The sequence below is a fragment of the Rhagoletis pomonella genome, unplaced genomic scaffold, assembly GCF_013731165.1.
Source record: "Rhagoletis pomonella isolate Grant_MI unplaced genomic scaffold, Rhpom_1.0 Rhpom_scaffold_00628, whole genome shotgun sequence".
Taxonomy (NCBI): domain Eukaryota; kingdom Metazoa; phylum Arthropoda; class Insecta; order Diptera; family Tephritidae; genus Rhagoletis; species Rhagoletis pomonella.
The window spans coordinates 1-71035 of record NW_023459182.1 but is presented as its reverse complement, the minus strand read 5'-3'; the positions used below and the strand labels follow the sequence as shown (position 1 = coordinate 71035).

General features: G+C 37.8%; 4 protein-coding genes and 1 long non-coding RNA gene across 6 annotated transcripts; 3 read left to right on the top strand and 2 right to left on the bottom strand.

The window, feature by feature from the left end:
- Window positions 1–3662: 3662 nt before the first annotated feature.
- LOC118751287 lies at window positions 3663–8876 on the top strand. The gene is made up of 3 exons (XR_004994507.1): window positions 3663–3986; window positions 8570–8717; window positions 8789–8876. It is a non-coding gene; the product is annotated as an uncharacterized LOC118751287 (long non-coding RNA).
- On the bottom strand, window positions 6124–8869 carry LOC118751285 (transcription factor Adf-1-like). Its single transcript, XM_036486067.1, has 4 exons — window positions 8764–8869; window positions 8558–8702; window positions 6750–6867; window positions 6124–6687 (listed from the first exon to the last, which is right to left on the bottom strand). Exons 2-4 carry the CDS (start codon window positions 8691–8693, stop codon window positions 6168–6170), a joined length of 774 nt encoding a protein of 257 aa, XP_036341960.1. The 5' UTR covers window positions 8694–8702; window positions 8764–8869; the 3' UTR covers window positions 6124–6167.
- A 5483-nt stretch (window positions 8877–14359) lies between the features above and the next one.
- LOC118751284 lies at window positions 14360–19713 on the top strand. 2 transcript variants are annotated; one of them, XM_036486066.1, is made up of 9 exons: window positions 14360–14383; window positions 14444–15537; window positions 15611–17168; window positions 17389–17942; window positions 18008–18343; window positions 18406–18543; window positions 18779–19204; window positions 19276–19482; window positions 19550–19713. In XM_036486066.1, exons 1-8 carry the CDS (start codon window positions 14368–14370, stop codon window positions 19435–19437), a joined length of 4284 nt encoding a protein of 1427 aa, XP_036341959.1. In that variant the 5' UTR covers window positions 14360–14367; the 3' UTR covers window positions 19438–19482; window positions 19550–19713. The 2 variants fall into 2 exon arrangements, with proteins under 2 accessions (XP_036341959.1, XP_036341958.1); XM_036486065.1 differs by having other exon boundaries at window positions 19276–19713.
- Window positions 19714–28801: 9088 nt separating this feature from the next.
- On the bottom strand, window positions 28802–48241 carry LOC118751286. The gene is made up of 4 exons (XM_036486069.1): window positions 48201–48241; window positions 47779–48109; window positions 29615–29930; window positions 28802–29556 (listed from the first exon to the last, which is right to left on the bottom strand). Exons 2-4 carry the CDS (start codon window positions 47891–47893, stop codon window positions 29496–29498), a joined length of 492 nt encoding a protein of 163 aa, XP_036341962.1. The 5' UTR covers window positions 47894–48109; window positions 48201–48241; the 3' UTR covers window positions 28802–29495.
- A 2899-nt stretch (window positions 48242–51140) lies between these two features.
- LOC118751282 (probable G-protein coupled receptor Mth-like 1) lies at window positions 51141–53461 on the top strand. Its single transcript, XM_036486064.1, has one exon. The coding sequence runs from the start codon at window positions 51326–51328 to the stop codon at window positions 53354–53356; it is 2031 nt and encodes a 676-aa protein (XP_036341957.1). The 5' UTR covers window positions 51141–51325; the 3' UTR covers window positions 53357–53461.
- The last annotated feature ends 17574 nt before the right edge of the window (window positions 53462–71035 follow it).

Sequence of the window (71035 nt, the reverse complement as noted above, 5' to 3'; positions counted from 1 at the left end):
TACAAATTTTCATTAAATATCGAAGTATCCATTTTTATTAAAAAAAAGCGCCGCAGGCGAAAATGTGTAATAAAAAATACTTCGATATATAATAAAAATTTGTAATAAATAATCGCGCGATTTTTTACTACAAATTTGCGCCTGCGGCGCTTTTTTTAAACAAAAATCGATACTTCGATATATAATGAAAATTTGTAATAAAAAATCGCGCGATATCCTTTCGATACTTCGATATATAATGAGAATTTTCAGCTGTTTAGTTATTTCCACAATTAATTATCCCACATAACAGTCTGTACTCCGTGTAAACATATTCAATATTTATTCCATTCAGATTGAGTGGCAATACCGCACATTAGCAGGTGAATTTTGCGTTGAGCACACCCATGAACCAATTAGAACAGATCTGACCGGTTGAGAAGCAGCCATTTGTAATAGCAATTGAGAAAAAAAGTGTGTGACGTTCGTAATTTTAAAGTTTGCTATTTCTGTTTTGCTTGTTTCTTTATGTGTATTTTGTCGGTGGTTTATTTCAGTGATTTTTAAGCGATTTTCAAAAAAATGTGTTGTCCAATTGTAATTAAAATGAAGTGCGCGGTGATTGGATGCAAAAACACGTACAAAAATAATAAATTGTATAGTAGCTTCTCCAGTAAAACATTGCAGCGAGAGCGTAAAAGCAAAATAGAGCGTAAAATTGAGAAGAGAAAACTAGCAGAAAAAGTTATTGAACGCAAAACAAGTCAAAACCTGCAAGTGAATAGTTGTTGCACCCTTTTGATATTCTGCTGTAAACATTTTACTATTTATAAATCAGTTTTAAACTCTTTGCTTTACACCAGAGATCGAAAATAACCGTCACCAAGTGTCCCGTATGGTGTTTACCACTGACACAAACACTCGTCTCTCAAGCAAAGAGTGTTTCCCACCGTGGCAAATCACTCTGTGCGATCTTTTTGTGTTTTCCGTTGTGGGTTATTTATCAACAGCTAAAATTTCCCTTGGGCAAAAACACTTTGGCAGGGACTTTTATTTTTAAGTGTCTTAATTTGTGGGTTATTGTAGGACTGAAAAATATAAGTGGGCGTAATAAGTGGAAGCAAAGCGCTAGGCATTTCTTTACACGACATATACGTACACATACATGTGCGAACATTTATGACAAAGAAGAGAGCGTGCACATTCTTAATATGATACACCGAAAATAAGCTATTTTATTTTATTGATAAAGAAAAGGATAAAGGCAAAGGCAAAAATAAAAACAAAAACAAAGATGCGTAAAGATAAATGCAAAAATCAAGACCAAAGTAAATTTAAAATTTTTACTAATATAAGGGCAAAGGTGAAGGGGAATATGTAATGTAGAAATTGATAAACATAAAGATGATAAAGATAAATATGAAGAAAAGATGAGGGCGAGTAAAGATGAAAATAAAGGAGGAAAGATTAAAATAAAGGTAATTATAAAGAAAATGATATAGTCACAGAGACTCAACTTGGGAACTATTTCGGGATTTTCAGTACTCTCGGGACTACTACTTGTCCCAAAAATCCCGAATTAGTCCCGAAGATTCCGAAATCCTGAAGAAGTCTCGAAAATTCCGAATTAGTGCCGCTGATCCCGAAAATCTCAAAGTAGTCACGAAAATCCCGAATTAGTCCCGAGAATCATAGTTCCGAAGATTCCGAAAATCCTGAAGAAGTCCGAAAATTCCGAATTAGCGCCGCGGATCCCGAAAATCTCAAAGTAGTCCCGAAAATCCCGAATTAGGTCCAAGAATCCCGAAATAGCCCAAGAATCTCGAAGAAGTCCCGAAGATTCCGAAAATCATGAGAAGTCTCGAAAATTTCGAATTAGTGCCGCGGATCCCGAAAATCTCAAAGTAGTCTCGAAAATCCCGAATTAGTCCCGAGATTCCCGAAATAGCCCAAAAATCCCGAAGTAGTCCCGAAGATTCCGAAAATCCTGAAGAAGTCTCGAAAATCCCAAAATAGCCCAAAAATCCCGAAATAGTCTCGAAAATCTCGAATTAGTCCCAAGGATCCCGAAGATTTTCGTGGAACTGGAAGTTGGAAGATACTTAAATATCTTATTTGCGTCGCATAACAAAAGTATGTATTATTTAAATGAAAAATTACAAATCAAATTGATTTGCTCTACAAATCAAATCAAAAATTTGTATTTCTTATTTGGTTGAAAAAACAAATCAAAAATAAATTTTATTTTTTATTTGGTCAACAAACTAAATCATAAAAATTTCTTAATTGATAGCGGATTTTAAATCAATAACATCACCGTGACGTTGACGTTGCTTATATCTCTCTATCAACAGCAAATTTGATATGTTTCTACGCACTTCTAACACTTATTTTTCTTCTTCCAGCGATAAGTGTCCGTGTCCAACAGCAACGGAAATTATATGCAAAATAACCCTTTCCCACTGAGAGGAGCGCACATCTACAAAAAATAAACCACCTGTTCTGTTTTGGGACACTTTCAAAGTGTTGACGGTTATTTTCGACCTCTGCTTTACACACAAGCACTTACACAGTCTAGTACATCATTAATATTTTAATTTCCACTCATTTTACTTTTGTTTGTGCTAAAACAATTCAACAAATGGCGGCTTTTGACATTTATTCTTCTTCTTCTTCTGCTAGCTAATTTCTGCTAGTAAAAATTTCACTAGCAAGAATTTGCAGCTCTCCCTTCAGTGCTCTCTTGCAAATTTTTTGGGTTATACACTTTTCCAGTAAAAATTTGCAGGTTCCAGTACAAATTAGTACTGACTATTGGTTACTATACAAACCTATTGCTTGCATTTTTTTCTTTATGCTTCCTCTTCATATTCTTTGTTTACTTTTCACAGAAAATAACATGGCGCCGAAATTACAAACGTCAGCCAGAAAATTACTTTTTTCTTTTGCTTCATCATGTCAGATCTTGTGTAGTTGGATCATGGAGCACACCCATTATTTAATAATACAAGGTTAGATAATTATTGACAGCCGCGGTTTGACACTCCCTTACAAAAGGTTGCATTTATGAAGGACAGAGAAAGGGGAAGAATGCAATCCCTTGTTGCGAAAATGGTAGTAGAAAAGTACTCAAAGTAGGCAATTAGTAGTGAAATTCATTTTGCAAATTCTAATGTATTTGCAGGAAATCTGGCAGTTTACACGAAATATTGAACGAAATATTAATACATCCACGTGAATTACGTAGTTTATGTGCTATTTAGCTGTATAAAAAATGCAAAAGGACTCAAAATTAAAATAAAACTACTATGAGATTTATGTAAACATCCAATTTAAAAACAATTTGGGGTTTCATCAGTTAAATGTGCTTCATATGCATATACAAATAAACATATTGCACAAAAGCTTATACTTCTATTTCACAGCAAAGCTACACTTTTTCCAAGTAAATTTGCAAAGAAGCAACACTCTGCCACTGCTAAGGGAACGGTGCGAGAGAGACAACTGTTAGTTTATCGAACCTTAGTTATACATGTTTTAGAGGATACCTTCCTTAACATCCTGACCAAGTTTCAAATGTTAATTCCACCTGGTTTTCTTAAAACACAAGGTGCGGCTGACTACTAAAGTCCACCCAAAAGCGGTCCACGGACACTGCCTTGAGGCACCCCAGAAGTAGCAACAAACGGAGCAGACCTGCAGTTTTCAATTTCAACATGAACATGAAATATGGAACACATATGTATATACATAACTAACCAATTTAAGAAAACTGAATGAGTACCAAAGTTTCTTATTTTATGAAACAAAATTGAATATGATACCTTATCCAACGCGTCGGAAAAATCTGCATAGATGCAATCAACTTTTGAATATTTGTCTGCACAAAATAAACACAATTGGGCGATGGTAATAAATGGCAAGAAAATATGGCGTATTGACATGCCATTGAGAATAGATGACATTAATTCGATAATTTCGATAACTACGATATGCTAAATTATTGGGTGTGTATAATAACAAATAGTCAGTAATAGTTTGGACTGCAACCTGCAAAGTTTTCCACGACAGCTGGGTCTACGTAATAGGAAAGACCCAGATTTATATCTGGCCAAGGACCGTCACTCCAGCAACACTCCCCAAAAGACTCTTGTAGAATTTGTATACTGTTACAACAACAATGCCTATCGACGCCGCCCGCTTTCCTGGCCTCAGGCTTGTAGAGTCTGAGGACGAATACGGCCCATGACAACAACAACAACCCATTTTTGCAACAGACACATATGCCCGTTCCATTATTTCGTGATGATTCGAACGTAGCTCGAACGGAAATTTCATTTTGAGATCGCGGCATTCGATAGTGCATGTGATCATTTAAATTGTATTGTAGAGAAAACAGTCGCCATTTTGTTTGATCGATTCGAAACGAGTAATCACTCGATCACGATTGCTGCGATTTGGGCCCAGATTTTGAAATCATCGTACAGTTCCATAAGTAAAAGCACTATCAGATGTTTGCCAAAAAATGCCTCCAGCTGGGATCACCTGTTTTTGGCATTTGCTATTTTCGGAACAAGTAAAGAATACCCGTTTCGCTAGAAAAAAAAAAAAACTAAAAATAGGGGCCGATAGAGCTTTTTGTGCTGATTATAACGATACTTAAATTTACTTGCGGAAATTAAACCTAACCGCGATACCGAAGGTCAGAGATCAAAATTTGCTTTTTGAAAAACCGAAATATTTCAAAAACGAGTGAAGCGTTTGTAAAAGTTAATTTGCAGTTTCAAGGAAAATTAATACACCTTTCTTTTGGTGTTGACGCCTTGAACCTTACGTTTCAAATTTCTGATAAAAATTGGCTTTTATAAAAAATATATGAAAAAATTCCCTTCAAAATGCTTTTTCTACAAAAGTAGCCTTATGAGGGCACTGTTATAGTACTTTTGGTGTAAAGAAAATTTATATTTATAACCCTCACTAAGCAGAATTCTCCTTTCTGTGTTGCCGAAGAATAAGGGCTGAAAACCATTTTGCGAAGGCGGCCGAGCTTAGGAATTATACCCCTCACTAAGTAGAATTCTCTTTTCTGTATTGCCGAAGAAGAGGGTCTCAACGCCTTTTGCAGAGAACAAATTTTTGCGTAGGCGGCCTTCGGCCGCGCTTAGGGATTATAACCCTCACTTAGTAGAATTTTTCTTTCCCTGTTGCCGAAGAAGAAGGGCTGAACATCTTTTGTAGGGAACACCTCTCTGCGTAGGCGGCCTACGGCCGAGTTTAGGGATTATAACCCTCACTAAGTAGAATTCTCCTTTCTGTGTTGCCGAAGAAGAAGGGCTGAACACCTTTTGTAGGGGACACCTTTCCACACAAATGACCGCAAATTTGTTAAAATAAATTATAAAGTAATGATGTAACAAAATCGCCGGAATTGGTCAGTCGAGGTAACGTAAAAGCAAAATATATAGTAAAATGCAAAGATAAAGTAGTCATATGATACATCACACAAAAGAAAAATCAAATAAATTTTTTTGGGAAAAAATCCATAAACACAAATTTGTTTGCGTATATTTTTATTGTCTCTTTTTTCCACAAATATCATACACAAATTCACAAAATATGTATACCAAACGAAATATGTTTAAAATACCTATCGAACGCGGTGCTTAATTTTTCAAACAGTTAATTGGATTCGAAGATATTAACAGTTTTCGAAATCCAAAATTTCATCTTTTACCCTAAATATCTTCCACAACTTTTATTCCCGCAATATAAAATTGGTATATGTGTGCTCAGCATTTAAAACTATTAGACCCCATTCCTCGTTTTTCTCTATCGAAACGGTGGGTATTCGTTACTTATGCCCTATTTTCTTTTACAATTTCTTCCATTTCTATTACAATTTATTCTGAATGCACCAATACGCTTACCGAATTTCAGTGGGTTGGCACAGCTCTGATGCTAAAAAAAAAAATAAATAAAAAACTCTACGTATTTGCTTACATTTATTAGCGGCTAATGTAACTATTTACCAATGCGCATATAATACAGTAGGTATTATTACATGTTTTTAAATTTAATAGAAAATTGCACATATTTAAATCCTATGAGTTAGAATTATTTCCAATATAATGTAAATGAATTCCATGAATTTCATCAGTAGATTTATTTGTCTGAGAAGAAAATAACATTTAACACTCTTTTGTTTTATTTAGAACCATAATTAAAATATCAGCTTTTAGTTTATCTTGTTCCGCTCCTGGCAATTTAGCAAGATATGTATCCAGTAACCCGAAGAAATCACTGTTGTTGGTTTTCTCCCTTTCCTTTATACGCCCTTTAATGTATTCATTTAAAGTTCCAACCAAAGAATCGAATTTCGCCTGTGCGTTCGGGGCATGAGCACTTGGTTTTGAACGTTCTGCTCTTCGATATGACTGACTAATTAGTGGCTCATTTATTGGCGGTTCTATCAAAGCTTCAACTAAAAATGTTTTCGCTGCGGTTGGACTCTCAGTTACATCTTGTTCTTCAAACATATAATCTATGTCATCATCGCAAGGTCTCTTTAGTGATGAATTACATGGTTCTTCCTCGGATGCAAAACTGTCGTTATTATAAAAGTTTTCATCCTGTGACTCTTCTTTTAGAGTTCTCGTTGTGTCACGAGATTTTGCTGAAGAGTTAGATGAATAATTTTTCCTGATTGTTCTATTGAAATGAAATTAACTTAAAATATATATAAAACTACAATACATTCAATAAAAACATACATGCAATCCTGTAAAAAGTTCAAATCTTCCATATGCCTCCAATCACTGCTAGCATCGGTTTTAATTTCTCTAACATATCGGTCCCGCAGAGATTTCCACCGGTTTTGGCATCTTTCGACTAAACGGCAGGAAAATATATATTTTTACTGAAATTGCTGGGAAATCATCGGATATTTGTAGAATGCTTTTGTAGGTGGGAGCGGAGGGGGAGGTGGTGTGGCACAGTCCAAACTCTAAGTAGTCATCCTTCCTGCTGTTGTAGTAGCGGCTACCAAACCCCGCTCGAGTCGGCTCATCCGTCAACGTTGTGTTGTTGTTGTAGCGGATACAACAACCCCGCCCAGATCGGTTAATATCTCAGTCGTTGTCGTCAAGTTCCACTAACGGCAGCCCTAAAAAGCGTGCAGCCTGGATAGGGTCGGTCCACATGGGGACTAAGGCGTTAGGGTTGTCGGGTTTTCCGGGAATACGAAGAGATGTTTCGAGTCATAGGGTGTATCTCCGCATGCCCGACACTCATTTGGTACATCTGCGTTTAGTCTTCTCAGGTATGAGTTTAACCTTCTGCAGTAGACAGAGCGAAGTTTGGCTATTGTAGTTCTAGTCTTCCGAGGTAGATGAAGCTACGTCTCGTCAATGTCCGGTGGTTGTGCGCCTAGAATGGCATTCGCAGGTCTGGAGTCTACATAACTCGAGACTGACACCCTGTGAATGCCGTTCAGGGACTGCCGATAAGCTGACGGGTCCAGAGGTTGGTTAATGAACCTCTGGACTTCGTCCGTCAGTTCGTAGAGATGCCTCCTGACGTACCTGGGCGAGGGCTCTTCTGTAAGCAGCTGCCCATTTGGGTGACCACGTCTATGGCTCCCAACAAGGAACTGCTTGCAGAGCATTTTATTGTGCTAATTGATCGGGAGCAATTTCACCTCGTCGTGTAGGTGGTGTTCAGGCGACATCAGAAGGCATCCAGTCGCTATCCGGAGTGCGGTATTTTGCGTAGTCTACAGCTTCATCCCCTGCGTCCTACTAGTCCCCGGCGACCACACTGGTGCTGCGTAATTTAAAACCGGCCGGCATATTGCCTTGTATGTTGCCAGCAACGTTTCTTAGTCTTTGCCCCAAGCACTGCCGGCTGGCGACTTGAGGACCTTGTTGCGGCTCCACACTTTGTTGACAATAGCGGTTGCGTGCACAGAGGAGACCAGACTGTCGAAGCTTACTCCGATTATTTTGGGGTTATTCACCGCCGGAATTGGTGTATCATCGACGTGAATTCCCAGTGGTAGCCTGACCTCCTTCGTCCAGGTGGTGAACAAGGTCGCAGAGGATTTCGTAGGGGAGAGGGTTAGGCTCCTTGCAGTGAAGAAGCGAGAAAGCTCGGAGAGATACCCGTTTACTTTCGAACACAAGTCATCAATTCCATTCCCAGTCGCCATGATCGAGCAATCGTCGGAGTAAGAGACAATCGAGACTCCCTCTGATGGTTGAGGGAGCTTTGAAATATAAAAGTTAAACAGTAGCGGGGAAAGGACACATATTACCGACGAGTGTCGACCAAATCGCGGAGGTAACCGTTTACTTTCGAGATCAAGTCATCAATTCCATTCCCATACGCCTTATGGAGAAGTCCTAAAGGGGGCAAGGGGAGTGCATATTTCCAACAGAATTTATTAATAAATTAGTGGTCGGAAATTTAAAGTTTAATCCTCTGGCTACACGCGTATAAGATTTTCGGAATCGTGTCGCACATTTGACAACAACCCAAAATCACTGTGTACAATTAACCGAACCGTGCCCAAATTACTTACTTGTTTCTCCAGTTTCCATAGCTACACTTCGCCAACATCTTTTAGTGATTTCCGGAGACTTTTCTGATTGCCTGCTGCTTCTATCATATAAGCAAGGATATTGCCGAACCGCCTTAATCAAATCATCTTCAAACATGTTAGCTAGCTGCAAATGTCGAGTGTGTGTATATTCGTAAACAAATTTAAAATTATCCAAATAAGTTTACCACAAAAATTTATGTTCTCTTTTAGCATAAACAAAACTTTTTAGCTTCTGATGCCTATATCGGAAAAAGTCGATGCATCGAACATATCGATGTTTTGCTTGAAAGCTTCGAAAATTTTACACTCGATTATGTGTCATTGTGCATATTTAACTGGCCTTCTTCACGTGCTGGAAAATCTCCAAGGCGAATTTATACAAGGTGGTGTTGGCAGAACAAAAACAAACCTTACAATCGTGCTGTTCAGGATCATGATTCAATAATAAATTTAAAGGTTAGATGGGTACTCTTTATGAATTTGTACAAAGATTTTGGGTTGCTGTGCCCAAACGCGTGAATCGAATCAAAAACCTTTTACACATTTGTAGACAACAGTTCACGCTTTATTACAAAAATAAAATTTACTATAACTGTGCACTAATTTATTAATAATATCTGCGTTCGATAACAAAAATAGCCAACACCAGCCAACAATCAAAATCAAGAGAGTAAGCGAAAATTCTCTCCCAAAGAGATGAAAAAGCAAAAAAGTTAACGAACAGGAAATTAGCCATTACTTGCAAAAACCGGAAGAAGAAGACACACCAGCTGACTTTGTTTATGTTTTATTTGTAAACAAACTGAAATTCATGTTGCCTCCATAGAGAAAAAGGTTCGCCCGGAACATTTCTAGAAGTAAAAACTAGTTGGCGCTATCATAAAGTCACATAGCAGGCAGCTAAAAAGCATATAAATACCAAAACTCGGAAAATGCAATTTTGTTTGTTTACAGAAATTGCAACCATATGTTTTGTGATCATATGTTTTCGTGTTGGATAATTTTTGCTGACTAAAATTTTGCCAGTACAAAATGAACGCTTCTCTTGCAACAAAATGAACGCTTGCTCTCTCAATTTCTGTGTGTTAGATAATTTTTTGTCGTTATCGAACGCCATCCAGTAAAAATTTGGAAAAACTATTACAAATTTTTGACTTGTCGAACGCACCTTATGTCGGTTGGAAATATGGTATTTTTTGTAAGTTTCCGAGCTGAGCTGTCACCACGTAATATCTCTGCAAAAGTAGTTCAGCCCCTCTTCTTTAGCAAAACAGAAAGAAGAATTCTACTTAGTGAGGGTTATAATCCCTAAGCGCGGCCGAAGGCCGCCTACGCAGAAGTGTTCTCTGCAAAAGGTGTTCAGCCCCTTTTCTTCGGCAAAACAGAAAGGAGAATTCTACTTAGTGAGGGTTATAATCCCTAAAGGCTCTGTTATGCATACTTGGCAGTGCATGCACTGCTATACCATTTTTACGTGGAAATCAAAAACCAACAGACTTCTACGTATGTAATGCTGTGCGTTGGGTAACAGCTTACACGCGAAGCTCATTTAACGGATTCCTTATGTGACAACTCTCAAGCAATGCCAAGTATGCATAACAGAGCCTTAAGCGCGGCCGAAGGCCGACTACGCAGAAAGGTGCTCTCTGCAAAAGGTGTTCAGCCCCTCTTCTCGGGCAACAGAGAAAGGAGTAGTGAGGGTTATAATCGTTTTGGAAAAAATCCAAATTTCCGCTGCTTTCAATCAGCTCCCTATGGGTCTTCAGGCGAGGGAGGGGGGTGAGGGGTGACTTTTCATAAAGCGGCGTCCATCCTCTTTCGTTTAGGAGGGTTTGGGGAGCCACGCCTCCTCCCCCTCCGCCCCCAACCCTAAATCGTTGTACAAATAGCTAAAGATTTCCCGGTTAGATAATTATTGACAGCCGCGGTTTGACACTCCTTTACAAAAGGTTGCGTTTACGAAGGACGGAGAAAGTGGAGGAATTAAATCGCTTGATGCGAAAATGGTAGCAGAAAAGTTTGCAAAGTAGGCGTTACTTTTTATCGAAAAAAATTTCACCTTCTTATCTATATGGCAACATTAACAGAGTGCAACATTTTAGGGCAAGAGTACGCCATATGCCCTGCGCAGGGCTGAATAAATGCAACATTATTTCGAGAAAAGGAAACGATATTAGTAGTCAAATTCTTATGTATTTGCAGGAAATTTTGGCATTTTAAACGAAATATGGAACGAAATATTAAGGCTTAAAATTAAAATAAAACTATTATGATTTCTATGATAACATCGAATTTAAAAAGCAATTTATGTTTTCATCAATTAAGTGTGCTTTATACGCATCTACAAATAAACATATGGTACAAAAACCTACCCTTCTATTTCAAATGTAGGGCCCTATTATCGTTCGCGAGTCGAATTAAAAATTAGTCGAATAGCCCGATTTCATATTATTGTTCGCAGTTTGCCTGCTGCTCGCCCGTGACATTCGCGTCTTAGGTCGAATATTCAAATTTTGAAATTACGAAATACCATTCGACTAGACAACGTTCGCCTTAGCTTTCAAAAACTGGCGAAGGAAATTTGTGCGTGATAATAAATAAAATAAAATCTAAAAATATAAAAAATATGTTGCAAATTGAAAATAAAAGGTACATACATGCATATATTAATAAAAAAGGGTAATTTGTGCAAATATATATGTAAATAATTTTGACAATATTTAAGCAGCATGAAGAAAACGAATACGCGGCAATTTGAAAAAATGGTGCAAATGATGCGGGAGCATCCAAATGTAGCTCGAGGACTTGGTGCTTTCGGGTCCAATAAAAAGGATACAGTCAACAGAAGGTTGACTCTCTTCTAGGCTTAGAAAGAGCAGCGAATTCTGAAGGCGTAAGTCATGGTGCCAGCAACAGTACCAGTGCACTTGTTTCAGAAAATTGTACTGAAGAGGAAAATCTTCAAAGCGAGGTTGAAACTACCCCTCGCAGGAGAGTGCGTTCGTCCATAGTAAATGCGGATGTAAGGGAAAACGATCTAATTGAGATGCTGAAGCAGCAGACGCTTAATCAGGAGGAGTTACTAAAAGTGGTAAGAGGCCTGGATGAAAAAATGCACGACATTGGAAGATATGCGCGGAAAACTTTTGAAATTTTGAAACAAAAAGAAGCTCGTGAGGGGAGGGAACACTACGAACGGATCCAGCTGCAAAAGCTAAAACTCGATATAAAGCTCCGGGAGCTTGAGTTGAAAGAACTAAAGTATAAAAAGCATTTATAAAAAAATTGTACTGTTCAAGCAAGGTTTTAAAAGAAAGTTTAGATTCTTGATTACAAGTGAGATAAAAATTTTTTTGAGCAGGTCACCCATTCGGACACAAAAGTCCGAAATAATTGGGCAAATAACCAAACCGTTTATTACATTCTAACAACACTCATATATTTGTAAATATGAACGATAAAATAAAAGACTGCCAGATGTTCCTTCCGAAGCAAAATAATCACTTGGTTTTATTTGTGCACTATTTATATAAGTGAAATATAATTTTCTTTTCACGCATTCACTCAATGTAAAAAAAACATCAAATTTTTATCTCCAATTATTCTCTACTTCATCTCCACTATTCATGGCTAACGTGACGTCATCACCCGAAGGGATGCGCAATCTGTATTCTATTTCGAAAACAACCAGTGTAAAGCATCATAAAACTTAGAGAAAGAAAAATTTCAATAAAGATCGAAATTGTCCAGATGTAATGCAGTCTAAATTACAAATGTACTTATCTTCACCTCTAATACTGACTAAAAGTGATACCATTGAAATATGGCAAGAGTTGAAACAATTCTTTAAAAAAGAAAAGTTTAAATAACAACCGAACTTGTCCAGATATGATGCAGTCTGAATTACAAATGCACTTATCTTCAAGTAATAAATAGGAGTGGGTTAGTGAAAAACTGTCAGTGTATTGAAAATAGCCCCGTGACTTTTTCATATTAATGGAAATTTCGTCGTTGATGTCATCTGCATGACTAAGTGATCAATAATGACATTCAAGCGGCAGTATCTTGCAATGGACTTTTTATAAGTGACCGCTGCAAGACATTGTCTGTTATAAGTCTTTGATAGGAGTATACCTGTATGACATTTTCACCAGTGTCATTGTCAGCTATATGTCGTTTAGGATTCACAGCAGGTGCGACGATGTCACTAAATCCTCATTAATCCTGATACGCAGTTCAATGCGATGGTGATCGTGAGCTTTTTTATTTTAACCAATATCTTCGTTATTACTCAAATTTTCCTATAGTTGAGACATGAAAAGATAGAGAATTAAAATATTTTTCAGAATTATAGAATAAAACCTAATTTAAAATGCGTAATATGCCTTTTAGACGGCAAGTTTTGATAGCTGTGTGTAAGCGTCCATAAAAATACAAATGGAATTCTTTGCCTTTGCGAATGTTCACGCTCCCGCTCTCATTCAACTGTATATCAAGCTGTAGTGACGATGTCACCGGTGACCATTTTCGCTACTGCGAGAAAGGGCAAAATTGAATGTGTAACGTCCTGGTTACACAGTTCAAACATAGAATTCAAATCCATGAACCAATTAGAACAGATCTGACCGCTTGAGAAGCAGCCATTTGTAATAGCAATTGAGAAAAATGTGTGTGACGTTCGTAATTTTAAAGTTTGCTATTTCTGTTTTGCTTCTTTATTTATGTGTATTTTGTCGGTAGTTTATTTCAGTGAGTTTTAAGTGATTTTTTGTGTAAAAGTAATTGAAATAAAGTGCGGGGTGATTGGATGCAAAAACACGTACAAAAATAATAAATTGGTAAGCACAAACATGTGAACAACATTGCTTGCATTTTTTCTTTATGCTTCGTCTTCATATTCTTTGTTTACTTTTCACAGAAAATAACATGGCGCCGAAATTACAAACGTCAGCCAGAAAATTACTTTTTTCTTTGCTTCATCTTGTAAGATCTTGTGTAGTTAGATCATGATTCAAATCTGCTCGCATTTGGAAGAGAGGGTGTAATAACCGGCCGTCTTCACATGCTTGAAAATCTCGCTTGCGTTCTGCTTTTTTCTCTCGCAAGCGAGATAGTTTTGTTGACTGGCCATTTGACAGCATACTTTTTCATTTGTAAAATGTCGTTAACCAAGAAGGTTCAAGCTTTGCAGGCTCTTAAAAGTTTAAGAAAATTAGAAAATCTGCATAAAGAGATGTATACTATTTTCAAATGAAAAATGGCTGCCTATAAATTTGTATTTGCCTCCAAAATAAACGATGTTGCTACTCTGAAAAATTCTGCGAAATGAGAACACATCTGTCAAAAAACAAAAATGACAGTTGAAAGCGAGCGAGAGCTCGCATACCGCTCGGTATGCGAGAAAAAGCATGCTTCGTCCTTTTTGCGTTCTACACGTGCGGTTTCTCGCATGCGTCGTCACGCGACGAGATTTTCCAGCACGTGAAGACGGCCGGTATGAAGTAAAGGGACGACTACGCATGCGTCTGTGCCGTCGACGTTTCCCATTTAAAGAACCAAAAACTTGCTTCCAAGTACTTCAATCATGTAAATCAGGTGATACGAGTATTTGATTTTTGATATCTACTCAGTACTCGGTTCAAAAGTATCGATACCAAAACTACTTGGTGTCGATGGGAAAGTATCGAGTATGTACTCGTATTTACTCGTATCATTTCATTCCTAGCCGTTAGCGCAAAATTGGTATTTAGTGGTTTATCAAAAATTATAAATTTTATAATAAACAAACAATGTCATCCGAAGAAGGTATTTTACATATTTTCCATGTGGATTACTTGATAATTAACTTTAAATATATTTATTTAGAATTTTTGCGGTGGCTCAATCGCAGTGAAAAGTCATTCATTGAAAACTTTAGATTTGGCTTGAAAGCGTGGAACTCTGCGGAATTCACACTTTCTATTAAATACCAGCTAATTTTGAGTTGGCTGGCTTCTAAAGCTGCAAAACTTCCAGCCGAACAAATACCCCACGATGAGTTTGATGAGTTGTTGCAAATGCGTGCACAGCCGGGATTGATAGATCGAGTTACTAAAAAGGAATTCGCAGAAATGATGCTGGATTTAGCTAAAAAGTGTTTGCAAAATAGCGCACAACAAATCACATGCATTTGGCCAAAGCTTTTGTATCGATTATGCGAATTTGAAGTCTTGCAGGATCTGTATCGCACAGATTATGACATACATGCGCGTGTTTATTCATCATTACTCCATGGTTATGAGTTGTATTTAAAACAGTTTACATCGAATCAAAAGGGTTTAATTTCTGCAACAACGAGGGTTATGAACAACGCCAAGGAAAGCGAATTCTTTGCCAGCACCGTTGGTAATTTGAGAGATCACGTTAAAAGAACTGGCAATACAAAACGTTACGATCACTCCTACAGATCGTTTATATTACAACCGCTGGTGCGAGTAATCTTGTTGCTGCGAACACATTCACTTTGCTTCTTCGATGAACTATTACAATTAGAACGCTTGCTTACAGATCACTTACCAGATGAAAAATTCGTCGAACGTATTACAATCCTACCGTTGCCGGTCCGACTTGTAACATTAGAATGTGGGATTGTTAATAGACGTGGCGTGGAAAGTTTTCTACAAAATTTAATACAACATGTTTTCAAAGAACTGCATACAGAAGTCGCGAAACAAAATACCACTAAAATCTCACTAATGCTAACTGCAGCTGCTTATACTTTGGAAATTTTTCGGAAATATGATATTAATTTAAATTTCAAAATGGATTTAGGAAATCAAACACCGACTATGACGTATTTGGGCGAGCAACTTTTAACGTGCATTCAACAATGCAAACAAACGCACTTGCGAGAAGTTCTTATGTTATTGTGTGCTGCCTTGCGTCTCAACCCACTGATTTTGGAACAGGATATATTCCAGGTACTGTAAAAATTTGTGAGCATATGAATAGGTTTCTTTTAAGAAACAGGTATTAAACTCAATACTTTAATAGATAACAACCTGGATGATCGTAGCCGAAAAGAACGACACCGAAGATCATATTCTATTTAGCGAATATCTTGTAGCTCTAATGGATATGTTTCGTCGATTAAGTCGTGCTGAAAAACTAGTATTTAACTTGCTTAAAAGTCTAAAAGAGTGGTTAAATAAATTTGAAATATTATCAACCCGTAAAACGCCGAGGAATTTGAAGCGTAAATCGGGAGAAGGTGTAGAAACGCCTGCCAAGAAGCCTAAACCTTTCATTGCAACGTCGAACGATGAAAGTACTTATCTGCACATTATTTTCAAAGAGTTTTACAATATAGAACCTAGATCCACTATCAACAGCACAAACATTTGTGAAGGCAATTTTCCTTATCTACGAGCAGCATGGCCAACAGAGAGTGTTGGTGTTGCTTTTTCCAAATTGATTACCGGTCTCGTTTCGAAGCCCGCACTGGTTATTTGGCGATCACTACTGTACTCTCTAAAAGAATTACTTGAAAAATTGCTTAATCAGCCAGATGCAATGCGTGAAGAGAATAACCTCTTCCTCTTGGATCTTCACTCTGCTCTCCTTTGTGAGTACTTTTCTGGTTGTCGTCTGGTTGAGCAGTGTGATAAATTTTCAAACGAAGTTGATGAACAGATTCGAGTTACCGAAAGAGTGCTCGCACAATACGGACGTCTTTTGCTTTCTCAGGGGCATAATAGTCGTACAACTTGCGCATTTCTTGAATGTGCCTTTTACGTAACAAATTTTGAATTATTACTTTACTATTATCGTCCAGATGGATTCGAAAGTGATCTATTACTACGTTCAGAAGGCATACACGCTTTTTTAAATACAGAGGAGTGGACATCATTACAGGAACGAGTGCAGAGTTTTGGTAAATCGCAGTGCAAATTTCTTTTCAATCGGTTGATGCTACAACGCGCGCAAGCACAATCACTCGTTCAAGCGTCGTCGAATATTAAATCGGTTGATCTACAAAAGTCATTGCTGACAAGTCTGGCTGATGGTCAATTGCCGGGTGAACTTGCGCGGCTGCTTCAACAAGTACCCAGCACAAAGTGGTTTGTCAGTCACTTGAAAGAGAAACAAAAGGATAGCATTTTGCAGCAGCTACTGGATGCACCTACAGCAATTAAGGCAATTGCAGAAGACCTAGCATTATTGGAAACACTGGCAGTAGCGTTGGGGGCACGTTTGTCCCAAATATTCGGAGCAGCTGCCAAGGGTTCTATCTTGGCTACTTTGAATTGCAGTTTCGATACATTAAACGCGTATATACGTGCTGATCAAAATACGGCAGATAAGGAACTACTGAAACTGATTGCGATTGTTGATGGGCACGCTGCGGGTGATTGCAAGCTGAGTCAACAACCCGATGTTGAAGAAATACAAAAAATTATTAGCCTATGCCGACAATTGCCGTTGGGACATCTACGTAAACAAAGTAAAATTTTTGTATTCACGTTGTTTTTGGCATTCTACAGCGATTTAAATAGATTGAATTCAACAGACTTCGAAAAGTTTGCAGAAGAAGTGTTTGAGATCATGATAGGTACAAAAGCATTTAAGAGTTGATAATTTGAAACGTATTTATTTGCAGCTTGTTCGACTTCGCAATAAAAAATTTATACCTAGCTGCAAAATAATACTTTAAGGCCCGTTTTCTCATGTAATCTGTAATTTTAAAGTTAAAGGTTACTTCGGAAAACGGCCCTAAATGTCTTTAGTTTTCAAAATTGTGACATCATTTTAAATAAAACATCATTTCACAGATTTTCTGCACTTCGGTCAACATGTACCAATATTTAAATATTTCGCTTTAACAACAATCTTCAAAATTTTACCTGTTTCTGGCGCATGGCAGTTCTATGAATATGTGTTTCACACTATTAAATGCGAGGAAAAGGGCAGCGAACAATTTCTCGCTTCCTACGCTAGCAACTTAGAATCTACGCAGAGTTCTGATACTAAACTTAGCGATGATCAGCGCCGACTTTTATTGATCGCCATAGAAACACTTGCAGCACTTGGTGGACCTGCCGCTAAACGCATGCGTAAACATTTTGAACGTATGCTGGCTATATACTCCAATTACATAACAGCATACTTTAGCAAACACGCCGAAAAATCCAACACGGACACCTCAGTTGATAGTCATGCAAAAAAATATAAGAGATTTGTGGAAAAAACCTTGGCCGGTTTCGCGCCATTTGCAAATGCTTTACTTACAAACGCGTCTGCTGATAATGCCAAAGGCGAAAATAAGTCTGGAGTTATTGTGAATGATAACTTCAGACGCATTTGTAAAATATATATTGGACATTCGGTAAAACATATTTGGCATTTTATATTTTTGATATTTGGCTTAAGCAATATTAATTTTTTCCCCAGATGGACTATCGTAATCCACATGCCATACGTCTGCTGCAAGTGGCACTAAATCATCGGCAGTTGCTACACTTGGATCAGGACGAGATAGAATTTGTGCTCAGCCATTACTGGGAGCAATTGAATGCAGATTTAAACGCATCCAACCTAATTGAAGCGAATGCTTTAAAGACAACTGAGATGACTGTAAAGATGATCATTGGTAACAAGACAAATGAAGATCTGCTCTTAACACTGCACAGTCTAGCCAAGAATTTGGATGACTTGAAAGAGTTTAGAAATATATTACGCTGTCTTGAGTTGGTAGCAAAATGTTCATTTAGTACTATAAAGGGCGCTGTAAGTTTTAAATCCTTTGTCAATTCAACCAATGACTTACTTGTTTTACCAATGTTTGCTAGATTTTCAACGAAAAATTTAAATCTATTACTTGCAACATCATATTGAGGCTCGTAAAGGATGAGAAACAGCAATTTGTGGACAAGGAACAAGTATTCGCAATACTGGCAGCGCAGCAGTCGTTAGTCGAGAACAAAATGGTATAAAGGGCTAAACATTTATATTTTATGACTGAAATGCAGATTGTTGAAAGATGTATTTCTTTTGATATACATAAAACCTTAAACAATCCTAATATTTATGTACACTTGTGTAATTTTTTTAATTCTGTTCTTCGACCTCGGGCTGAAAAAAAACCAAAAATACCTCTTCCAAGGTTTTTTAGATACCTATGAATCCATCCTAGCTACTAAAAATCTCCATAACTACTTCCAGATACCCATTTCTATGGATACTATAGATGACATACTTGCCTTTTTAATGGATATCAATATTAAACGGTTCGCACTCTCTGAAAATAATTTGAGCACTTTTAAGCGATTGCATTGGTCAATGACAGATTTGGTTGGCGGTCTCATACGACAAAGACATGTACTTCTTATGGACAGAGTGCCACAATTTACGCATATTTTTAAAGATCTCATACAATCGATTGTATGGTATAAGAGTGATCGTCAAAAGGATGCAGCGTTATCGTCAACCGAGCTGGAGGATTTGGCAGAGCTGGCGATGAAAGTGGAGGCTTTAATGCATTTGATCGCTGCCCACAGTGTGCATGTCAAGCGTGTGGCGCCTTTTGTTCTCACATTTGTCATTGGTTTAATGGTGGCCAATAAACGAGCGACAACTTTATATCCGAAGGTAAGTTGAAACTTACATGCTATGCTTGGTGAATAAAATTTAAATATTCTTATTTATTTTCTTTGAATAAGATCAAAACTCATATTGATAACGTTTGTTACGATTTAATTGGAATTTGCGATCATCGTGTTGGACGTTTTATCTTGCGATGTTCTAATGAAGCCGCTCGACAAGTATATGAATTGTACGTTAAAGATCATAAAAAGTACCACAAATTCAAGGGCAAAGTGTGAATTCGTATTATACCTGTGCATATGTACATTTATTATTCTTAAAATGTAAGTCCAATATCTTGTAACCTCTTTGTTCCACAACATACATATGTATATACATTTGTATTAATAGGTGTGTAATTTAAATAAGGATTATCATTGTCGCCTTAAGAGTATAAACCTGCTAACTGAAGACAAAAAGATTATAATATTCTTTTTTGTTGCTTATAAATCAATCTCAAGATGTATATAAAACAAGTAATTTTTAAGCAAAAAACAAAACCGACTTTAATTCTCATATAAAAATTGAAAGATTACACAGGTTTACAAAAAAAAAAAAAGTGTATGCATATTAAACCAAACCTATGGCCCCTATTATGAGCAAAGTATATACAGTAATAAACCTTTTTGAGTACTCCTCGGGGGGTAAAATCTGATCAGGGTTGATAATGCGAAGGAGCATGCATTTTGTTCATTCAGAGTTGTATACAAAATTACTGTGGTATGAAAGGGAGCAACAACCGTACTATGGCAAAATGGCACAAGTCATGACTGTGTAATAATGACCGAAATTAATTGCAAAAGTGTAAAAATATTGCAAATTATTGTCTATTATTATAGATACTAGTACAGATTATCATAGTTCAGTGTATAACTTGTTATATTACACCGTACATGATAATGAACTGTTAAATGCTGAAAACGCTTATAACTTGTAGATGAACTGTATGGGCGGATGCGCTGGCAGGCATTGGGGTCTGTATAACTATACAAACCTTGTTTTTCTTTTAATAAAGACTTAAATATATTCGGAAATTTAGAATTTTGCTTGATAAATTCACAAAATTTACGTTTTTCATAAAAATATAATCTCATAATGGACTTTTTTTTTTAATTTTAAACTTACATTTAAGAAAACTCCATTCAGTGCTATAATTACGATTTGAGTTTTACAGTTTATAAAACGCAAGCGTTAATTATGTACTTAACTATTGATATCATTCTTCATTAAGCATGAATATCAGCATACATTAAAGATGAATATTATACTTAACCTACATCACAGTATAAACAGTACCTTTTCTCAGTTTTTCACCAATTGGTCCCCGAGGAGTACTTTTGGGTTGTGTGTGCCGTTTTCGTTTTGCGCGCACGGCAACTCTTACTGTGGGGAATTTCGCCTCATGATTAGAAAAGTTCATTTCGGGGATAAAATATACATAATTATGTGTTATTTATGAACAAACGATTCGTCAGAGGATGAGGGCTTAAAAACCTGGCCAGGAGCAGAAAACGTGAGAGTTTAAGTGCAGTCTTTCGAATATATTTTCGCATACAATATATTTAAGAAATTTTGTGATCCAAATCAATTTAAAATATATTAAACTATAAACAGCCCCATGATTTTGTTTTCAGAGATCGTGCCAACAGCGTATAGGGATTTTCTTTCATATGTAAAACCAGACTTTCGAGCTTGTGTTTACTATTCACGGCGTTAGAACTGCTTGAAATTAATACAAATTGTTTGAAATTAAATTTTAAAATTTAAATTTTTTAATTTAATTTTTTAAATTTTAAATTTTTAAAATTTTCTAACATTTCGCTACATCAACGAAAGCAAAATTCTGTTCGACAGAAAATTCGATACTCAACGAAAATTTCGACACGCTTGCATAGCTCATAATACGAATTTCACTTTCGATCTTCGATAGCCAGCGAAGATCGAAAATCGAAGCAACTCATAATAGAGGCCAAGGTTTTACATTCGCTGAGCCCGAGTCCGTTAACCTTCATAATGTCAGCTTCGAGGTCATTTGAAGGTCAAACAGGACATAAAATTTATTCAATAAAAATTTAAAAAAAAAAATGTTTTTGTTGTCACAGAAACCGGGTATGGAGGTCCCTTGATTCCTCAAGGTCATCTGGAGGTCATGCCAAGGTCATTCCAAGGTCAAATTCCGATGAATTTTATTGAATTTTCAGGTTTATTCAATGAATTTTTCCCTATTTGAACTTCAAATGGCCCCGAACCTGACGTGATGGAGGCTAACGGACCTCAGATTCGCATTCAGCATGTCGAATAACATAGAGATATATAGGTTTGGTTTAATATGCATAAGCTTTTTTTTTTGTAAACCTGTGTTATCATAAACTTCTTCATGCATCGCTGATATGCAAAAAGGCATAACTAAAGAAAATTCAAAACTCACTTTTTGATTTATATTATGGATTTCATCGAATTACAACTCCCCCCATCATTTATTAGTCACGGCTTTTTCAATTTTCGGTAACTATATATACACCCCTATTCTGCAACTGTTTCGTATTCGGATTTTGCTACGAATCGTAGAAATATATGCTGCAATCCGAATCGTTTTTTCGAACTTTCGAAATTCGTAACAATGGCATGCCTAAAAACGAACGAGTTAGCTTTTTTGCGTAATTTTGTACGAAAACAATTGTGTGTCGCAGGCGAAATAAAAGATGAAAATCGACAACTACAACAACAACAACATGAAAATCGATGAGTGTTTGCAGAAAATATTGGTGCTGTTCATTTAAACAGATAAATTGGCCTTTCGCATATACGTATATTTTTATCCACTGCTTTATATAAACGAGCAAACACCCCTATTCTGCAACTCTTTCGTATTCGGATTTTGCTACGAATCGTAGAAATAGTATGCTGCAATCCGAATCGGATTTTCGAAATTCGTAACAATGGCATGCCTAAAAACGAACGAGTAAGCTTTTCTGCGTAATTTTGTACAAGAATGATAGAATGATCGTTCTCAATCGTGAATTTTGTACGAAAACAATTCTGTGTCGGAGGCGAAATAAAAGATGTAAATCGATGTGTGTTTACAAGAAATATTGGTATTGCTCATTTAAACAGATAAATTTGCCTTTCGCATATACGTATATTTTTATCCACTGCTTTATATAAACGAGCAAAACAAAATCTTTGTTGCCCCTTATCAAGAAACTTGGGTCTGGTTTAGTTATTTGTACAATGATTTTCGGTTGTTGTGTCCAAACGCATAACCCGAATCCAAAAACTTTAACATACACGTGTAATCAAAGGATTCACATTTTATTTAAGATAAATGTTTCAAATTTACTACCACTAGCTTATTAATCAACTCGGTTTGCAATATGCACTTGTTTGCAAATTTCGATATGGGTTCTGCGCAAAAATACTATGGACGGCGTAGCTGGAGTGATATGCACAAGAAATGTTGTATACCTTTGACATGCGGAAGCCCCTGTTCCCCGCAACACAGAGAGGAGAATTCTACTTAGTAAGGGTTATAGAAGCAAGCGCAAGAGGCGGTGGACCTAACAAAGTGCATGTTTTCAATGGCTTGGAAGAAGCTGTTATTGCATTAACTGGATTGAGAACCAGAGCTTCAGGCATAGGAGGAGTTCTGGCTTGTGGTTCAACAATTCAACCAGAAGCTGACATAGATGCGCCCATGGTTACTATAGCCGACAGCTCTGCATACCTTTGTGATTCCATTGCCATAGCGTCCGATTGCTCTGCTGCTATAATTGCATATACATACATCAGAATCATTAACCAAATTTACAATAAACAAGCACATGATGGGTGTTTTTTCAATTCCTTGTTTTCCTTCATTCAGCTATTTTCGATAAACAACTGATAGCTGGCAATGCTGCACATGTTTCCGCAAGGGTTGCAGATGTGGATTTTTCGTTTTTCGTAGCGTTGCTACGTATTACGAATTACGAAAATTCCGGTTCTAGACTAAGGGGGGGCAATTATTATTTTTTTAAGTTGCCAACCAGTAAACCTTGCTCGCCACTGAATTCAATAGAAAAGGTATTTCGGTCAAATGGCGTGCACTATATGATTCAAAGCCGTGTTTGAGGAAGATTAAAAGTTGCCAATACATCATTGTTGATAACCAGGGCCGAGGAAATTAAGCAAGAAAATAGCGTTTAGACAAACACTAAAACAACGTGTCAAGTTAGCACTACACTTTTTGAAATTGAAAAAGTTAACTACGGCATTAATTGTAGTGTTTTTTTTTGTAAATTTGTTGTGGAACGAAAAAATTTGTAGCTCCCGTTTTTACGAAAAAATAGTAGGTAGTGTTAACTTGACACCATATACTTTGACGTTGTGAGGACTAAATGTTCGACAAGAAATTAAGCCCACACAACCAACCATAACGTAAACCAGCAATACATCAAGAAATGAACCACAGCAACACAAGTCACCCAACAAACTACAGCAACACAAGTCATAGCAACACCCGACAACCTCTTCGTTGCCATGACAACGCAACATCACTCAGCAACATGTAGCTGTGCGACCACGCAACACCAAGCACACAGCAAGAATGATAGAATACAAGATTGCGCCGATCAGAGAGGATTTTTGAGAATAACTTTTGTGTGACGTCACACTGGTGCAATTGCGAGAGAGAAATGCCAAAACGTGAGCAAGAATGGAAGAAGAAGAAAAAATGATGCAAAGGAAAACGTAAACAAGTTGCACCAGTGTGACGTCATGCAAACAACGATTCTGTCAAATTCGTTAAGAGAAAAATAGCGGTACCGAGATCGGCGCAACCTTTGTATTCTCTCAATCGTGAGCACACAGCCTATTAAACATAGAACACAGCCGCTCAACAGTCAGTCAGGACGGAGCTGTGGTCGCGTTTGAACGGCTACGACTGAATGGAACGATTGCTTGTGCGTCCACAAGACACACCACTCAGTAGTAGGGAGCCGTAAGTACGAGTAAGGAGCTAAATAACTACGACCGAACGGGGGGATTGCTTGTGCGTCGTTGATCACACCACAAGACATCACCGCTCGGAAGTAGGGAGCACCAAACCGGCTTTGATCACCGCAGCCTACCATGAAGTCGCGTACGGACGACATCCGCTCGTCCGCCATCAACAGAACGACGTCAGCAGGGCCAACAAGAGCGCCACTTACCGCCGTCAGCCGAGTGACGCCAACAAGAGCGCTACCTACCGCCGCCAGCCGAGCGCCATCAAGGCCGCTGGTCTCCAACGCCACCAGAGCGCCACACACAGACACGACAGAGCGCTACTCTCCGACATTGCGAGAGCGCCACATACCGGCGTCCCCAGAGCGCTACCCACCGACTGTGTTATAGCGCCTCTCCCCGGCGCGACCAGAGCGCAACTCACATTGCAAAAGCGCTATATACCGACGCGGCCAGAGCACCACTTACCGACGTTAGTAGCGCGCCACTCAGCGGCGCCAGCAGAGCGTTTCCCATCAGAACTGAAGCCACGCCACTACAGACTAACGGGCCCATAACGGAACAAGAAGCCGTTACCCAGCCACTGCAAGTGACGCCACCGAATTTTTGCAGTTGTTATTTGTTATATGTTCTTTATAGAAGTTAAGGAAGTTTAAATAATAAAGTAAAGTAAAGTTTAAATAATAAAGAGCTCCGAAACTACAAACTTATTGTAACGAACCCTGGACACGGCGAGTATACCCCAGCATTGTAGAAGAAGCGTCGGGGTTACCAAAACGCTTCGTTACAACGTATAAACTGAATGGGATAGAGTACGTTCACGTATGTCATAATCCGAAAAATGTGTTTTTACGTGACGAGTAATACGATATCGTATGTGACGATTCGAGCCCAGCTTATACGACGGACGGTATCACGTAATTTTCTTTGGTATGGTTTTCGATCCGTGAACGGATGTTACGATTCGAGCCCTGCTTATACTGCCTGACGTATGTATGTTAGACTCCATCACCAAAAAAAGTTGCGGTTTTTCCGCCGGCATTACAAAATTTATTACATTTTAAGACGTTCACCAAAATATTTGGGAAAAATATTAAGATTTAAGTGAGCTGGACCGATTTGAAAATACCTCCAAAAATGAAGTTTTTTATGAATAAAAGTAGTTTCGTAAAGAACTTTTTGAAAAAAGTCCCCTCAGATGACAAAACAGATTAAGCTTAAAAAATCTGCATAAAAATATTTAAAAATCTTTTCAACGGAATCGTAAGAATGAGATTTATGATGCTGTTTTTTTACTTCTTTCAAAGTTTGATTTACGAAAAACTTGAATAACTGGGCTAAAACTATTCTGATTCAGACTTATGGGATCTCAGTAGAAAGGTATTTTCACACTGTTTTTATTTCTGTCAAAAAAAAATCATTCGTGTCCAAATTTTATTTTTTCAAATACCAACACATCTTAATTCATCTTTGAATGACGTTCGTTCATCCTACCTTTCTCTTTCATCCTTTGAATGAGTTTATTAGCAAAGAAATAAAAAGCGTGAGAAAATACATTTCCACCGACAGCTCTTAAGTCTAAATCAGAAGAGTTTAGGCTCAGTTATTCAAGTTTTTCTTATACCAAACTTTGAAAAAAGTTAAAAAACAGCATAAAAAATCTTCATACGATTTTTTAAATTTTTTTTTAATATTTTTATGCAAATTTTTTAAGCTTAACCCGTTTTGTCATTTGAGGGGATTTTTTCAAAAAAATTTTTAAGAATCTATTTTTTGGAGGTATTTTGAAATTGGTCCAGCTCACTTAAATCTCAATATTTTTTCGAAATATTTTGGTGGACGTCTTAAAATATAATAGATTTTATAATTCCAATGGAAGAATAGTACCGATTTTTTTTTTGTATGGGGAGTGATGCAGTCTTATGTATGTATGACTATGTATGTATGTTGGTAAGGCGTTCCTTTTATTAAAAAAAATATATATATGTTTTTTACAAAATAAAAAATCTAAGACCTATTATTTTTGAGACGTAAAACTTAATTTTAATGTTCGGCTCCGGTATTCGGGCGAATATTGAATAGTACCTAGTATTCGGCTTCGGTTTCGGCTAAAATTCCAGCTTTGGTCAGACACTAGTAAATATGCCCGCAAAACAGCAAAATTTAGTGTACAGTTTATGTTTTTTATTCAGTTTATTTTAAGGATTGAAAAATTACAATGGACAATCAAGTGTTGCTTGATATTCTCAAATACTAGAGATCTGTGCTGGTCGTTTTAATTTTTTTAAATATTCGTTATTCTTTATTTGAGATAAATTGTTTTTAATCTTTTCAAGAACACCAATGCCTTCCCGTAGAGACAAACCATTGGTATAAAATTTTTGTTTCCATGCAGGAATGTAATTAAAGTTACGGGTTAATAAAAAAATTTTGTAAAATTTTCGACGAATAAGAGAACGCCAAAAAAATGGTCAAGAAAAATGTATTGAGCCAAATTTTCTTAAGCAGTACGAAGCTCTTAAGAAATTTGCTACGCTTTCTACTATGGTTTGCTAAAGTTTGTTTGTGAAGAGTACACGGTACTCTTGTTTTCAACAGAAATATATGCCACTTCCATTTCGGAAGAAAAAGTGAGACGGCAAGCTGTAAAATATCAGATGTCAAAACTCCATACACCAAATGCCTGCAGGTTCTGCAATTCACTTCCGAGTGAATTTCAACCCCTGCCAATTTGAATTCAAAGCGCATTTGATTGAAATTCACTCGGAGGTGAGTTGCAGAACCTGCATGATAATCTATGTATATATATTCGTGTTCGAATGGAATCGACAAGGAACTTTTTGATGAGACTTAATAAGAATATTGACTTGCTAGTATCGGAACTATTTCTGTATGTTTATTTGCCAAAAGTTCTATAACGGTTCGGCGCCAGTGAGTCATTCGCAATTATATGCTGCGAATGCCGCATTATACTAAAGCCAGCCTTTCGACAGAAGCTACAGTTCCATACGAACACAGATATAATACGCGAAGGGATTTTTTGTCTAGGACAAAATATCTGCACCGTTCGCTTGATTTTCACAAATATGGTGTCAAATTCGATATCGTATTACTCGTCACGTAAAAACACACTTTTCGGATTATGACATACGTGAAGGTACTCTTTGTCACATTCAGGGCTCGAATCGTAACATCCGTTCATGGATCGAAAACGATACGAAAGAAAATTACGTGATACGTCAGGCAGTATAAACAAAATGGGACAAAGAGTACGTTCACGTATGTCATAATCCGAAAAATGTGTTTTTACGTGACGAGTAGTACGATATCGTATGTGACGATTCGAGCCCAGCTTATACAGCCTGACGTCTCACGTAAATTTCTTTCGTATGATTTTCGATCCGTGAACGGATGTTACGATTTCCACCTGTAGAACAATTGAATTCACATTATTTAATAATCAATGCCATCATATCCGCACCGTTCGTTCAATTGTCCAAAATGCGGTGTCAAATTAAATGGCTTGGTTGGACTGCAGATTTGCCAACTTTAAAAATTATATTCTAATTATCTAAAAAAAAAAATCAAAAATATATTTAGGAGGGTTGCCACGTATTTTATAAGCTGCATTCAAATTATTTAATAGGTTAAATGAAATTTTAAAGGATGGATATCAATCGGAAGGGGCTTGAAAATTGAGCTTTGTAGAAGTTTACTCGGAAATAAATTGTATAACCTCCCTGTCTATTTCTGAAATATGAAAGGTCAATATAAAGACCTTGGCCTGTAGATGTTCGATAAGATTTTATTTTTTGAAATTAGAAAATTTTATCGGTACTGGGTGATCTAAAATTTGATAATATTAAAAACCGACTATGAGAAACGGTTGCACAAATTAAGAAGAAATATGACACTCGTATCGCTTATACCCTGATTAACATTTGGAATAGTTTGTAGGTTTTGGAAATCCTGTCTTGGGCGTTTTAACGCCGTGCGGGTTCACTAGTATTAATTTATTTCTTGACCGTTTTTTTAACAGGCCCGTACTTAGCTTTATACATTGAAATAAGCATGATCGTTAAAATTAACCTTGGAAACCCTGAATAACACAGCGTCAAAAATATTAATACCCAGAGGTTTTGACGATATTCTTTACTTTTTCCATTTCAATTTTTACATTTTTTTATTAAAATATAATTCATTCTACAGTAAAAACCAGCATAATCAATTTTTTTAATTTCATATAGAACTTGGGGAAAATTCAAGATATACCAAAAAATTTTCGACTTTTCAATTCGATTTCTTAAAAAAAAATTTTAGTGTGCAGTTTTGTAGGCAATTTAATTTTAGTTCAATAAGGTTCAAGTTTCAAGTCACTAAAAATTACCGTTGAGATTTTTTTGACAATGCGCAAAACCCTCGACAAAAAATCTCAAAAATCAACGGTAAATTTTATAGACTTGAGACTTGCACATTATTTTACTAAAATGAGGAAACGTCAGGGTACTCATATTTTTGACGTTGACTGCATGTATATTCCCTTCCAAATTTGTCGTTGAAGAAGACATAAATCTAACATTAATAACTAATTAAAAATTGAAATTAGAATAGAATACTGGGATTTTTAAGAACATAAATAACTAAAAATTTATTAAGTTAATTCGAACAAGAAAATTATAAATATGACGTAAAGCTCACGCAGGTATTACAATATATAGAGAAAAACAATATGGGTATTCATCTAAATACGGAAATGTCTCGTAACAGCGTAAACCTCGTAAATAAGCGGGGTCGATTATGGATGGCTGAAATTGTATTTCAGATGGCAACTGGCCCCTTAAAGTTGGCAACAGAGTTGCTGTATTGACAACTGCGTTTTTGTGGTTGCCGCGAAAATTTTGATTGCGAAAATCGGGCAGGTTCTGCAATTCACTTCCAAGTGAATTTCAAACCCTGCCAATTTGAATTCAAAGCGCACTTTACTCAAATTCACTCGAAAGTGAATTGCAGAACCGGCTGGAATATATTTATTTTTTTTTAACAGTTTCTGCTGTAGCTTTTTTTAACTCAAGTCATGGTTGCTGGTACTTCAAAACTCTATTATTTTCAACTTTTAGTACTTAACTAAAATTGCTATTTAATATATATTTTCGTTTCAGTGGCGTTGCCCATCGGCAATCCAACTGACGTTGCTTTGCTACCCAAAAGTAAGTTTACGAGGTTTACGTGGTAAGGAGGCATTTACTCGTTTAGGTGAAATGCCTTAATGTTATTCGGACCACTTAACTATACAAATACGTACGTATAAAATATTTTATAAGTTCTGAAATAAGGCGCACTTTTCACATATGGGTCTTTCGACATTGCCGCATCCACTGTAAGAATAGAAGTTATTAAAATTTTATTCTAACTTAAGAAATTCAACCAACTTACAACAATGAAACGCAACTATCGCATAAGAATATGCCACATTCAGCACATGAGTGACCACAGAATTCACACAACGGTTGAGAACAATTGCAACAATCACTGCGAACATAAGCATCACGACGGCAGCACTTTGATTTTCGGCTCTCCAAGGAAATATCAACTATTAAATCCGTTACATTGCTTGATGAAATTTCGCCATTTCCACGGAGCACAACCTGCCTCCAAAGTGGAATATCTGTAGTCGCCTCTGTTGCTGTATGCGTCAGGTCCATAGATTTGCTTTCGCGTGCTGCCCTAAATAGCAAATTTATGGTTTTTTCTAAAGGAATTAAAAATTATTATTATTAAATCAATAAATTAAAAAAAACCTTTTTCATATACAATGCTTTTATAAATGGATCAAAAATTAGAAAATAATATTTCTCAGTCCCATAGAATTTGTTCTGATAACTTTTGACATTGAAATTTTTGCAAAAGTCATTATAAACCATTTACGAGATTGAAAACGAAAAACATGGAGCATATGCAATACAAAGCATTAGATTTAATTGACAATAGTCAAACTACATAACATAGACCTAACATTTCTACAGAGAAAGTACTAATTTGAGATCGATTTAAAGCGGTCGTTATTCATATATCCACATTCATAACTATATTACCCTTCATATCAGTTGAGGTATATTACATGCGCCCCACGCTTTTCATTTTCAATTTCATAAATGGATTATAATGACTTTTGGTTAAATTACAATATCAAAAGTTATCAATACAAAGTCTATAGGACTGAGAAATTTTATTTTCTAAATTTTAGTCCATTTATAAAAGCGTTGTATATTAAAAAGTTTTTTTATTTTATTTATTTTATACTTTTTAGTCTTGTTTGTATAAAATTTTGAAATAGATATTAAAATAATTAAACCTGCGGTGAAAAGGGAACAGAAGACTATGCAAGCAAAATGTTTCCTCACGTTTAGTATAAACATACATACAGTGACGAACAAAAGTATTGGCACAGTGAATTTTTCGCTATATATGCAAAGGTTTTTATTCTAATTTATTTTCGATAATTTTTTATAAAAATATAGTTCATTCTACACCAGAAAACGTAATAATAAAAACTCTAAACTTTGTGCAAAACTCAGGAAAATTCATTAAATTTGCACACTAATTTGCAACTTTTTATTCAGATTTTCTAGAAAAATCCTAAGTATGCAGTTTTATAGCCCATTCAAATTTAGTATAACAAAGTGCAAGTTTAAAGTTGCTAGAAAATCGCGTTGATTTTTGGCAATTTTTTTATTGGAAGGTGTTGCTCATTTTGTCCATACAAAAAATAATTGTCGAATTACTTTGTATGGAAGAACTTGCGTGAAAAAAAATTACCAAAAATCAATGCGATTTTCTAGCGACTTCAAACTTGCACTTTGTTATACTAAATTTGAATGGGCTATAAAACTGCATACTTAGGATTTTTCTAGAAAATCTGAATAAAAAGTTGCAGATTAGTGTGCAAATTTAATGAATTTTCCTGAGTTTTGCACAAAGTTTAGAGATTTTATTATTATGTTTTCTGGTGTAGAATGAACCATATTTTTATAAAAAATTATCGAAGATAAATTATAATAAATAACTTTGCCTATATTGCGAAAAATTCACTGTGCCAATACTTCTGTTCGGCACTGTATGTACATACATACTAATAGCAGCAGTTAATTTCATTTAAAGAAATGGCGTGTCGTCCATTTCCGCTGCAGCGTATGTAATTAGTGCATATATTTAGACGCAATATTTAAGTTCTTTTGGCGGGGCGACACGCAGTGCGGCCGATTGCCAAAAAGCTGGCCAAAATTCGAAAATTTGAGTAATTCACTCGAAAATCGAACCTTGGGGGTTTTTGGGGTCGCTGATTACAAATTTTGTATTAAATGTAAGAAAACTCACCCCCTTCACCCCTTATCGACCACCCCCTAGGGTAAAATATCATGTATTATTGGGCATACTCAAGTTACATATCGTTTTCGAGGTTTTTGGGGTCGCTGATTACAAATTTCATGTCATAATTACATAATTTAAAATGGTAAATGCTATATGGCATCACCCAGAACTTTTTAAGTCCCAAGCGAGCCCACCTCACATAACTCAGGGCTTTTAACTTAAATCAAAGAAATGAAAACCAATTTTGATGTTATCACAAAAATTTTTATTACAATTAAGAAGTATACATAACACATGAATTAAGAGATAGAATTACAGTATAATATGATAATATCGCAGGGACGAAAGTACATTAAAAAATAATATTACATGAAGAAACTTCCGTTGTCCTCAAGGTCATTGACATCAATATCTGTTTCCGACTCAGACGTTGGCGCTGAGCTATTGTCTGCACTTTCTTGCTCTGTTTCTTCTCTACCAACAGATGGAGACGATAATAAATCAATAGTTTCTGCAGAAAGAGATTTCAGCGGCTTACTTGGCAATTTTCGGCAACTCGAAATATTAGGATCCGAGGCTACTAAAAATCGTCCTCCATTGTCTTTCGTCTGTAATTCTTTCTCGCAAAGCTGAGGCGATAGATGGAATAAAACTTATTGCAGGCCTACTAAAGTAGGCATGTAGTACCACTTGTCAGTTTGTAAAATTTTTTTAGCTAATTTAACAGTGTATTTGCGAAAATTATCTGCATTATTTCATGACCACTTGAGATGGCTTGCAACATAATATAAAAAGAATATATGATATCTTCATCGATGCCAGTTATTTTCGCAGATTGTCGAAATTTAAAAAAAAAATTACGAGCTGTATTACCATCGTTTGAGGTGGCACTTCCAGCTTTCGGCTTATCAACATTGAGGCCCAGTTCTGTTTTAAAGGCAGCTTGTATTGATTTTTTCCTATTCGCGACCGACTATTTTTCCTGTGCAGTTCGTGCTTGCCATTTTTGAATTCGTAATTTGTAAGATAAATGCAATAAAAATTCGAAGCATCTAATCCAACAATGTAAAGACGATAAGCCAAATTTCAAGTTGTCTGTATTAACTTTTTTTTGTAGCATTTCATCTATATCATTAGAAGTCTTTGAAGTACAGTTGCATAGATAACAACGCATTGCAGACATTGTGTCAGTTAATGAATTGCACTATCTATCATTGATAAAGTAAGATCATACTTTACACTCACGAGTTGTCCATCAACAGTAGTTTAAAATGGTGTTAAATTCTTTATCTGGTCTTCCACGTCATTTACTGTTTTTTTAGTCAAGTCCAGGGACTCTTTTGCACATTGAATTGCCATAGGACGACAACATCTTGGTGAGGATGGCCTAGGATTTTTCCAAACTACAGTTATTTCCTTCGTTTCAGAGTCTCTGTATACAAGCTGTAGGGGGAGGAGGGAGGGGAAAAAAATATTTTCGTCACTTACTTCGATTCCATCATCCGCTTTATGCTTGTAGTCACTGTGTCCAGAACTACCATCACATCCCCACTTAACGATTAAGATCAAATTTTCTTGTATTTTTTCAGATAAACATAGAACAACTTCCATTTGATACAAAATAGTACGATTAGTTGTGTGAACTAATAATGAATGCAATGTAACTGATGCTTCATATTCATTGAAACGAAGACCTACAGCCGGATAGCATTGTAATTATGCTTTTTGTATATTTTTATAGGATGGCAGCATTTTTAATTTTTTTTGTAGATGTGCATTACGCAACTGCTGATATTTGCCTTGAGATAACCCAAGTTCAATAAAAAGTGACAAGGTCTCGTCGTTCGTGAATGGTAAATTTAAATTTCCATACTCCAGTGGTTTTCTGTATTTTTTAGCTTTGGTTGGACTTCCTTCCGAGATATCTCGCACCACTTTTGCAAAATCTGTTTTACCTTCAGATCGTAATTTACTTGTTGAGTATAACAGTTCTTTAGTCGAAACAGTAGCTCGTAGATATTTGGTTTTTCTGCGCTTTGTTCGTTCTGATGATTCTGAAAAACTCAATTCTGGCCGACCTACTTTACAATCCTTTTCAATATTTTCTACTTGCGGATAAATTTTTTTCGGATCTTTTTTATCACCTTTTTCCAAATTAACAGTCTTACTTAACCAATGGGTTTTTTTTTAATTTTTCTTCAGTCCTATTACTTAAATCCCATATTGTTTTCATCTTACACACCAAATCTGATATTTGCCGTTTCACGTCTTCTGATAAATGATAAGTCGCATTTCGGTTTTCGGACAAAAATTTTTCGATCCTTTCATAAATCACTCTGATGTCATCAAGGCGAATTAATATAAGGTGATAGCAGGAGTACAAAAACAAAAATTTACACGTATTTTGTTTTTGCTTAGGCGGCATAAACTGTCAAACTCTTGTAAGAGTGTGTGTAGAAATTCAACCAAAATTTTTCAATTTGATATCAGAAGCCGTGCGGCGAAACACATACACAAAATCAGCAGAGCTAGTAACACCACCTTATATAAATTCGCCTTGGATGTCATCCTTCAAAACATTCTTTATTATTTGAAACAACTGCAACCTTGATAAATCATTAGTAGTAGACATATTGGAATCTGAAAACAAAGTTATTTTTATACAGTTGTAGAATTACGTTGACGTATTAGATAAAACTAGCGTTAAGACGCCAAAATTGAGCTTAACATTTTAAACAGATGGCAACACCATTCACAATCCCTTTTTGAACGAAGAGAGGTCTCACATGGCACCGGTATTTCATTTCCACAAAATTCAAACCACCGTGCGCCACTAAAAAGGTCCTAACTTTAAGAATTAAAACCTTAATGCACATTTAGAATGACGGTGCTGATCTGAGGACCTTCACATTAAAGATCTGATGACCATAACAAAGAACCCAGTTCTCCAAGACCTTAAAATTCTGTAAAAGCTAAATAAATTAGGCTTTTCAAACAGGTGGCAACCTTCTGCGAAGTATTTTCAAACTAAAATTTTTAAAGCTCTTTCGTCTGATACTTTGATACATAATTTAATTACCTTAATAATTATTGAATTTAATTTTTTTATCACCTGGAAACCCTCCTAAACAGTTCAGATATAAATCCGTCTCCAACCCATGAACGATTGAATCACCTCTTTTAGTAATTTATTTAACTTAATAATTCATTTAAATTTAAAATTTTCAACAGCTGGCAACTCTCTTCAAACCACCAAACAATATTTTGATGTTTAAACTGAAGATTTCTTAGCACTCTTTCGTTTAACACCCATAGTTTAATACTGCATATAACTAAATTCGGCTTTTAAAGCAGGTGGCAACCCTTTTCAAAATATTTTCAAATTACTACCTTCTTAAACTCCTTTAGTCTAGACCCCTGTGGGGGAACATTTTGTAAATTACCTTTGTAATTTCCCTGTTTAAAATTTTATTTGATTTTTTAAACAGGGGCAACACTCTCACAGTTAAGTTAAGAAGCAAAGCTTTTAATAACCATTTTGCCTGATCCCTATGGCAACTCTTCTCAAAAAGTAAAACCTCAGTGCACATCTGCAACCAAGCCTTTTAATTTGACACCTCATTTTTGAAAATCGAGCGAAGGATGGGGATATGATGGTATTGATTTATAAATAATCTCAACTTGATTTTTTAAAAGGTGGCCATTCTTCCCGGAAAAGTAAAAGCCTACTGCACATCTACATATCAAGCCCTTTAATTTGATACGTAATTTTTGAAAATCAAACGAATGGTTAAGATCTGATGACCTGGACAAAAAGTCCTTTCGCGTATTATATATATAGATATAGTTAAATTCGACCTTTTGGGGAGGTGGCAGCCCTTTTGAAAAGTAGTTTCGCGCTAAGATATTCTTAAATATTCTTCGTCTAACTTTGCGATACATATTTTAATCAACTGATGAATTAAGTTGAATTATACTAATTAAACATGGGGCAACTCCGCTAAATATAGTTCAGAAATAAAGATTTTTCAACCTAACTTCGATTAGTACCCATATTTTAATAATTCATTTAACTTATTTAATAATTTGAATTCAATTTTGGGTAACCCTCTTTCAACACCACAAAAAAAATTTAGTATTCAAACTAAAGATTTCATATAATTTGTGGATAAGTTAATTAAATTCGACATTGCAAGAAGGTGGCAACCCTCTTCAAAATATTTTCAAACGGCCACCTTCTGAAGCCACTTTCGTTATCCGCCCATATGTTCAAACATATTTCTCCCAATTAATTTTCTTAATTCAAATTGAATTAAATTTTTCAAACAGGTGGCAACCCTCCTAAAGTTAAGTTAAGAAGCAAATATTTTCAAAACCCTTTCCACTGATGCCTATTTTGTAATAATTGATTTTTTTTAGATAATTTGAATAAAATTTTTGAAAGGTGGCAACTCTTTTCAAAAAAGTAAAACCTTATTGCATATCTGCAGTCCAAGAGTTTTAATTTGACACCTTATGCTTATATGACGGCATTGCTTATTATATAGTTGATAGTCAATTGTTCTACAGGTGGCAATTCCTTTCGAAAAAATAAAACCTTATTGCACATCTACAGACCAAGCGCTTTAATTTGACATCTCATTTTTGAAAATCGGGCGAACGGTACAGATCTTTTATGCTGCACAAAAAATGCCTTCGCGTATTATATATATGGATGTATATCAAATATAAACTTGGATAGTACAGAGAAATAAAAAAAAAATCTTACTACATAATTATTATTTTTTACATAACATTTGTATACTCTTATAGGGCATTCGCACGAGGCGATTTTACAGGCAACAAAAGTTTAATGCGAAGTTGAATGAGAAATTGAATGAGAAGTTGAAAGTGAAAAAGTTGCCATCCCTATTCAGACGAGGCGATTTTCGATCCAACACGAATTGTTATTTACATTATTGAAAATGAATTTAAATCGCAAAATTTTATCAATTGGCGTAAATTTGGTACCGAAGCATTGGTAGAAGTGCTTTTAGCGAAGCGGAAAGATAAAATAAAAGTAAAAAAGTAAAAAAAGGTATGTATACAGAATGTAAACAAACACAGGGTTGCAAGGAAAAAAAGTTGAACGAGCTCAAAGTTGACTGGCAACCCAACTTTGTTGAAAGCGATTAGTTGAAAGGCCGTTCGGACGAGGCGATTTTTGCTTTCAACTAAAAGTTGCCTGAAAAATCACCTCGTGCGAAAGCCCTATTAGAGTAATCATAATAAGAAAACCTATTAAATTTAAAGTTTAAAATTACCCGCGGCTATTAATGTAAAACAGAAAAATCGATGATATACAGAAAGTTACCATCCTGTATAGGTAGATCCCCTATTCAATGTGTATGTCCCTCTCTCCCTTTTTCTTAATCTTATTCTATTTCTCTCTTGTATTATGTGTGTGTTGTTAGGAATTTCTTTTTAATGATCCTATTTATTGCAGTTCCGATAATGTTTTGTAACTAAGTTGTCACATACTCTATTTTATTACAGTAAAAAGTCCATTACAACTCAAGTGGCAGATAGTGGCAGCTGAATTTTGTTTTAATCGATAGCTTATACTTTTACAAGAAATCTCCAAAAGGTTTAAAGCCAGCATCCAACAGCGTTTTATTGTTATTTTATTTGAAAACCCAAATTTTATTGAAAAAAAAAGAAAAAAAAAGTACCCTTATCATTGTATTCATAAAAATTGTCGGTCAAAGAATTAATATTTATTCATTTTTTTACATATTTCACTAACCTTCGGACGTACATTCCATTTGACTTTCTTCGGTTTCCTTTGCTGCCATCACTTTGACACGTTCACAATGTTTCATGTATATCTACAACATTATACTGCGTTTATGAAAATGACAAACTATAACTAAGAGTGGAGAAAGGCTTGAGGTATATAGGTACGGTGACCATCCGTTCTGTTTTTTGCAGGACCGTACTGTTTTTCAAAGGTCGGTCCTGCGTAGTTTTTCAAACCTGAAAAACCTGAAAATGTACTGATTTTTTCCAAGTGTCCTGCATTTGGCCCGCATTTTATTCGTTATTTTAAAATTATCGGACAATGGATGAATTTTTTCAAAAAAGTGTTTTTTGGTACTTTTCGTAGCTTTTCTTCAATATCTCATGAAAAAATCTCCCAATCAACGTAAGCGACTTACAGCTCGAAGGGTATTGATGTGCCTCTTACCAAAATATATAACTTGTGGCGACTTCAATGAAAATTATTGGTGCTACAGGCGACCATTTGCATTTTGTCGTCAAAGTCGAAAAAAGTGAGATTTCCAATCAAATACGCAGTTTCATTTGATTATTTTTTCATTATTTTAAAAATTCGATAAAGAAGATATATCATTACAGTAAATTTTGAGCCAAAGATAATGAAAATCGGATTAGAAATGTAGATGCTATGGAGCGCAATCTGCACAAATTATATATTTTTGTAAAGGGCACTTTGTAACTCGTCGTTTAAGTCGATTCATGACGTCGATTTTTGACAAATAACTGCGAAAAGTACCAAAAAACAAAAAAAAGGTTATTGTTTTCGTTTTGAATGACTCAAAATTTGCCTATAAAATAATCTTTTAAAGATTTTCACTTTTCGTGTAAGCTATTGTAATTATAATATGTTTTACTATACTTTTATAAATATTCATGTAAAACAAGATTAATATCGATGAAGAAAACGTGATTAATTTTTAAAGTGTAAAATGTATTAAGATTTTAGAATCATAAATACTCTTTTGATATTTTTATACTACGTAAATATATGTTGGCATACTTTTGAAAAATTGTCCTTCATTTTGAATCCATATTTATGGTCACCGTAGGTATAGGCCGTTATTAGGAACGATTTTATATTCTTATAGGGTCCCTTTAGCCAACTGAATGCTTAAAAATCCCTATCTAGAAACTTTTATTTTGCGAATTTTGGCCAGCTTTTTGGCAATCGGCCGCACTGTGCGACATCTAGAGTCTTTTAATTGTATCTCTTTGATGGGCAGTGTCTTTCCCGCGGGCAAAGCTCTTTTAAGCATTCCTTTACATTTTGTATAGGAGCGTGCAGAGTAAAAGCTCTCTGTGCTCATCGCTGCTTTGATATGATGCCTACAACGAGGTTGATATCTAGACTAGGTTGATATCTAGAACTTTCCATAAATAACTTTGCTACATTCATAGTATAAATCAGGGACGTGAACCGGCTTTGAACCGAACCGGTTTTGAACCGGAAAACCGCTTTTTTCTATTAATTAACTGAACCATTAACCGAACCGAAATTTTCCACAAATATTTGATCCGAAGCGAAAACCGAACCACTTTCCATAAAGGTTTAAAGGTTCGTTTTAACCAAGTTTTAATAGATAAATGTACCCACTTGTTTTCTTTTTGTTAAACATGTTAATACCTACCATGTTTGTTTACCATGAGACAATATCAAATGTAAAGACAACCCATCTCATTTGACAGACACTTGACTCTTATCGTTGCGCGTTTTTACACTTGACACTTAAACTTGCGCGTTATTTTTTATACCCGAGCGCACTTGTGCACAAGGGTATTATAACTTTGGTCACATAACGGTTGTTTGTAACAGGTAAAACGAATCGAGATAGATATAGACAAATGTATATATAAGTGATCAGAATGATAACTCGAGTAAAAATTGAGATATCTTAACGAAACTTTGTACGTGCACTTCTTTCGGGCGTAGGGCGGATGGTTTTGAAAATGGGCAAAATCGGACAATAACCACGCCTATCTCCCATATAACGGTTTATTCAAAATTGATGCTTGCGACAATCCTTTACCTATTTCTTGGTTTATGATAAACTTTTGGAAAACGGGCGTGGCACCGCCTGCTTGTGATCACGTATATGTATCTCGGTAACCGGTCTACCAATTTATACCAAACTCGGTATGGCTATTGTGCTTGCCACATAAAAGCAAATCGTTAAAAATTATTGAAATCAGACTAAAATTGAGTCCGCTTTTCATATAACGGTAAATTTCAGAAATGCTTGAAACTTCAATATTTCGAAATTTAAGGACGCTAAATTACTCAAAATTTATACACCCCGGCTTACCATGTTACGGTGGCTTTCGGAAAGGTGAAAGTCGTAAATTTAATACCAGCGCCGGGTATTTAATGTTAGACTTTGTTACTTGTTTGTTTTTCGAACCGTTGAACCGAACCGAAACCCCGGTTCAAAGACCAAAAAAACCGCTTTGACGAACCAATCCAAAAGTGCAAAAGCGGTTCGAACCGCTGAACCGAACCCACAAAATTTTTCATCCGGTTCACTTCCCTGGTATAAATGGTGGTCTGGATATACCAAGTTGAGAAAAGCGTTGTAAAATGAAAAGGAATATAATCGTTAAATTTAAAAATTTACTAACTTTATCTATTTTACAATAAAAAACGTAAGTAAATACTAGTTTACTTAATAAGTTAAGTAAATTCCAATGATTTGAAAGGTACTTGGCTGAAAAAAACTGTATTCGTAATCGGAATGCAATATCAACCAGAGTCCATATAGGAAACCCGATAGTAACTACGACAAATAAATTGTAGCGTATTCTGAAGAAAGTCGGACTAACAAGAAATATACATGTAAAACCTGTTTTTTTTTAATTCTATACAAATTTGTTATGTTTGAAATGCAGCCGTGGATACTAGCTGACAGGGAAACTTGCAAATTTGCGTTCGCGCAAGTTTCTCTACTTGAGAGAGAATTTGGGGGCATTTTCTCTTACTATCTGATATTTTGAGTGATAATTCTCCCTGAATTTCCGACGAACAAACCTATTATCTTCCCGAAGAATTTAGCTTTACATAGAAATTTGTGCTCTTTTATTTTCATTTTGACGCATTTTAGTGTTGGTTCCTTTAATTCAAGTTGGCCTTCGAAGTTTAAATAAGTTCTCAGCTGAAAAAGTTTGTTCAAAAAAATACATATGCCTGTGCACATAGTGCTTGAAAATAGCTGTGCACATAGTGCTTGAATAGTGTTGTAATTAAGGCAGAATTGAATAATAGCGCATATTCAATACTTGTAACTAGGGATGTTTCGAATATCATATTCCTCACATTCGCGATCGCGAATCCGAATGCGAATGTTAGGAATAACATTAAAAAAGTGATAATCAACTTAAGTCATCGTTTTTAATATTTAAAAATTTTATAAATTATTAGAACATTGAACGAGTGCTTAACCTATCTATACAGTGTTTTAATCTAGTAGTCAAAGTTCAAAAGGGGCATATTATATTAAAAAAAAATAAAATTGTGCTGCCTTTTCTCGAATGAGGCGATTTCTTGCAGGACCGTACATAAGGCCGGCAGCACTGACCAATTGCTCACTAGGAATGCTGGCGGGTGGAGCGCTCAAATATTTGCGGGCCAGATTTGTCAATTTGTCGTATTTTAGTTTAGTTTTCCACCAATCGAGGTGATTTTAACCGAGATGAGCTGGTTTTTCTTTAAGATAGGCCTTAGTGTGGGCTTTAATTTCACATTTTTTATGTCTCCAGATTCTACATCCGAGCCTTCGCTGTTGCTGGAGGAATCTAAAATTATTTCTAGGTTGCTTATAAGACTTTTAGCAGTACTTGTTGAAGGCCCATCAATGTTGCTTGATATACTCTACTTAACCATGATCCAACTACACAAGATCTGACAAGATGAATCAAAATAAAAAAGTAATTTTCTGGCTGACGTTTATAATTTCGGCGCCATGTTATTTTCTGTGAAAAGTAAACAAAAAATATGAAGAAGAAGCATAAAGAAAAAAATGCAAGCATTTAGTCTGTTCCTTTGAACTTCGGACTAAAACCTGTGGAACTGTCAAACTACAATTTTACTTTCTCAAATGAGAGTAAAAGGAGAACAGATGCAGAAGTGCATAGGAACGCAAAAAACACTACTTCCTGTAAAAACGTCAGTCGGTTTGTTTACATGTCATTTGTACAACATTGATTTAGCTGAAATATCACTAAATAATTATTAAAATCTATACATATTCAAACATTTCGTTGTTTAATTTCATTTTTTTTACAAATATAAGGTACTTTGCTTTCACCGCTGTTAGTTTTTGCTTGCACATGCAAATCAGCTGACCGTTTGACACTTTTCATGAACTTACAGGAAAATAAACTCTGGACTAAATCCTGTAACTTCTGACTAGGAACAGTTGCTCAGTTACTCTCTCAAATGTGTTCCCACTTACAGGTTTTATGTCAATAGGAACGACTTCCTGTAAGTTCTGACTAAATCCTGTAAACCGGACTGCTATTGGAACAGACTAAATGTTGTAGCACATGTTTGTGCTAACCAATTTATTATTTTTGTACGTGTTTTTGCATCCAATCACCGCACACTTCATTTTAATTAGATGTGCACAAAAAATTTATTGAAAATCGCTAAAAAATCACTCAAGTAAACCACCGACAAAATACTTGGTGAACTACGCCGATATTGCACGATTATGGCGACGGGCCCCAATATTGACAGCCTATGCGGGAAAATCAGCGACTATCTCACCGATCTTGCAAACTTCTTCACTGCCAGCAGCCTCACCATCTCCGCCGCGAAATCCACCGCCACACTGTTCACCACCTGGACAAAGGAAGTTAGGCTAGAGCTGGATGTTTACGTCGATGGCAACAAAATACCGACGGTCAACCACCCCAAAATCTTGGGAGTCACGTTCGACAGCCTATTCTCCTTTTCTGCGCACGCCTCAGCCACTTGCGAAAAGATGCGAGCTAGGAACAAAGTCCTCAAGTCACTAGCCGGCAGCACTTGGGGAGCCGACAAAGAAACCCTACTTACAACGTACAAAGCAATCGGCCGGTCGGTGGCAAACTACGCAGCGCCAGTATGGACGGCGGGTACCAGCGATACACAGTGCAGAAACCTACAAACATGGCAGAATGCAGCTCTACGCACGGCTACAGGCTGCCATCTCATGTCGTCCGAGCATCACCTCCACCAAGGAAGCCAGATGCTGGCGGTGAAAGAGCACAACACGTTGCTATCGAAGCAGTTCCTCGTGGGTTGTTACCGTGGAAATCACCCCAATAACGCCCTGCTTCGAAATGAACCGCCTCCCCGACATGTCAGACGTCACCTGCACGACTGGAAATCCGACGTAGAGCCGTGCTTAGACCACCCATTCGACGCAGAGAAATACAGAGCGGCCACCAGAAACGACAACATCGACGCCACCCATCAACATCGACGAAGCCGAACTGCCTAGAGAGACCAGGTGCACCCTAGCACAACTCCGTTCTGGGTGGTGCCACAGATTAAACAGCTATCTCTCCCGGCTGAACCCAGAAGTGGCAGACACATGCCCTGCATGCGGGCAAGGTCCACACAACACCCAACACCTCTTCGCATGCGCCTCTAACCCCACGACCCTGACACCAGAAGCACTATGGACCGCGCCTATAGATGCCGCCCGCTTTCTCGGCCTCAGGCTTGTCGAGTCAGAGGACGAAGACGATCCTTGACGAAACCCCGGCGGGTTGAGTACTGCTGCTACAACAACAACAACAACAACCGACAAAATACACATAAAGAAAGAAGCAAAACAGAAATAGCAAACTTCAAAATTACAAACGTCACACACTTTTTTCTCAATTGCTATTACAAATGGATGCTTCTCAACCGGTCAGATCTGTTCTAATTGGTTCATGCTACTTAACCGTCTAGCGCCCTGAGAAGGTAAAAGCCGGTTATTGTCACCCTGGCACCCTGGTTAGACAGACATAGAGCCATTTCAACAATATTAAAATGGACTCTCTGCCCATGTACACATTTGCATTCGCAAAACATTCGTATCATTTGATGCGAATGGGAAGGTCGAATGCAAAAATGTGTAAAATGATGGGAATCATTCGCATAACTAATGCGAATGCAAATATTCGCAACATTCCTGCTTGTAATACGGCACTATATCCAAACACGAACGCGTGTTAAGCAAACAGTGAAACAATTTGTTATTTTCTAAGTTAAATGAACAAGTTCTATCGTTCTTGTTGAATCATGATAGCGCAACGCTCGTAGTTCATGTTCTTTTTCATTTTTATGTACGTATATATAAATGGATGTGGTCGAAGAACAAAAAAAAAAAATCCCACAATTCAAAACTATGGCTGACTTCCAAAACGTATCTATTAGGGCTGTGCGATTAATTGATTACTCAAAATTTTAATTAATCATAACGTAAATAACTCAATTATTCGATTAATTGGAAATTATGATTACTCAAAAGTTCAGTTACTCGAGTAATCAATATTTTTGATTAACCAAAAACAAAAATATTTGAGTAATTTGCTTTATGATTAATCAACATTTCGAGTAAAATGAGTAATCAACATTTCAACTCTTTACATATGTATAAAGTAGTTAAAGTTCCTTGATACTTTGAAAACAACGTTTCTGTTTTCAAAAATTAAAACAAAAATTTTTTTTCATATACAGAATGTAAAAAAGAAAATAAGCATTTTCCAAAGCAAACTCTTTTATCGAGCAAAATTATTGTTTTTGAGTAATCATATTTCAAGTAACTCGATTAATCATCGTTTTGAGTAATCAAAATCTTGATTACTCGAGTAATTGATTAACCGAATAATTGATTAACCAACTTGCTCGAGTAATCGAATAATCGCACAGCCCTAGTATCTATACAATGTTTGGAAACTGTTATACTGCGGTATTCAAACTGTTTATATATGCAGAGTTGCGACACATTGCAACCATATACATTGCATATTTTAAATATTCAATTTAGCAATGAACAATTTTTCTGAATTTTCCATTTTTGAAACACCAATGGTAACCAATAACAAACGAAGCATCAACTTTATTTCTGCGCTGATTGCTATATCGATGCATTTCGATAACTTTCCGGATGCGTTTTGGAAAAGTATACATTGTCAATATTTTGTAGTTTGGCGTTATGGAACATTATACTTTATATACTATAAATACGGTGACCATCCGTCCTTTATTTTAAAGGGCAGTCCTTTATTTTAACCCCCTGTCCTTTATAATTTTTTTCAAAATAAACGACGCCTTTTGTCCTTTAGTTCTTAAACTGTCCTTTAAATCGGCTCTGCATTTTTCAAAGGTAAAGTTTTAAACGCAGAATATGAAAAATAAAAATGTCCCTTATAAAATATATTGAAAACTTTCGCCAGTTTGTTTCGCAAGGTTTATATTTCGCAGGGTTTCTATTTAATCGGTAATCTTTGTACAATCTATAAATCACAGGAAAGTTGTGCCCAGGATTGTGTTACACGCCAGTTCCACTGAAAGAGAACAATAGACATCCTGCTGCACAGTGGTTCAAAACTGGCATTCATTCACTTCATTTTTCGCTTAATTTGATTAATTGTTATTTTTTATGAAAGCTTACAATATTTGCAAGAGGCCAGTTGAGCCTGATTTCTAAATTTTAATTTGATTATATTAAATTTTTTAGTGCAAAATGCACAAAAAGTAGCAGCTTTGAAGAAAATGTATTCTTCTGTTCCAGTTAATAAATGTTACATAACAAAAGCTAGTTGAAAATAATTGTATGGTTCTCCCAAAACAAAAAAATACACAAAAAAAATTTGAAATGTTATAAAAAAATGTTCACCAAAATAAATATTTTTTTTTTGGTTTTTAGTAAAAATTGGTGGAAATATGAAGGCTCCAGTGGATTATGAACATTGAATTCGAATTTTGAACCACTGTGTGCTGGCTTCGTCGTGCAGTATGAATTATGGTAAACGCATTTTGGTAGCAAAGGATGGCGAAGTCCTTGAAAAGGATTTGGCTTCATTTTTCGCTACAGCAGGGGAACTTATACAATTAAATAATATAATTAAATAGTAAATATTTGACTTAAATTACGATATGGGCAAGGTACTTTTATCATACAAGTTGTATGTACGTATTTTCAAATCATTTTGAAAAAAATGTCCTTTATTTTACGTTGGTTAATATGGTCAACGTAACTATATAGCAATTGACGTTTTGGAAGTCAGCCTATCTCACAGCCCGCAATTGAATTTTTAATAGATAGATTAAAAAATAGAAAATGCCAACTTGAAAAGGGTTAAAAGTTATTCATCATTTGAAATTATAGTCGTTGTTCAAAAGAGAGAAAAGTCAAAATCACTTCTACCTTATTTGTGCTTAAGAGCTTATAACTTCCAATTAATTGCAGCTTTTTTGACAGATTACCCATTGAAAATTATGTAAAAAGCTGCAATTAACTTTAGTGTGGTCTTTATTTGGGAAAATCTTCCAATAATGGCCAAGCTTTGAAAAGGAGATGAGGGGGGAAGAGAGAGGGCCAGCCTTATTTTTAAAATCTGAAGGTCCCCGCCCTCTCCGGAGGCTTATAGTTTGCAAGTAATTAGTAAAATTGCAAAAGAAGTAAAATTCAATCTCACTTTTTCCTTTGTAGAGCAATTGAACTCTGCTGCCGCACATCCCAAACAAAAAAATGTTCAACAAACTGAAAAAGGGAAAAATGTAAGCGCATTATGTTTTTATTGCATATCTTCATTATATACCAAAGTATTGCTTTAAAAAAAAAGCGGCGCATGCGAAAATTTCCAGTATATCGTAGTAATGATTTTTTTTTAAGTACCTACATTTTTATTAAAAACTTTCAATACATATTGAAATACTGGATTTAAATATAAGCGCCACAGGCGAAAATATGTAATAAAAAATCACGCGATCTCGCCTTATCCCGGAATTTAGTTGAAGAACGCCCTATCTCAGCTTATTTTCAATGTATTTTCGTTTGAGATAGGGCGTTTTTGAACCGAATTCTGAGATAGGGCGTTATTCAACCAAATTCTGAGATGTAGACTATCGCCCTGTGAATGCCGTTCTAGGCACATAACCACCGGACGTGGACAGAACAGAACTTTGTCTGCCTCGGGAGACTAGCACTACAATAGCCCAACTTCGCTCTGGCTATTGCAGCAGGCTCAACTCTTACTTGAGTAGAATCAACGAGGATGTGCCCAACCAATGCCCGGCATGTGGAGAGTCGCCACATGACTCCCGGCACCTCTTCACATGCCCTAAGAACCCCCCCACTAAGCTAACGCAACTGTCCCTATGGACAGCCCCTGTGGAAGTCGCACACTTCCTGGGCCTCCCCCTAGCTGAAACTGACGACAACGCTGATGGATGAACCGCCCCGAACGGGGCTTATTAGCTGCTACAACAACAACAACATAGTGTTTTTCAATAAAATTCTGAAATAGGGCGTTTTTCAATCGAATTCTGAAGTAGGGCGTTCTTGAAGTTTTCTGAGATAGGGCGTTTTTGAACTGGCTGCCGAGATAGGTCGATCTTCCACTCAGCCATCGATATACTTTATATTTTGTAATGCCTCACAAAGTATTTTTTGGTATAGTTCCCAAAGATCTGGAATTACATACTTCGCAGTTATCGCTCAACAATTGTGTGTTTACAGATTCTTTGCGAATAGAAACTTATTTAAAGAACTCTTTTATAAGTATTAATTGTTAAATATTTATTAAAAAAAGATGTGCATTCATTCGTTTATGAAGAAAAGATGATATATTAATGAAAAGCAAAGTGAATAGTGCAGTGTTTATAAAAAATATGTGAAGTAATGCGGAACGGCCGCTGTGGTGTAGTGGTAAGCAGTGCGCGCTTTCACCTTTCAGCACCTGGGTTCAAGCCCTAGTCAAAGCAACATCGCTAAAAAATATAGAAAAAAGGTTTTTTCTTAACAGCGGTCGCCCCTCGGCAGGCAATGGCAAACCTCCGAGTGTATTTCTACCATGAAAAACAGCTTCTCATAAAAATACAATCGCCGTTCGGAGTCAGCGTAAAACTGTAGGTCCCTCCGATTTGTGTGATAACATCAAGGCGCATGCCACAAGTCTGAGGAGAAACTCGGCCAAACATTAACATATGTGTAAGCGCCAATCTATAATGGGGAAATTTTAACAATAAATAACTTTAAAACTGTTGCCATTTCTACCCAAAATGTTGAAGGTATCGCTCAATGAGCACTTCCTCAACACCCCCTGCGAATTTCATTAAAAAATTCGCTATACTTTGCCCGATATAGAAAATGGTCCATTATTGGAAATCTCAGCAGTTGAATCATATTAATTCCTTATTAATAGAATAGTTAACTCACCATGAATTTTGGTCATTTTATTTTGGTCCGCCTGGTCCACAAATTTTTCGCTAATGAGCTTCTTGGTTTGTGGCACGAATGTATCGAAGTCTTCGCAACGCTGTCGCTTGAGCATGTTTATAACGGGAGTTTAAAGCGCAGCTTCACCAAAAACTTGTTTAATCGCCGGCAAAAGTTTTTTTAAAATATATTTTTTTTTGGGTTTTGGGTTGGTTGGCAGGATCTTAAATTCCCCAAACGCCAGGCTGTCCCTCCTTGACCGTATTTATTCCTCTTGGTGCTACAGGATCATGTAGCTAGTGCATTTTTAATATCGACAAGTTGAGTGTAACTAAAAATGTCAAAATATTGGAATTATTTTACGTGAACGCCAAAGAACAATAAATAACTAAAGCTGAAATTAGTCAAGAACGTAAACCTACCGGTACGTAAACCCGAGACAGCTGACACGATCTGTCTTACCAAAGCACCATGTAAATGAAAACTCAACACCGCAGAATTTTTCTGTAGTTGTAGCCCAGATACAAGAAGAAGAAGGTAGTTTCACTTCAAAATTTTTGACATAAACCGTGTCTGTGATAAACACGCAATGTGGCCACTGCTACGATATAGAACTTGGAAAGATTTATATGTTTCATAACTGATCACTTAATTTTTAATATAAATACACGTATTTTGTTCATAAATTTTTGCCACAGCTAATCACATGAATAAAAATCATAAAAATGAAAATATAACAGCAATATTTCTTGTTTATAATGGATTACATCCATCGCACACCACGGACTTTATCGGCCGCCAATTTAGATGTGCTCGCTAGTCTTTCCATTGCACCACAACTTATTGGTCAGAGCGATTAAGCTGGTGTAATGTGCGCACCTCCATACATCTTCATGTACATATTTCAAGCGAGCCCTATCATTTAAAAAGGCGGCCGATAAAGTCTGTGGTGAGCGGTGGCTCTTATAGCTGTGTCCTTACATCTATTCCGTGTGTTGCAATATCCACGAAAGCCAAGAATGATAGAATACAAGATTGCGCCGATCAGAGAGGATTTTTGAGAATAACTTTTGTGTGACGTCACAAAACGTGAGCAAGAATGGAAGAAGAAGAAAAAAATGTTGCAAGGAAAATGTAAACAAGATGCACCAGTGTGACGTCATGCAAACGACGATTCTGTCAAATTCGTTAAGAGAGGAATAGCGGTCCGAGATCGGCGCAACCTTTGTATTCTCTCAATCGTGCACGAAAGCAGCAGTTAATTTTTTATGAAGAAAATTATTACAAAATATTCGAAAATTTCTCTACTTATATGTTTGGCTTTTCTTTGTTTTATTTTTCCAACGTCAAAAGCTGGATTTTTTTTTTGAAAAAGTTGGTACAACAAAAAATACGAAACACGTTTTCTGTCAGATAGCTAACATGGCGGATAAGAAGAAGAAGTGAAACTACCTTCTAAAAATTATTGTATCATGGTTGTAGCCCATGATTCAATATACAGGGTATATATATACAATATACAATATACAGGGCATATACATACGTATATGATATGTGTATGTATACGCGGATATGTAAATAAAGCAAAACAGACGATAATTTGATACAAGCGTGTTCATAAGAAGAAGCGTAGCTTCTATCGCTATCACCTGTAATTGATGCGCCTTGGGCAAATCCCACCAAAAACGATCAGCTGTTCAGCACAAAATGTAAACAAAGAAGGGAATGCAACAACAATAGGTGCAATCCCGTATTTCTCGGACTCGGACTAGTAAAACTGTCAAAAAATAAAAATTCGCTCAGAGCGAGAGAGTAACATTGAAAAGTACGGGATCGCTTTCTAGTAAAAATGGTAACTTCTGTCAACTTCAACATAACCTCCAAATTTTGGTTGTAAATTTTCCCTTATTTTGTATGTAAACACACTCATCTCACACATGTAAATAACCAAAAATACTTTCAAATTCATTACAATCGACTTAAACAAGTAATTAAATACTTTTCAACATGAATTAGCAGATTGAACTTTTCTTTGTTTACAATTTGGTTGCCAAACACAATACAGCTGATCGTTTGACACATTTACCAGAATTTACCAGCAAAAAATTCTCGGACTAAAACTGGTAACTTCTGACAGAGAGAGAACCGTATTTACTCTCTTTTCTGTCCTCTCAATAGTCAAAGAACCGAGTACGGGATCGATTTCCTGTAAAATCTGACTGATTCTGACTATTTCTGACTAGTGCGGACTCGTACGGGATCGCAACTAATTTCAAGGAACAAGCAGCAGTGCTGCCAGTTGTTTGGCATATTTAAACAAAGATGATATGAAACCCAACGAAAGCTAAATGGCATTTAAACAACAAGCCACAAATACACTTAAGTGCCATTTCAATATAATGCAATAACACAAGGTGGTATCAGTTGTGACAGCCCGATTTGACACTGTGGACGGGAAGAAAATAATCCCCATTAGGGGGAAAATATAAAATTTTATATTTTCTTCTAATCAAAATTTGCTTTCTTATAGTATATTCGTAATCAAATTAAATAAAATAAGATAAAATACGTTCTCAAGAAAACAGAATGTGTATACTGAGACAACCAACCAACGGCCAACCGATAACACCTTGTATTATTGCATCATGCCATTTCAATATTCATTCGAAATTGGCGCTAACTCTTCTTTAGTTAAAGAAAAAGGTGAAATAGTGGTGATGTAAACAAATGCTCGGCTGACGAACCCACTTTAACAAACTTTTTTCTCAAAATCAGTTACAAAAACAACGTCACGGTTTTGCGTGATCTTGTATTTTTGGTTCATGACGGGTATATCGATTGTGACCCAGTTTTAGTACCAAGTTTTGAATTTTTGCATAAACGGTTACAAATTGTTATTGCGTCACTATATTTAACAACAAATAAATATTCGAAAAGCACAAAAGGGAATACCAAGAAATGTCGAAATACAAGAAAGAAATTAAATAGCTCGCAGCGACGCAACGTCAACTTGCTGCTGCTGTCGTTGCTGCCTTTTGCTCCATCAGTCTTCAAGCGATGCAATTGCAAGGTATCTAGTGGAGAAGTCGGTTGGATTTGTGGTTCGGAACGTTTTAATTCTCATTATTTTCGTCTTGGCTTTGGGTTTTTTAAGTTTTTTCGCGCTTCTCATACATATTTTGTTGCCAAACAGATTATGCGGGCGATGTGAAACGGGGATATTGTGCTATAGCAGTGAAATTGTGGTAATTGCAAAACAATGGAATGTACTACGTAAACCCAAGAAAGCAGTTGCGGAGGTGGTGGCGGCAATGAACCTATAGAAATATATAGAAATAGCAAATACGATTCGAAGTGAAAATGAAAGAAAAGTGAATTGAAAATGCGTACGTATGCTAAAACCATATATTTAATACTTACATATATTCATGGCTAAAACCAAACAATGAAGTTGGAGATTAACATTTTAAATCAGTATTTATATAACCTTGTGGAATCGAAATAAAATATATTCAAGTCGAATTGAACGAGTTCTCTTCAGTACAAAATGCATGGAATGCGGGTAGCAGAAGTCAGTCGAACTTTGTTATTTATTCTAATTGTAAGTGCATCGTTGCATTGTAGAATACAGGCCACTGCTGTAAACAATGAAGAGAAAGTTGGAGGGGATGGAGCTTCTTCCACGGACATGTTAGAAGCCAGTGCATCACCAGTTGCTACAGATATGACTACAAATATGCCAACGGTATTATCACGAATACCACCGCCGCAAGTGATAGTGAACAAATGTTGTAGATACAATGAGCACATGAATTTTAATCAAACGTGTGTTATGGGAAATTCGGAGTTATGGGTACCAATGATATTTCTAATAAGTAGAAGACGGTATTTTACACCTCAAGGTGGTAAGCCCAAATTTATGATATTCCAAGAGAATGTCCTTCCAGTAGTAGATGATTACAGTATTGAATCAATGCAGGACATGGGTAAAGAACAAAACGGCAAATGTACGTCAGAAGAATTGGAGTTTTTCTCAGCAGGTGGAAACTATTTATTATTTTCAAATGGTTCCTTATTTTTGGGTGAACGCAAGCAATTTATCGAGCCACAACGCTATTGTGTTGACCGAAATGGCGTGCTCGTCTGCTTTCCACGAGAAAGAAATGGAACACAAAGAATAAAGGTAAAAAAGTGTTGTGGATGGAACGGAATTTATGACTCTGCAAAAAAGCAATGCACGTTTCCGGGCGGCAGTGGTAATCCTAATATAAACCCTCCTGCGGAATTGCCATTAAATTCAAGTTTATACGAGACAATATACGGCTTTCCTACATGTCACCAAAAAACTGTACCATACGCTATTGCCGGAGATTGGCATGAAAGTCAAATGGATGTGGAGAATGGAAATCTTAAGCTGACTCATAAACAAATATCTACTAGCGATTATTGCCTTGAGCATTTGCTCGAAAACGATGCAATTGCTGCAATTAAAATATTTACTTGTCTTCACCACTTCTCCACTGAAGCTCCTGCCAATGCTATTGCTGCGGTAGGTAGCACCACTAGTGATAGAGTACAAGTGGCCGCCCTCAATATAGGAATTGTCATATCAGTCGTCTTCCTTTCAGCCACATTGGTGGCTGGATACATGATGCCCTCCGTTCATCATATGTTACATTGGCGTTGTCAGATTTATTACGTCTTTTGTTTGGTTGTGGGAGATTTGATACTCGCCTACACACAACTGTCACGGACACTCCAACACGGCTCATTCACCTGTTTACTTTTAGCCAGTACAATGCACTTTTTCTTTCTTTCGGCTTTCTTTTGGCTTAACACAATGTGCTTCAATATCTGGTGGACATTTCGCGATTTCAGGCCGAGTTCACTCGAACGCAATCAAGAGTTGCTACGCTTGCGGCTTTATTCGGCGTATGCTTGGGGCATTCCGGTGTTGATAAGCGCTATTGCTTTCACTGTAGATCATTTGCCCGAAACACAATTACTGCGCCCCGGCTTCGGCGAACGTAGTTGTTGGTTTAGCGGAGAACATTTATCCATATTTGCCTATTTCTTTGGACCTATTGGACTTTTACTGTGTGCCAACATCATGCTTTTCATATCAACAACACATCAATTGACATGCGGTTTGTGGAAGCGTGACGATGTCAAATCGACCACTGAGAAGACTGCACTGGGGAAAGTATGTTTGAAGCTAGTCGTGGTAATGGGTGTCACCTGGATAGCTGATGTGATTTCTTGGCTAGTCGGTGGACCGCATTCGGCTTGGTTCTTCACCGATATGATAAACGCTTTGCAGGGTGTATTCATTTTCATTGTAGTGGGATGTCAACCACAAGTATGGGCCGCTTGCAAGCGTTTTTGCTGTCCACGCTCACGTCAAGAGATTACAAACACAACCAACGGTGTCCAGCATTCAAGTTCATCGCAAGGTCTTCCATCAGTCGGTGGATATGCTGGTGGTGAAGTCACGCAGAACACCACTGTTAATACTACGACAATTGGTGGAGGCCAGTTGCAGACTCAAACGAAGATACCAATGGAGACAGTATGTTAAGGTGAGTTTGACGTTGATTTAATACATTCGTGTGTCTATTTGAAAACACGATTGCAAATCAAAGAAAATATTAGTTGTGTTCGATAACAAAATTAGCCAACACTAGCCAACAATCAAAATCAAGAGCGTAAGCGAATATTCTCCCTCAAAGATAAGAAAAAGCAAAAATGTAATGTAACCAAGGCATATCAAACAGGTAGTACCGGGCATGATACAAAAAACAAGGTAGTTCCATTATCATTTTTTCGTCGCCATATTAACAACCTGACAATCATGATACAAAAAAGAAGATAGTTTCATTTAATGACATTCCTTGTTGGTGTTAACCTTTTGACTTTTGATAAAATTATGACATTTCATCAAATTCATGCTACCTGATCACTACAAGAAATATTTTTTTTTAGCAGAAACTAGAAAATTATGCCGGCTACTTGATTTCGAAAATGGGGTTGACGAATAGGTTTCAGAAAGCACGAAGAAAGTGCATACTTACACATCGTCGCTTAAAGTACAAAACCGCGTATCGTCGTTCTGCAAAACCGCGTAACTGACATTTTTTGCCAAAAATTGGATTTGCTCACACAAGCTCTTGGCTCAAGCCCAGTGTTGCCAGGCTTACGTTTTTAACGTCATTTGGACGTTTTTTTGTATCCTGTTGACGTTTGGACGTTTTTTGTGTAAAAAATTACGTTTTTTAACTTCCTAGTAATTTTTCTCTGTTACCAAATCCTGTAAGTTGAACTGATTTTGAATTATTTTCCTAATAAATCTTTACAAGCTTTGTTTTTTGCAGCAGCTGCTTCAAAAAATATTTATTCTTTGGACACAGATGACTTAACCCTTATTTAAGTGAATAAAGAAAATGACAATTAGTCGCATGGGGCTTCTTATTGAAAATGTAATGAACGTAAAAAGTCTGAAATATGGCTATGTTCCTTTTTAACAGAACGTAATTTAGCATTTTCGACATCCGACCACCTAACCAAATGTCTACAAAAAATTATATTAAAAATCAACGCGATTCTTTAGCACCTTAAAACTTGCACATTATTGCCCTGTAATTTAATGGGCAAACAACGTGCATACTCAAAAAAATTCTAAAAAATCTAAATAAAAAGTTGAAAATCTAGCTGAAATTTTGCAAATTTTTTATGATTTTTGCACAAAGTTTGAAATGTGGATTTATATTTTGTTTGTTATACAATGAGCTAGGCTTTTATGGAAAAATAACAAACATAAAATAAACAAAAAAGAAATAGCCAAAATCGATGATTTAATCAGCTGATCACAAGTGTATGTATAAAATGATTTTTATTTTAACGATCTCAAACCAGTTTAGAATGAATTTTAAATGCGACAGAGCAAATAATATTTTAATATGCCTTACGTACATATGTACCTTTGTTTACATTTGAAAAAGACATTTTGGGTAGGAAATGACATTTTTTCAGACCAAGAGGGACGTTTTCCGATGACCTGGCAACACTGCTCAAGCCTTATCCATTCGTCCTGAAATGCGAATTCTTTGTAAAAAAGAGAACCATTTTGAGATATGAGTGTTTTTCTTCTTCTTTATTGGCGCTGTAACCGCCTAAGCGATTTTGGCCGAGTCCAAAACAGCACGCCAGTCATTTCTCTTCTGTGCTAACTGACGCCAATTGGAAATGCCAAGTGAAGCCAAGTCCTTCTCCACCTGGTCTTTCCAACGCAGAGGAGGCCTTCCTCTTCCTCTGTTACCAGCATCGCGGCCCGCGTTGAATATTTTCAGAGCAGGAGCGTTTCTGTCCATACGAACGACATGGCCAAGCCAGCGGAGCCGCTGAATTTTAATTCGCTGCACTATGTCCATATCGTTGTAAAGCTCATACAGCTCATCGTTAAATCGTCTGCGATATTCGCCATCACCAACGCGTAAAGGTCCGTAAATCTTTCGGATAATCTTTCTCTCGAAAACTCTAAGAGCCGCCTCATCAGATGCTTTCATTGTCCATGCCTCCGCGCCATACACCAGCACAGGCATGATGAGTGACTTATAGAGTGTGATCTTTGTACGACGAGAGTGGACTTTACTTCTCAATTGCCTACTCAGCCCAAAGTAGCACTTGTTGGCAAGAGTGATTCTCCGTTGGATTTCAAGGCTGACATTATTATTAGTGTTAATGCTGGTTCCAAAATAAACGAAGTCGTCTACTTTTTCAAACTTGTAACTGTCAACAGTGACGTGGGTGCTAAGACGCGTATGCTCTGACTGTTTGTGTGATGACAGGAGATACTTCGTTTTGTCCTCGTTCACCACCAGACCCATTCGCTTTGCTTCTCCAGGGTGGGCAAAAACTCGGAGTTCGAGCGAGCGAGTGAGCAAACTCCTACTCAATGCCTCGCAGACAACGAGGCACTCGCAGCTCGTACTCGTAGCAGCAATGAGGCGAGGCACGAGAAGTTTGGCTCGCTCGCGCTCCTATAAAAATGTGGGAATGTATGTCAATAGATTATGTACGAAAGTATGTTAATAATTGCATGTACATATGCATATATATATGTGAAGTATTATATTAGGGCAGCATTTAAAACAACAAATAAAATTGATTACATACATAAGCATAGATTATGGAATGAATTATTTTTTAGAGTTATATTCATACATGTGTACACACATAACATGCGTATTTATATATGTTTGTATGTACGTATTTATGTATATATGCATTTATATATGTATGTACATATGCATGTATTTTGTCTTTACAGAGAAAAGTAAGTAACGAAGATATTATAATCGTTTGTGCCGCAGAAACAAAAAACAAGTAAGCACTTGCTAACACCCCCAAAATAGTTTTCTACTTGTAGCAGTTATGCTGTATACCTGAATGACATATAGTCCTTGGTGAAAAAATTTATTTGTGGCCTGTTGTTCAAGGACATGTGTACATATGTATGCATGTATATATGGATATGTAGACATGGGAAAATTTGCGTAAACAAAGAATAGAGACCGGTTCGCATACAACTTTGGCGTTGCGTTGGCGTCGAATCGCCAGCTGTTGCAAATAAATAAAATTAAATGAAATGTTTTTTCCTTTTAATCAAATGAAGGCAAGAAATATATTTTTCATGCTATTATTGATATGAAATATTAATTTATTTCTCGTTAATATGTTAATTTAGTGGCCAAAGTAGTCTCTGCCAAGCTTCATTGTAGAACGCATACTTTTAACGTGCGTTCTGTCAAACCAACGCCAACTACAAAGTCAACGCGAAAGATCTATGTGGACCAGCCTTAATTATCAAATAGTAGTTTGTATTATCCTACATACATATATATGTATGGGGCTAAACCAGGAATATTCATTTGAAAATGCTGATGTCCTACTTATTTATGAAATGAAAGACAAAATAATGATTTTTATAAATATTATGTTCTCATTTATACATATGTAACATAGTTACTTAGTCAAATTACTTAGTAATTACTTGTATGTAAGAATACAACAACAAATTATTTATCAGAAGCATTGCCCCTTGCATATTGAAAAAAAGTAATAAAAGCTCTCAAAAAAGCAAAATCGCTACAGCGAAAAGTGTTTGAAAACTCGCATAAATTCAAATCCGCATAAAAAAGAACCACATAAAAAGAGACCTAAGTGTTTAAGTTGAAATTTTATAAGCTATTGAAAATTAAAAAAACTATACCTACATATACTACGTTTATACGTAAGCTATTTGCGAATAAAAATAATTTGCAAATACCTAACTCACTGTTTATTCGATGGTGAAAAATTCTTTTTTAATATTGCCTGATTATAAAAAGGCAATAATATGACAATCGAAAAAGAAAATAAAGTTAAAAATGGCAACGTCTTGATTATAACAAGGCAATAAGATGACAATCGAAAAAGAAAATAAACCTAAGAATGGCGGCGTCTTGCGCTTATTTGCAAATAGTAGCACTAATCAATACATATTTGCGTGATTTAGTTATTTGCAAATAAAAAGTTAACTCAGCGTTTATACGGCAAATTTTACCATTTTGCAAATTGTTATTTGCGAATAATACGTGCGTATAAGTACATAGTAATATATATGTATGCACATATGAGCCTACCTAGTAGATAAAACTGGCAAAAATAGCACGCATCTATTCTTCTGTGCATGAAAATATATACATAAATAAATACATACATATGTGTATATATGTATGTATATACATATCTACATGTGTGCATACAATCGTTTGCTCTAAATTCTTAGTTGATGCAATTTTTATCCCATACATTTTTGCTGGCCAAACAACCCGTTTGCCTGTCTAATCTGCTTGCCTCATTTGCCTCGCTCATTTACTCGCCTCGCTCGTCTGCTGCTGCAAATGAGTGCCTCGCTCGCAACGCCCCTCTCGCGAGGGCAGACCTAATGAGGCCCTCGTTTGCTTGCCGCTCTACTCTTGCGCCGCCCTCGTTTGCTTACTCGCTCGCTGGCTACTCGTCGCGTGCGCTCGTACCTAACGAGTGCTCATTTGCAAACAGCCTCGCGTGTTCCTCGTGAGTTGCGCTAACTCAGAGCAAACTAACGAGCGAGCGAGTGGCCAAAATGAGGCAAATCCGAACCCTGTGCTTCTCTATACAATCCCGAGAAGGCAGAACAGGCGTAGCCCTTGTTTTTACCGATAAAATCGATGTCGTCGGCATACGCCAGCAATTGTACGCTCTTGTAAAGTATTGTGCCTGAGCGGTTCAGTTCTGCGGCTCTTTTTATCTTCTCCAACATCAGATTAAAGAAATCACACGAAAGGGAGTCCCCTTGTCTGAAACCTCGTTTGGTATCAAACGGCTGGGAGATGTCCTTCCCAGTTTTGACGGAGCTGGTGGTATTGCTCAACGTCATTTTACACAGCCGTATTAGTTTCGCGGGGATACCAAATTCAGACATCGCGGCATAAAGGCAAATTCTCTTCGTGCTGTCGAAAGCGGCTTTGAAATCGACAAATAGATGGTGTGTGTCGATCCTATTCTCGCGGGTCTTTTCCAAGATTTGGCGTATTGTGAATACCTGATCTATGGTAGATTTTCCAGGCCTAAAGCCACACTGATAAGGTCCAATCAGCTCGTTAACGGTGGGCTTAAGTCTTTCGCAAAATACACTTGATAAGACCTTATAACCTATGCTTAGAAAGCTGATTCCGCGGTAGTTGGCGCGTATGGCGTTGTCGCCTTTCTTGTGGATTGGGCAGAGCACACTTAAATTCCAGTCGTCGGGCATGCGTTCATCTGACCATATTCTGCTTACGAGCTGATGCATGCACCTCATCATCTCCTCGCCGCCGTACTTGAATAGCTCGGCTGGCAGGCCGTCAGCTCCAGCAGCTTTGTAGTTTTTCAGCCGCGTAATCGCTATTCGTACCTCGTCATAGTCAGGCGGTGGGGCAGCTACTCCATCATCATCCACTGGAGACTCGGGTTCTTCTTCTTCACTACTTTCAGCGCTGCTGCCATTCAGTAGGTTGTAAAAGTGTTCCCTCCACAATTTAAGTATATTCTGGACATCAGTTACTAGGTCGCCATTGTTCTTACAGGAGTTCGCCCCGGTCTTGAAACCTTCCGTAAGTCGCCTAACCCTCTGGTAGAATTTTCGGGCGTTCTTCCTGTCGGTCAGCATCTCAAGCTCTTCGCACTCACGTATTTCGGCCTCTCTTTTTATTGCGGCAAATACGTCTCGCTTCCTTCTTCAGTTCCCTATAACGGTCCCACATGGCTCGCGTTGCGCCCGATCGCAGCGTGGCCCTGTAGGCGGCATCTTTTTTTCTGCGGCTTCTTGACATTCCTCATCGTACCAGTTGTTCGCTCGGGCTCGCTGAAATCCAACTACTTCTTCGGCGGCGGTACTTAATGATCGGGAAATGTGGTTCCACAGCTCGCGTATATCGGATTGTTGAAGAGTGCTCTCAGAGAGCAGGTGTGTGAGTTGAGTGGCGAATAAATTGTTGTGATTGCAGCTTTTCGACGTTAAGCTTTCCTTGCATTGTTGGGCGCACATTTTTGCTGCACAGAGGCGGGTGCGTATCGTGGCTATAACAAGATAGTGGTCCGAGTCGATGTTTGGCCCTCGGAGTGTACGTACGTCCAAAACGCTTGAAGCATGCCTTCCGTCTACCACAAAATGATCGATCTGGAGACAGCCATGTAGCTTGGTGGATGTTCTTATGCTGGAACGTAGTACTACATATAACCATGTTTCGGGCCCCGGCGAAGTCGATCAGCCTCAGTCCGTTATCGGACGTTTCGTCGTGGAGGCTGAATTTTCCGACAGTGGCACCAAAGATCCCTTCCTTGCCCACCTTGGCATTAAAATCGCCAAGCACGATTTTGACATCGTGTCGGGGGCAGCGCTCATATGTACGTTCCAAGCGCTCCAAGAAGTGATCCTTGAACGCCTCATCCTTCTCTTCCGTCGGGGCGTGGGCGTATATGAGCGAGATGTTGAAGAATCTAGCTTTGAGGCGGATTGTGGCTAGACGTTCGTCCACCGGGGTGAACGTCAGTACTCGGCGAGGGAGTCTCTCCTACCACGAATCCAACACCGAATTTGCGCTCATTTACGTGGCAACTGTAGTAGACATTGCAAGGCTTCACGCTTACTTTTCCTTGCCCCGTCCATCGCATTTCTAGGATGGCGGTGATGTCAGCCTTTGTCTTCCCGAGGACATCAACCAGCCGGGTATAGTCCTTTATACGTTTGCCGTGGTCGTCATCAGAAAATGGGGGTCTCATCCTAGGTTGTTTTTTATTTTTCATTGGGCAGGGTTTTAACGTGGCGGGACCCAAACCCAGCGCACGCGATGTTTTACGCCTTCTCACTTTAGCTCGCTCCCAAACGGGTGTTTGGTTGCTACCCAGAGGATACGTGGATATAAATATCCGGACGTTGTGAGCTGCGATTTGAACCGTACGCACAAGAATCGCTTCTGGCCACTCCCAGGTGAATGGCAGTTTTCCACTTCTGCGCACGGAACCATCTCTCTACAAAATAATTTATGCAACCCCACATACGCAGTTGTGCATTTTGTTGATACACGGTTTTGTACTTTAATCGACGATCTGTTAGTTGTTTATCGGAGGGCGGTCTGTTCAAGCCGGCTTCAGGTGTTTTGCATAAATTAGAAATTTGTGAAATTTAATGATGATGCGCTAATAACAAAGCCTAATTTTTTGCAAAATCTTATGAGAAATTTAAAAGTAAATTTGAACGGAAATATAAAAAGGTTTTATTTGGGAAGAGCATTCCTTAGGATTCGATTTTTAAATCGCAAGATATCATTCCAAATAAGAAAACAAAAAAATAACAGAATAATGCGTGCGTGGTTTTTGTTACAAAATGAAAAGAACAATTACGGTGAAGTCTCCTTTAACAGCTGAGGAAAAAGCCCCTATTCCTGATAATATGAAAGTCTCCATATTTAAATTGGGGGCCACTTGTATCAACTCAAGTCGAGCGCATGTTTATTACATTCACGAAAATCGAATGAAAATGCTGCCAGAAAATTTCAAAACGCATCTTGTGGTTCAATGTTACTACAACTGTAGAGATTAAAGTTTGTGAGTTAAAAACTCGAAAGGAGAAATAGTCAAAGATTCAAAGTACACATTTTTCATACAGTAAAACTAGTTCATATTTTTTCTCTTTTTACTTGTAATATAAATATTTCTAAAATAAATGTATTGATTGTTGATTATTTTTTGGTTTTTGTCCTTTTTTAGTGCCTTCTTTTGCCTTTTTTGCGATTTCTAGTGCCTTTTCCTGCCTTTTACGCTATTTTACTTTGCCTTTTTTTTAGGTTTTTAGGTTCTAAAAATCCGTTCCGTGTATATCACTTTTAGATAGGCCTGATAGTTTTAGAGAAATTAATTAACAAACAAATAAAAAACCAGTCGTTTTTTTTTTTATTTTTCCCCTGTTAAAATTTTAAGTTTTTTAATTTTTTCATCAAAAAAACAAAAAAAAAAACTGGAGTTATTATGGAGTTATTGCTTAATTTCTCATAAACTGTCAGGCTTATCGACAAGTGATGTATGTACATATATGTATACGGTTTATGTAGAATATCATTGGCTTTCATTTACCGTATTTCGTACTACGGTTCTTTAATTGGTTCGTAAGATATATGTACATACGTGCGTGAGTGGAACCACTCTTTTTTTAAGCTGAATAATGGTTAATTGCAAATATCTCGAAAACGTATCCATTGAAAAAAAAACTCGATTTTCGAATTGGATAGTGGCGTCTGGAGAACAAAAAAAGAAACTATAATTTGTGATCCAGTGTAATTATTTATATATATATACGCATGTACATAGCTGTGTATCGCCACCGCCCGCTTCTTATAAATTAAAACACTTCAGATTTCTGCAGTACACCGTCTCGGTGATCCAGTGGCTGGGCCATGTGTGTAAAGGTTCGAAAGCAATATATGTATGTAGACAATTATTAAATGCTTTAATTAATTTCTGGAAAATAAAATAAATAAATAAAATGGTTTATTTGAACGTTTCGTTTTCCTAAAAGACTTTGCCAACAAATTGTTCTTTGCGTTTTTTTTTTCTGTTATTGTTCTTTTCAAATTACATGTTTCCTTATTGCGGAAAATTAGCAGCATTTCTGGAAAATCGCAATTTACAAAGTTGAACAGACAGTAAAGTTAACCACAAGAATGTATGAATGTACATACATACATATACATAAATATGTATGTACATACATATGTATGTATCTACATCAAATGCTTGACTTACCAGCACTTGGGTATTAAGAATACTATGTACAGAGAAAGCCACAGATACCCTGAAGGAAAATCTGCTGGTGCTGTGCAGGTGCGATCTTTCTACATAGTAAAAGTCCGTTACCATATTACATTTCAAAGAACATTTAATGAATTTTAGATAAACCAATAAACGCTATTCGCTAATAGGGATAAATATTTTATATAACATCAAACAGAAATTTTGTATTTTCAATAACACTATAGAGAAAATCTCAAGTTTTGGACTGACCCAAAAAAGGCCGCAACACGTAAACTTAATTTTGGGTCGTAGACAGGGTGTCCAGATTGTTTAAAAAAAAGCGCAATTTCTGAAAAAAAATCGCCAATTTTTTTTTTTAAATAAAATTCATGAAATCGATTTAACAAATCTTTTATTTCAAAAATGAGATCTTGTTATAATATATGTATAATATAACACCTTCAGAGGGTAATAATAAATAACACAAATCACTTATATAATAGTGATGTACAAACAATTTTCTTTAAAAATACGCATACTTTTTAAAAATATTGTTCAACACATTTTGCAATAGGACTGCGCAATTATTAAATTTATTATAACTCATATTAATTTAATCAAATTAATCGCACAATCCGCTTTTAAGAGCTCGGAGCTAAAAATTAAATAAAAAAGTTAAAGTGAGAAAAGTTATTCCATGGGAAAGTTAAAAGATTTAAACTGCTTTTCTTTCCTTCAAAGTCAAATAGTGAATTGGCAGGTCCCTGAAACTCGCCCTCTTTTTCAATGGAATTGCACACAATATTCAAGCAGCTTGGAAAATGCTCGTAATTATTACTTAGTTTGGGCAAAGAAAAAATCGGGTACACGGTCACCTGCAAATATTGTCAAGTCGGCACACTGGCTTTGGAAAAGCACTTGCATTCGAAAAACTTCAGCATGTCTGAGTAGATTTATTATCAAATACATGGAAACTGCATACATTTATTATTAAATACATGGAAACTACATACAAATCCTTAGTATAACAGGCTGTGTTCGCACCAGCATTTCACAACGTAATTTATGGTTTAAGCTGTAATAGTCTCGATTGACAATGTTTGAATTAATAGAACGAAGTCCTCGACAGAATGATCAAAATTCTTGCTATAGTAAGAATTCTAACAAGAATTGTTACGATAGCACAAAAGTACACATAGTGGACTCCACTGGTATTATATTTTCATTTGTCTTAGAAATGAATTGTATTTCTAATATGTACGTTTATTGTACAATAAATATGTAACTTTTTACTTTTTTTGTCCAGAAAAATCCAGCGGTTTTATTTGTATATGTCCAGATATTTTATTCAAATGGATGCCAATACCCCTGCACCACCGGCTAAATTTTTTGTGAAGTTATTTCCTTCCATTTAAGTTATATGTTATGTTTTAAATATAAAAGAAAATCGGTCCAAAAATACGAGTTTTCCAAATATCTCGACTCCTGCGCCCCCTATCGGGTAAATAGTGGTTATTCCTTTTCATGTAGGTAATATACATTCCAAATATGAACTATATCGGTCCTTAAATACGGGTTTTTCAAATATCTCGACACCCACGCCACATATCGGTTTAGTTTATCTTTCACATTGCATTGCCATGAGATAAGTACATATAAAGTTTCTAGTCTCTGGCTTATCAAGAAGTTGTTTAAAAATTGATTGCAAGATGAGGGGAAACATAATAAAAACTTGTAATAAGAGATCTTGTGTAAATTTTTAACCGACTTTACAAAAAGGAGAAAGGTTATCAATTCGCCGGATTATTATATTTGTATGTATGTTACCACATAACTTTGGACCACGTTAACCGATTTCTATAATTATTTTTTTAAAGGAAAGAAGGTCCCATATTAATTTGGGTTAAATCCGATCATCGGATCATTAACGATAATATTAAATTTTTATATTAGAATTGAAGTGGGTTTTGTTGTTTGCTTAAAAATTACTTGTTTGCTTAAAAATTACTTGTTTCTTTGTCTGTTCTTTTAGAAAAAAATAGAGCTACTAAGGTAGGGCTGCCATAATCCTGAACCCAGTTTCTTTGGTTCTGGCGTTGCATTATTTTAAAGTATTTTCTGATATTATAAGCAATGTAGTTTTGTGGCACAATCCGCGGAGCTGAATGATTAATGATGATGAAACCCTCAAGTTCTGAATTTTTTAATCATAAAAGAACAGAAAGAGAAATCTCTTGATGGTGACGTAACTTGGAAAAATGTTTGGCGCTTGTCCCAGTGGAGCGCGTTGCAAAGATTTTTCATATCTTGTTTCGATGACAGTGCCATTGTTTCCTTTGCACTAGCTGGTTTCGAATGAGTATTCGAAGCTGGCAACTAGGTTAGGTTAGGTTAACTCGGCTGCCCTAATCCCTCAGGAAAAGGGCACACTTAGGCCACCAAGGGCCCGTTGTGATGCCGTATAAGAGACTCCATATGTCCCTCCTCTTACCCTAGTAGTGGAACCACTTCGTTGCTCTGATGAAGCGCACAAAGTCATAGACACTGGCTGAATCCAGTTCGGCCAGACATTCAAAAGAATAATGGAGGAACGAGCATCGGCGAGCTCTAGCCAGAGCAGGACAGTGGCATAAGTAGTGCTCCACGCTTTCGATTTCCTCCTCATCGCGGCAGCTACGACAGTAGTCGTTTGACTGCAAACCCATTCTAGTGGCGTGGATTCCCATCAGGCAATGCCCGGTGAGAACTCCAATAACATGCCGCAACAGTGGTCGCTCCAAGTGGAGAAGAGGGTGAGATCTACGCTTGTCAAGCTTAGGCCAGATATGTCTTGCTATCCTGCAAGTAGGCTCCGCAGACCATCTTATATTAGCCTGTCCGACGAAGTTATTCTCAAGCCAGAGCTTGCAAGAAGATAGCGGAATGCCCGCATTACGGGCTGTACTGATTGCAGGCAACAAGGTTCCTTTCCTTGCTAGTTCATCTGCAGTACAGTTTCCTGGTATGTCTTTGTGGCCTGGCACCCACACAACATTAGTGACGTAACACCTTGCCAGTTCATTAAGAGTACGTCTACATTCCAAGACAACCTTCGACGTAGATTTGTCACTATTAAGTGCTTTAATAGCCGCTTGGCTGTCAGATAAGATTGTTACCGCCTTCAGATTTATTAGAGAATCGATCAGCCAACTTGCAGCTTCATTTATTGCTGTTAGTTCAGCCTGAAAAACGCTGCATAGATCTGGCAGACGGAAGCTGAGGCTAAGTGAGAGTTCTTGCGAGTATACCCCACTTCCTACCTTCAGATCCAACTTGGAGCCATCAGTGTAGATGGCTGTTGAGTCAGAATACGATATCAGGACCGAATCCTCCTCCCATTCTTCCCTTGAGGGGATCCTTGTCCGGAAATAATTCTTTAGTCCCGTAGACGGGACTGTGTAGTCCAGGCGCCTAAAGTCATCTGGAAGATTTTCCAAGATTCTAGAGTGCCCAAACCTCGTGTCACTCCATTTGATTAGCGCATTTAATCTAATAGCATTACAGCTTGCCTGTAGTTTACCATATAGGTCCACAGGTAGCAAGTGAAGCAAGGTCTCTAGGGCTTTAGTCGGCGTCGATGGTAACGCTCCCGTGATCATCATGCACGCCACCCTTTGGACCGCTGTTAATTTGTTTCTTATTGTAGATTTATCTACGGACGGCCACCAAACCGTTATGCCGTAGAATAGAATGGGACGCACAACCGCTGTGTACATCCAGTTCACAATATGAGGCTTCAATCCCCATTTTTTCCCAATCGCCGATTTACAGGCATACATAGCAGTTATAGCTTTCTTGCAGCGCTCTTCTATATTGCGCCGCCAAGTTAACTTTCTGTCAAGAATAACGCCCAGATATCTAACCTCCTCCGAGAAAGTCAGTACGATACCGTTCAAGGAAGGAGGTTGTAGCCGGACAGCTTTCGTTTTCTTTGAAAACAGAACCATGGCCGTTTTAGCCGGATTGACACTAAGTCCTACTTCTTTGGACCAGGTATCCACGACGCGTAAGGCGCCTTGAACTAAGTCACATAGAACTTGGGGGTGCTTACCAATTGCCGTCAGGGCAAGATTATCCGCGTAAGCAATGACTTGGCAACCTGTGCCTTGCAACCGTGACAGCAGGGTATCCACAGTTAGATTCCAAAGAAGTGGGGAGAGAACACCGCCTTGTGGGGTTCCGCGACTCGCATATCTTGTTATAGATACCTCCCCCATCTCCGAGTAAATAGTTCTACTGCCTAAGAGGCGACGAACAAACTCAACCATAGGGTGATCCAGCCCAAGGCGAGCTAGGGCTTGAAGGACCGCTCCCGGGAGAACATTATTGAAGGCACCCTCGATGTCCAGGAACACGCCTAGTGCAAATTCCTTAAAAGCGAGAGTCTTTTCAATGGTGCTGACAATACTATGCAAAGCTGTATCCACAGATCTACCTTTCCAGTAGTCGTGTTGACAGCTAGAGAGATTATTTACATCAATTTCCTGTCGGATCTGCAAGTCTACAAGTCTTTCCAGAACCTTGAGAAAGAAAGAAGTAAGGCTTATCGGTCGAAAGTCACTTGGTTTAACGTGGGAGGGTCTACCTCCCTTGGGAATAAAAACAACTTTCGCCAGGGTCCAACCCTTGGGTATGAAACTAAACTTGATACAAGCCTTATAGATTAAGACAAGTATCGGACATAACACGTCAGATGCTGACTGAAGTTGGGCAGGGAAGATACCATCCATACCTGGAGATTTGTAGGGCTGGAAGGACTTTATGGCCCAGTCTACCCTTTGTACATCAATGAAGTCCGCTGAAGTCAACGGCCGTTCAGAGATAATAGCCGCGGTGTTGGGCTCCGCAGTACATCCTGGAAAATGCGCGTTCATTAGGACTTCAAGCATTTCCTCACGAGATGACGTCCAGTCACCATTTGGTTTCTGAATATACATCGGGTTCGTCGGACTTTTCGCAAGCACCTTTCGCAGGCGATTTCCCTCCGACTGACCCTCTATGCTATCGCAGTAATCCTTCCAGGAGTCCCTTTGGGCTTTCCTGGTGGCATTTTTAAATTTCTTCAGGGCTGCCTTATATGCAGCCCAAGACCCATCGCGCTTTGCCGCATTAAAGAGTATCCTGCTTTCCTTCCTTAGAGAGGCGATTTCTTTGCTCCACCAGTGTGGCTTCTTCTTTCCTCTCGGAAGTACAAGTGGGCAGGAAGCAGATAAGGCCGAATTACAGGCTTCGGTAATGCAATCAACGGCTTCTTCAATTTGTTCCGATGAGCCTAACTCACCGAGAGAAGCCAGGTTTGCGAGAGAAAGCTCCGCTTCATCAGGTGGGGACAGTAAGCCTAGCTTACTGAGAGAAGCCTTGTTGAGCAAATTCCCCGAGAGTACTTTCCTAAACTTAGTCCAGTCAGTACGTCTCTTGTTTCTGTAAGCGGCCGAGGCCTGAAGTTCAAAGGAGATTACAAATGAGAGATACATGTGATCAGAGAATGAATGGTCGCTCAGTACCTTCCACTCCCTAATACTCTCAAAGAAAGAGCTAGACGATAAGGTAATATCTAATACCTCCTTCCTATTTGAGGTTACAAAAGTGGGTTTATCACCAATATTACAGATGGCTAGATTATATAATAATATAAAATCAAGTAACAACTCACCCCTCGGGTTGATGTCGGTAGATCCCCATACCGCGTGATGCGCATTTGCATCGGCTCCTATGACTATGGGAAACTTCCTCGAGTTGGCCTCTTTCACCACGTCCAGTAACCGAGCGGGAGGGCAGTCTTGGCGATCGTAGGCCATGTATGTACTGACCAGCCAGAGTGTTGTGGATTGGCTTTCCACAGAGATTCTCACCGTATCTTCATCGCTGAACTGTGTGAGTAAATTATAAGAAATACTTTTTTTGATTAATATACATGCCCTGATCTTACCTGCCACAGGTGCCGACACTATGCGGTAAGCATCAGAATTAAGTCCACAAACCCTGTGCTTAACAACCCAGGGCTCCTGGACAAAAACTAGCTCCTCCCCTCTATCACTGAGGTGCAGGAGCAGAGCTGCAGAAGCTGCTTTAGAGTGATGAAGGTTTATTTGTAGAACCTTCATCCACAGCTTATAAAATATCGTCCCCGTCCATCACTTCTGGCGGGGTTCTATCGAACGCCTCAACGATGGTATCATCGGCGTCCTCTGAGTCCGACGTCAGAAGCAGGTTCCCGAACTCCATCGTCCACCGTTTAAGTACCGATCCGTCACCAGAAACAGATTGCGTATCGCTATCTGTTTCCGCTGCCGAGTCTGACCTCACCACCGGGCAAGTGGCCTCGAGAACCTCCTGGACCTCTTGGTTAGAAGCAGGACCGCTCAAGGCGTTTTCTGCTCCAGATATAGGGCCGCCTTTAGGCGGAAGATTGCCAGCCTCGGGTTCACCCTCGGTGTTCCCCGGCTCTATCATTTTACCCTCATTCCCTTTTTGGGTTTTGAGGGTAATGGAGTAAAAGCCGTAGCTAATTACTCCCTTGCAGTCAGCAAGGATCGGGAGAGACTCATCATTTATCACCAAGGTGATGTAACGTTGCTGCTCCCTAACCTCGCTGACCTTCACTACTTTCCAATCAAGGGCTGGTAGTGCATCATTTGAGACCCGGATGATATCCAGAATCTCCTCAGGACTCGAGGGTTCCTCTGGGACCCAGGCTCTGGCTCGCGGCTTACAAGGGATTTCATCCCTGTGCACTGCCACCAAGTCAGCGCTGGGCCACAGTTCCCCAAGAGAAGAAATTGCTTCCTTATAAAGTCGCGCCGACCGTTCATCAGCGCAGGAAACTAATTTGATGCGGCCTTGGTAGAGACCAGCATCGCGGACAGTTGGCGCAGGGCCAGGATTTTTCCGGAGAATCTCCTTGTACACCCGGCAGAGACCCACCAGGACGGACCTCCAGTTGTCGGCCGTCAGGTTTCCTTCCGGGTGCCCCCTATCCATAACTGCCAGGATCAAGTGGTCCTTGGCCACATCACTGAAAGCCCTCAGAGCCCTTGGAGGGTTAAGAGGGCTGTTAGCGTTAGAGGTTTTGGGCCTCTTAGGAGCAGCATCCACGTTGTCTGCTGACCGTTGCCTTTTGCTGCCCAGCTCCCTAGGACGAGAGTGAGTGGGTGCAGGTTTGTTGGCGGCATTTCCTTCCTGAGGTCGGTCACGACTTTCGGAGAGAACGCCCCTCGCCCTCTCAACCACTTCCCTCATACTCTCGGGAACCGGGTCATTGCCGAACTTCCTCAGTAGTCTAGAAGCGGCTCTTCTGTCCCTCTTCGCCCTGACTGCTGGTCGGACTTCTTTTTTGGTCCTCGAACCACTGGGACCTGGGACGCCTTTGCGTTGATCCGACTTCTTACCCTCAAGGGGCTTGCGGTCGGTGGTGCTGTCCGTGCAGGACTTCCGGGTGCCAGTATCGCCTTCTCCCGGCGCCGCTTTGGAGCTGCCCTCAAGGGGTGTACTCGCAGCTTCCAGAGATGTGGACGACTGGCACGAGAGGTCAATTGGACGTGCAGGCTCCGCTTGCAACCCAGACGCCAGTTGACCACTACCCACCAGGGGTTTGTTGCTACTGACGCCGGGCGCAACATTTAGTACGGTTAGCCGTTTAGGCTCCTTCGGGACCGCTCCAGCGGCTACCGAAGATGTCGTTTTTAGACAGACTTTAACGCCGTGTCCGTCGGCGGCATTTTTACCCGTGCAGGGATCCGGGGCTACATTTTTCGAATTCATCATTTCTGGTTCGTTGGTCGCCTACTGAGCCGAAACCGTTCGGCGACCGAATATATGGGTAAGGGGAAAAACGGTCGGCCTCAGCAGAGCCCCATGCTGAGGTAAGTCCACCGTTACTCCCGGAGGCGGACAGGTATCCGGGAGGCGCCGTTAGAATACAGTCGGAAAACCCCCTGACTGCAAACCATCCAATGGGCACGGTGACGCATGACACCCTGGATTAGGGGGGCGTTTTATACCTATCGCCAGGTACCCCCTAGAAATAGCCTAAGTATGCCCACCCCAGCCCCCCTCGGGCGAGCCCGTACGGCCTATCACTAGACCTAGATGAGGCAGGGGAGTTTATACCTGGGCCTTGGCTAGGCCCCGCCTGCTTGCACCTCTGCAGCCATAGGAACAAGCCTACCTTGCCACAGCGGTGTAAGCAACGATGCCCATTGCCCAGTCGGCACCCGCTTGGAGGATATATCTAGGAGGATTTTCGCCAACTAAGCTGGCAACTATATTTTCGAGTTCACTCGGATTCAGTGATAGCATTTTTTTCGTATTTGCAGCAGGCATTCGAATTCGTAGATTTTCTATGGTGGATTCCGTGATAGCCCTGAATAACTAAAAATGAAAGTAAACCACTAACAGCCAGTTTCACCAGATTCATTTAAGTTTGATTTTCGAATTTTTGGTTTCACCAATCCATTTTAATTTGTTTTTAAGTTTGATTTAAGTGACCTATGCTCTTCACTTAAATAAAAATTAAATCAAAATAACCACACTCAGAGGTGTTACACGTTTAATCACCTGATCATTGTGTATCTGCTGCTTACTTGTATACCAGCCCTGCTTTTACAACAAAGTGTGCCAAAGCTTTCAAAAGCTCTCAGTACAAATGAAAGCGTTCGCTGGCCTAGTCTGTTTTACAACCACTTTTTACTCGCTTAAATAAATAGCTTATTGAAACTGAAAATAATTTAAATGAGAATTAAATAAAAAATTTAATTAAAGTTAATTTCCACTTAAATGAATCTGGTGAAACTGCCTGTAACACTAGAGATAAACGTTCTTCGGCACCAATACGATGTCTCGGCTCGCGCAGCTTTTCACACGCTAAAGGTAA

Coding starts and splice junctions, on each gene's coding strand:
- LOC118751285 (XM_036486067.1), bottom strand. CDS start 8,693: ATGTTTGAAGATGATTTGATTAAGGCGGTTCGGCAATATCCTTGCTTA. Junction 6,868..8,557: donor TATGGAAACTGGAGAAACAA/GTAAGTAATTTG, acceptor CCTGCCGTTTAG/TCGAAAGATGCCAAAACCGG. Junction 6,688..6,749: donor AACTTTTTACAGGATTGCAT/GTATGTTTTTAT, acceptor TCATTTCAATAG/AACAATCAGGAAAAATTATT.
- LOC118751284 (XM_036486066.1), top strand. Junction 17,169..17,388: donor AGTGTTTGAGATCATGATAG/GTACAAAAGCAT, acceptor ATCATTTCACAG/ATTTTCTGCACTTCGGTCAA. Junction 18,344..18,405: donor TTAGTACTATAAAGGGCGCT/GTAAGTTTTAAA, acceptor AATGTTTGCTAG/ATTTTCAACGAAAAATTTAA.
- LOC118751286 (XM_036486069.1), bottom strand. CDS start 47,893: ATGCTCAAGCGACAGCGTTGCGAAGACTTCGATACATTCGTGCCACAA. Junction 29,931..47,778: donor TAAAATGACCAAAATTCATG/GTGAGTTAACTA, acceptor TAATTCCTTTAG/AAAAAACCATAAATTTGCTA. Junction 29,557..29,614: donor GATAGTTGCGTTTCATTGTT/GTAAGTTGGTTG, acceptor CTATTCTTACAG/TGGATGCGGCAATGTCGAAA.
- LOC118751282 (XM_036486064.1), top strand. CDS start 51,326: ATGCATGGAATGCGGGTAGCAGAAGTCAGTCGAACTTTGTTATTTATT.